General features: G+C 42.5%; 4 protein-coding genes and 1 pseudogene across 5 annotated transcripts; 2 read left to right on the forward strand and 3 right to left on the reverse strand.

The window, feature by feature from the left end:
- Positions 1-9,281: 9,281 nt before the first annotated feature.
- On the reverse strand, positions 9,282-11,115 carry LOC122010285 (patatin-like protein 2). The gene is made up of 6 exons (XM_042566764.1): positions 10,919-11,115; positions 10,673-10,854; positions 10,387-10,576; positions 10,145-10,306; positions 9,748-10,050; positions 9,282-9,644 (listed from the first exon to the last, which is right to left on the reverse strand). The coding sequence occupies exons 1-6, from the start codon at positions 11,066-11,068 to the stop codon at positions 9,393-9,395; spliced, it is 1,239 nt and encodes a 412-aa protein (XP_042422698.1). The 5' UTR covers positions 11,069-11,115; the 3' UTR covers positions 9,282-9,392.
- A 19,201-nt stretch (positions 11,116-30,316) lies between these two features.
- Positions 30,317-35,857, forward strand: LOC122010286. The gene is made up of 2 exons (XM_042566765.1): positions 30,317-30,473; positions 35,502-35,857. Exons 1-2 carry the CDS (start codon positions 30,406-30,408, stop codon positions 35,725-35,727), a joined length of 294 nt encoding a protein of 97 aa, XP_042422699.1. The 5' UTR covers positions 30,317-30,405; the 3' UTR covers positions 35,728-35,857.
- An 896-nt stretch (positions 35,858-36,753) lies between these two features.
- On the reverse strand, positions 36,754-47,332 carry LOC122010288. 2 transcript variants are annotated; one of them, XM_042566767.1, is made up of 8 exons: positions 47,197-47,332; positions 42,124-47,134; positions 41,788-42,035; positions 41,588-41,714; positions 39,110-39,272; positions 38,708-39,025; positions 37,930-38,615; positions 36,754-37,723 (listed from the first exon to the last, which is right to left on the reverse strand). In XM_042566767.1, exons 2-8 carry the CDS (start codon positions 47,056-47,058, stop codon positions 37,040-37,042), a joined length of 7,161 nt encoding a protein of 2,386 aa, XP_042422701.1. In that variant the 5' UTR covers positions 47,059-47,134; positions 47,197-47,332; the 3' UTR covers positions 36,754-37,039. The 2 variants fall into 2 exon arrangements, with proteins under 2 accessions (XP_042422701.1, XP_042422700.1); XM_042566766.1 differs by having other exon boundaries at positions 39,110-39,296.
- A 1,480-nt stretch (positions 47,333-48,812) lies between these two features.
- Positions 48,813-53,986, forward strand: LOC122010289 (polyadenylate-binding protein RBP47-like). Its single transcript, XM_042566768.1, has 6 exons — positions 48,813-49,222; positions 50,436-50,889; positions 52,671-52,738; positions 52,819-52,949; positions 53,088-53,184; positions 53,674-53,986. The coding sequence occupies exons 1-6, from the start codon at positions 48,902-48,904 to the stop codon at positions 53,818-53,820; spliced, it is 1,218 nt and encodes a 405-aa protein (XP_042422702.1). The 5' UTR covers positions 48,813-48,901; the 3' UTR covers positions 53,821-53,986.
- A 336-nt stretch (positions 53,987-54,322) lies between these two features.
- Positions 54,323-58,100, reverse strand: LOC122011271 (annotated as a pseudogene).
- Positions 58,101-71,690: the final 13,590 nt, after the last annotated feature.

Genomic DNA, 71,690 nt, shown 5'->3' on the forward strand with positions numbered 1-71,690 from the left:
CCCTAGCTGCTGGAAGAGGCGAACAGAATGGTTCCCTCCCTCATGTGTCGTGCGTGAGGAGAAGAAGAAGGGTAGGTTTCTTAATGGGTTTGGGTTTCGGGTTTGGAATCCGAATCCAATAACCAATAGGATTAAAAGTGGACTTTTGGATTTTGGATATTGGGTTGAGAAGTTGAGGTTTTGGGTTAATGGGATCCGGATCCATTAAGAGGATGAAATTGGGCTTTTGAAATTGGGCTTGAAGAGTGGATTTTTGGATTGGGTTTGAATTAGAGCTCCACTTCTTGGATGAACCCTTGGATGCCTTAAGCTTTAGATCAACGGTCCAGATCGCTTTAAATCATGATGAAGGGTTGGATCACTTAGATCTGAATGAAGGGGCAGGATTTCACTGGATCTTGATCAACGGTCCACATTAATTCAGCTTGATCTCCTCCGTTTGACCTCCAAATCAAGCCAAATTTGATTCGCCTCGACCCTCATCAGTGGCTCTTTATATTTCCTACAAAACCACATAAAAACATGAGATTAAATTCCATAATTATAGGAAATTTACATTTAAGTCCAAAATGAATTCCTACTCATAAAATATAATATAAACACCAAATTAAGCATGTGAGAAGGTAAAAAATGCTAAGTCTAAGAGCCAAAATAACCAATAAAAATGCACATTATCAGTATCTTTTGTATATTCACTTCTTGAAATCCAACCTTCAATTTATAAAATGCCTCTGCATATAGCTTGAGTCGATCATTGCTAATTTCAAAGCTGTCTGTTAACTGTTGTGCTGCCAACTGAGAATCAGAATAAATCCATACTTGAGCGGCCCCCACCTGCCGAGCAGCTTGCAAACCAGCTATCAGTGCTTCATATTCTCCTTCATTATTAGTAACCCTATAATTCAATCAGACTGAAAGCTGAACACAGTCCTCTCTTGGAGATATAAGGAGGATTCCAATTCTGTTGTCCTATCTAGTTGAAGACACATCTACATAGATTTTCCAAGTTTCTTCCTCTTCTGGACCTTTCACTTCTATTATAAAGTCTGTCAGAGCTTATGTTTTGATAGCCGAGCGGGATTAGTATTGTATATCATATTCATTGAGTTTGATTGTCCATTTGATTAATCATCCAGATGCTTCTGGATTGAGAAGTACTCGGCCGAGAGTGCTATTAGTTAGTACTATAATCACATGTGACAAAAAGTAAGGACGCAACCTTCTTGCTGTTAAAACTAATGTGTAAGCTAATTTTTCGAGTGTAGTATATCTACACTCAGCTCCCTTCAATAAATGGCTTAAGAAGTACACTGGCTATTGCTCTTTACCCTCTTGCCTTACCAACACCACATGTTCATTTGCTGAAAGGTAAATCCATAAAGTCTCTCCTACTACAGGTTTAGCTAAGACAGGAAGGGTTGACAAATAATCTTTTAACTCTTAAAATATCTTATCACATTCCTCATCCCATTGAAATTTAGCATCCTTCCGGAGTATCTTGAAAAAATGGAAACTTTGATTGGCTGATCGAGAAATGACGCGAGATAAAACAGTAATTCGGCCAATCAACCTTTGGGCTTCTTTCATGTTGCATGGGGGCTTCATATCTTGGATTGCTCAAACTTTACTGGGATTCACTTCTATTCCTCGTTATGTAACCATATAACCGAGAAACTTACCACTTTTAGCCCCAAATAAACACTTGCACAGACTAAGCTTGAGTCTATACTATCGCAAGGTATTGCATGTTTCTTCTACATCCTTGCATAAGTCTTCTGCCTGAAGGGATTTAATTAATATGTCATCTATATATACCTCCATGTTTCTTCCAATATGTTTTCAGAAGACTTTATTCATAAACCTCTAGTAGGTTGCCCTTACATTCTTTAATCCAAAATGCATGACATTATAACAATAAGTACCCTTAGCTGTTATAAAACTAACATTCTCTTGATCTTCCTTGGCTAAAGGAACCTGATGATATCCTTGATAGGCATCCAGCATGCAAATATATTCACAACCGACTGTAGAATTTACCACTTGATCAATGCGAGGTAGGGGATAGTAATCTTTCGAACAAGCTTTGTTGAGATCAATTACACCTCCCGAATATAACCTGCCTCTATTAATTTGTCCACCTCCTCCTTGATGATTTGGTTTTGTTCAACTCCAAAATCTCTCTTCTTTTGCTTGATAGGTCGAGCATCTGGGTATACGTATAATGAGTGATCCATCACCAAGGGAAACACATGTGACCTCCTTGGGTGTCCATGCAAATACATCATTATTTTGTATCAAGCATTGCATCAGCTCGGATTTGAGCGGGGGTCTAGATCAGAAGCTATATAAGTCACGACTTTTGGTCGCCCAGCCTGTATTTGTATTTCTTCTTTTTCTTCATATATTAAAACGGGCGGCTTCTCCTGAATAGCGTTGACCTCCATTCTTTGAGTTTTGCGAGTAGTGTTGGCTTCTGTCCTGATGATCTCCACGTAACATTTTCATGCAAATAACTTATCTCCGTGAACTTCTCCTACTTAGTCATCAACAGGAAATTTCACCTTCTGACAGAAAGTAGAAACAACCGCCCAAAATTCATTTAAGGTTGGTCGACCCAGTATGACATTATACTTAGAAGGTGCTTCTACCACCATAAAATAGGATCTCCTAGTTCTCATCAGGGGCTCCTTCCCTAAGGATATAGCCAGCTTTATTTGTCCGAGCGACTATACTTCATTACCCGTGAAACCATAGAGAGGAGTCACCATAGACTGAAGCTCACTTGGATCTATCTGTAATTGATCAAAGGCTTTTTTGAAGATAATATTAACAAAACTACCAGTATCGATGAAGGTACGAGAAATATTATAATTAGCTATAATAGCTTTGATCATTGGCACATCATCATGGGGTACTTCTATCCCCTCTAGATCTTTGGGCCCAAAACTAATCTCCGGTCCCGCTGCCCTTTCCTTGCTGCACCCCACTGCATGGATCTGTAATCGTCGAGCATGTGATTTCCTCGCCCAGTTTCAATCACCATCGGTAGGTCCACTCGTTATCATATTGATATTACCCCGGGCGGCATTGCTGCGATTCTCCTCCTGTCGGGCAGTTGTTAACTCAAGCGGTATTTGCTCGGGCGCTCGTGCAGGCCCGACCGGCGGCTGCGACGCTCCTTGTTGTGGTTCAGTCATCCAATACTCTAATTTAAGTGGACTATTTGGTCTCGAGTACAGTTGTCGATTGGGAGATCGTCGACGGTACTGAGTATTATTCGTCCGCTGGTTTTTCAGAGCGAAACAATCTTCCGTATAGTGGGTACCTGACATATGATAAGTACACCACCTTCTTGGGACTCCTTGTGGCATTTCCACGTGTTGGACTGCTTGGGGTCTAAATTCAGGTTGGCGATGTAGAGGGGGAGCAACACAAGGACCCCCGGGTGGATAAACAAGAGCTGTGGATCTGTCGTTAGTTGGAACTAGGACAGATACAACATTCTCCTTCTTACGAGCAGCTTGAGCCTCTTCAATATTAATAAATTCAGTAGCTCGCTTAATTAATAATTCAAAATTAGTTAGAGGATTTCGTACTAGGTCCTTGAAGAAATCATTATCATTGAGTCCTTAAGAGAAGACACTCACTAGAATTTCAGTAATAGCATTAGGAACATCAATAGCTACTTAATTAAACCTTTTAATATATGCCCTGATACTTTCCTTAGCCCCCTGTTTAATAGAGAAAAGACTCCAAGGAGTTTTATGATACCTTCTATTTTGGAAAAATGATGAAGTAATACTTTGCGAAAATCCTTGAAACGTCTAATAGAATTATCTGATAATCTCTTAAACCATCTTTGGGTCTTAAACCATCTTTGGGTCTTAAACCATCTTTGGGTCGCACCTCTAAACATAGTAAGGAACATCCTACATTTCACCCTGTCAGTAAATTGTTGATGCAGAGCAGTATTCTCAAACTTAAGAAGATGATCTTTTGGATCAGTAGTTCCATAATACTCCCCGATGTTTAAATTCTGAGAGTGCTTTGGTAATGGATTGTCAAGCACCCTTTGAGGGAAAGGGGTGATGATTCTCTCATTGGAGCTATCACTAGCATTCATCTTTCCCTTACATTTTTCTTTTACCGGCGCCTAGCCAGAAGACTCCTGGGGCATCGGTCTTCGTCCTCCTTGCTCCATAGGAGCACGAAAAAAGGCTCGTGGACGTCGAGTAGGGGAAATAGGAGCAGGAGTTATATAATCCTCTTCCATACCTTTATCTTTCCAGTGATCAGTGGTCGAGAGCGTTGGGTTTGCGGCTATTGGTAAGGTACCTCCAGTATTCGCTTGTTGTTGCTATTGTAATGCTCTCTGCACTCTCGCATTGATGAGCAGTTCCAGATCTTCTTGAGTTACGGTGATGGTGTTAAGTTTTCCAACGTCCTCTATCACGTAATCTCATATTCAGGTAAGATTTCCCATAGACTGCGCCAAATTTAATCCTGTCTGAAAGCGTAACGAGATGAAGAGCTGGAGATGGCAGGCGATGGCTCTAGAGGAAAGATAGGCGACGACTCCAGGGAAGGTGAATAACAATGGATATGAGAAAACCAAAGCAAATCCCGAAGAAATCCAGTCAAGAATACCTCCCCATGACGAGAATAGAGGTTGAAGCTAGATCTGAGAAGACCAAAGCAGATCTACGAGGACCTATATAGAAATGCCCCTGACGTCCTCACTCCTGCACACTAGGAAACCAGCCAACCAAGCATTAGTGACCTGAGACCGGAGTGGGAATCCCTGACCAGGCCCTCCGACGCTCAAGTTAGCCTCCTCTGTTCTAAGTGGGAAGAAGAAGAAGAAGTACAGTAAAACTGAAGTGGAACTAGGGTTTCAGTTATGGCGTTGCACGTACCTTACCAACGGAGAGGATTCTCCTTTTTATACCACCTCATATAACCTCCGTGATCATGAGGTGGACCCCGATTTGTTAGAGTTTGTTATGAGATGACGTAAGTACCTGCAATAATAGTTTAAGGAATCTTTTTTATACCCCAGATGTACCTTCTTTGTCGTCTATCATCCCTTCGGAAGCTTCTGAAAGCTGTTTCCCGCCAAATTAAGCAAATTGTCATATGGTCATATATTATTCTCATATTGTTCATATATCATGCATATTTAGTCATGCTAATCCTTACTGGCTATGTTTACAAGATTTAGTAAGTGCGAATGTCTTCGTGCCCGGTCAGACTTTAACAGGTCGACCTTATATTAATAGCCTTATAAAAGTGCAGATTTATGTGCCCGTCCGAGATTATATTACTGAGCGAGTTATGTTTATGCTCGACCGGATATTTCACAACCGAGTGTCTTCTGTCCACCTAAGTTTGTATATCTGCTCGCTCGTCCGAGATTATATTACCGGGCGAGTTATATTTATACTCGACCGGATATTTCCCAGCCGAGTACCTTCTATCCACCCAAGTTTGTACATCTGCTCGCTCGTCCGAGATTATATTACCGGGCGAGTTATGTTTACGCTCGACCGGACATTTCCCAGTCGAGTACCTTCTATCCCCCCAAGTCTGTGCATCTGCTCGCTCGCCCAAGATTTTATTACCAGGCGAGTTATGTTTATGCTCGATCGAATATTTCCCAACCTAGTACCTTCTATCCACCCAAGTTTGTGCATATGCTTGCTCACCCGAGATTATATTATCAGGTGAGTTATGTTTATGCTTAACCGGACATTTCCCAGTCAAGTACCTTTTATCCCCCCAAGTATGTACATATGCTCGCTCGCCCGAGATTATATTACCGGGTGAGTTATGTCTATGCTCGACCGAATATTTCCCAGCCGAGTACCTTCTATCTCCCAAGTCTGTATATCTGCTCGCTCGTCCGAGATTATATTATCGAGCGAGTTATGTGTATGCTCGATCGGACTACGACTGTCGAATGTGTTTGAATGTACTACCTCATCGTCCGTCTCTTAGTTCAGTCGAGCTTACGTTCTCGATCAACCTGGTGTTCTCGGTCGACAGTTCATGCTCGACCGAGATTTTCATACCGGGCATAGGTGTGTGTGTTAATATTTCATCCATTTTGGTTCATTCAGCATTCCATGCACGGACGAGATTTTCCTGCCAAGCATATCTAATACCTATGTCTCATCTTCAGTCAGTTCTAGATCGGCCAGTCTCCTATTCTAGCCCGGGATTTGCTTGCCGAGAACATTCACTTCACCCTGGCTTCTCTACTTCTACATATATCCCCTTTCACATCATTGTACGGGGTCTTCCCCTCCCCCTCTTATAACCCATATCAGTATGATAATATCATGCATATCCATGTGAACGCAATCATGAATAACAAACATAGCGGCATCAACATATAAGGACAAACAATAAAATGTCAGCTCAGGAGCAATATAGGACAGATTAAGATAATCGAGTAAATGTAACCTCATCAAACATGACAGTAAACAATCATGTACTATAATCAAAGCTATCAAGAAAACATTAGTAGAATTTCCTTGATTTACTTCACATATTCACTGAAGTAGTAGATAGATAATTACCGAAGTAGACGCATGTGAAGTAATAGCGTACTATATTACTTCAGATATTAATCGAAGTCGTAGATATCGTTTTTGACGAAGTCTTTGTTCGGTTCAAGGAGGTAAAACTGGTTTAGAATTAGACCGACGCCGAAGTAAAAAAATATATTTTACTTCATTGATTTTGTAATGTGCCAAAGTAATAGATATTTTATTACTTCACAATTTACATTGATTACCGAAGTAAATGCTTTATTTAACTTCGAAATTATGCTGGTTTTATTATTTCACCATATAATTTTAGTATTGAAGTACATAATCAAATTTTATTGCAACACAATTTTATTACAACATGATCCACAAGTATATATCCACAAATCCCTAAGTATATATAACCAAAAAGTGTATCCACAAGTACATCAAAAAAATCCACAATGATCCCAAATATTTATCCCAACATACATGATCTATACATACGAGTAGACAAATTTGCTCCATTTCTGACTTTATCATATTGAGATTACATTGAAGAATGTGTACTTCGACCAAGAAAAAAAGACTGTATGATAAAAATCACAAATCAAAATTAGCATATTGCAAAGAAAATTGGGCTTGTAGATTTAGCAAATCAACTAGAGTTAGCATTTATCAGTCATGTACTAGCAAAATTAATACTAGATCTGATAGGATAATGATAACTTGAATACAATTATAAAATCCTACATGCATGGCCAAAAGATATATGTTGAATATAAGAAAGAGAGCAGTATAGTGATAACACTTGCTTTTTCTCCTAAATCTTATACTTTTGAACTTATAGGAAACTGACAATGGGGGCTAACAAACTTGAAATTATTTGTGTACAAAATCTTAATTTGCCTACAGTTTACCAAAAAGTCACAATACAAATATGAATATCAAAAGCTCAAGATCTACTGCAAAAGAATCACATCGCACCTTGGAAGAGATGTTGCTTTAATTTATGTCAAAAGCAAACCAAAGTGAGCTGCAAGCATGAGTGGAAGCATTAAAAAGAACAAAATTAGTGTATAAAAGTAATGACACGAAAACTTTGAATACAAAAGCCGAAAAGGTAATTTCTATACATACATGTTGGTTTTAATCTCTTTTTTTTTTGTTTCAGGAGCAGCATTCATGTTCCTGATAAGACCAAAAATCTTTCTAGAATGCTCAACATCTATGAGGGAATCAAGTGCAGGTTCTTTCTATTCATATTGGAAGTTTTCTTATCAATAAATAATTTGCAGCATGCTAATAACAACTCCACTAGGAATTTTAAGAGCAAAATTAATGAAATAATAAAGTCAAGACATTCAATTATTCATTAATTGTCTTGCAGCATATGTGGGCAAGACATAAGTAGCTTGCTCAACTTTATTTCTGATAGTCCGGAACAGAAGCTTCATGTCATGTTTAGAAAACCCAGGTAATAAAACTCTCGCTACATATGTGCTATAAACAAGATAGCAAGCAATAAATATGATTTTTCCTAAAAAGAATAAGATTCTAGGATATGATTTTGATCTTACAAAGAATTAAAGTGTCATAAAAAAGGATAAAGCAAACATGGTTGACCAGTTGTGATGCTTCATCTAGCCCGCCATACCTATATTGGAGAATCAACTCTTTTAGACCAACACTCTGGCTCCAAGTTCATGTGTAGAAGCTTATGTAAAATAAGGTGTGGGCATACCCATGTAAAAATAAATAAATACTTGAACACTAAACATAAATATGGAAACAATGTTTAGAATTTTAAACAATTTTAGAAAATTTGTTTATTTCATGAGGATTTTGACAATTTTAGAACAAAGAACACAATATTGAGAGACGGGCATAAAGAAAATGAGAAAGAATGAACAAATTTCAAACCTTTGTGAACTAGAAACTCGAAGGTTAGCGGGTGATCGGAGTAGCAACGGATCGTGATCATGATCTTGTTTTTAGAATGAACAAATTGAAACTTGATCTTTAGTCAGAAATCTGGAAATTGGCTTATGAGATCCCAAAAGGCTCCGGGGGAAGGCACGGTAGGAGTAGAGAGCAAATTGGTAACAGGGCTATTGTTGATGAAGTTGTTGTTGGCAAAAATTAGGCTCAACTCGTGGAAGAAGCTAATCACTCCTGGATCAAACCCCGGAGGCGTGAAAAAAGTGGGGGAGATGGACAGGAGCGACGCCAGCACTGGCGACAAGATCCCGGGGAAGGAGGCGGTCCGGTCGAGGGTCGGCCCACCCTCGATATCCCTGACCTCCCTCATGCATGGTGACGATGCGGATGCCGATCTCTCAAAGGAGGTGATGCGGGCGGAGGGGAAGATCGCCCTGGTCTGGGGGCAGAGGAAGCGGCACAACCAGGAGGGGCGGATCGGCAAAGGAGGAGAGGGAGTTTAGGGTTTGCTGTAAAAAAATTTTGGAGGAGGGTTTCATGGAGTAGGGCGGAGGATGATAGATGAGGGTTCTCGCCACAGATGAAGAAGATACGGTCAACATCAATTCATCTTCTCAACTTCTTAACTGGAACAAAATCAAATCAGAAAAATCCAATAAGATACCTGTGGACAATAGGCAAACGACTTCGCTTCCTTGAAAAAATGAATTAATTAAGCTGCTAGTTTATTAAGCAGGCAACAGGCATTAAGCTTTGCAGCAACAGGCATTCTACTGCAGCGTTTTCCTACAGAACAATCACGCGCTTCCATTGAACAGCTTAAACAAATTAATAATGCTCACAAGTTTGATAAACTGGTACAATCCCAACAACATTAATTATTACTTGATGGTTCTCAGAGATCAACAGGATCCACAACTCTCACGCAACGGAAGCCAAATTCTCCTGCCGACGCTTCTTCTCATTTGACAACTTCTTGGCGAAGTAGACGAGTCGATCCCTGTTCGATGTGGTCTCTCCCTTCCCATCCACCACCGGCTCCGAATGTCCTGTCTCCAGGTTCACCCTCGACACCGGCTTCTCCAGCAGTTTCTTCCCGATCTCCACCAAATTCTGCAAGTTCTTCTCCGTCGACTTATCCACGGAAGTCGAATCGCCAGTCAAAGTATCGTCCTATATATCATTCAGTTTGTTTATGCTTGTTTCAATTAGAATCGATGAATTTGGTACGATTTTAATGATGATGATGATTAATTATAATTTGTTAAATGCCTACCTGTATGCGAAGGTAACGGTCTTCACTGTCATGTGCCTCAAAAACATGTGCTAGATGGATATCCACCATCTCTGAGCTCGCCTGGGAGAAAATGTCGATGATGGGAGTATTTCCTCCGTTGTACAACCACCCGAGCAAGCCCCATCGAGCGCTCATCTGTGCGCTATAATTTTCCGCCTTTTTAGGTGTTCCGGTCCCGATCGAGAGCACCAGAAACCGACTGTAGTCGACCGGTTCGTACGACTTGAAATCCGTGTTCGATTTCAGTATCTGCTTCGTCACTTGGCTCATGGCCGATAACGTCTGTTCATGATCAACGTCACATATAAGAACTAGCTAGCTCCTAGATTAATTACGAGCAGAATATCCATTTAGATGTGCGTGTGTGTGAATTTACTGGGTTATTTGCCGCCACGCCGCCGTCGATGAGGTTGAACCTCTTCGTCGTTCCTTGATCGTCTTGGGTTTCAAAGTAATGCCCCGGGAGGTATGTGGGGGCGGCGGAGGTGCTGATGCAGATGTCCGACAGAAGAGCGTTCTTCAACGGGTTCTTCTCCGTCTGCGAACAAAACATTGATCACCATCGATATGCCTATAAAATAATCTTCATTCCCAAGAAGTATTAATTAGTTTAATTACCTCATAAGTGGAGAAGATGATGGGTTGAGAAATTTTGATGTCAAAAGTAGGGATGACGATGTTGGTCAAAGTTTGACTTAATTTTGTGTTGCCTAAGAGTTCCTGAATCTTTGAGCGAAGATACTTGCCATTGTATTTTGGTCCAGCGAGAGCACCCACAAAGTTCAGTGCTGAACTCAGGAACGGAGACCTGAAATAAATAAATAAATAGTAAAATTCTTAAATTAATTTTGATCCTTCATCCTAATTATCCAAAAATTTGTCATGTATATATAATTCTTATAACCTTTGCTGTGGAAAAATCTTGGGACTGTGATCCAAATAGAACTGAACAACGTCCTTGGCGGCGAACAGTGGTTTGTTATTCTCTCCGGGAGCGGCGAGCATGGTGGCGACAAGGCCACCGGTGCTCGTGCCGGAGATCACGTCGAAGTAGTCCGCTATTCTCGCATCAGGCCCGTCGAGTTTCTGCAACACCAAGAATTAATATAATTAACTTGAATCTCTCGGTATATATATATATATATCGTACCTGCAGTTCTGATTCAAGGAAGTCGATGATCGTCGCGGGGATCAGCCCGCGAACACCGCCGCCGTCGATGGAAAGGACGGTGATCCTCTTCCCGAGGGATGGCGGAGGCTTTGAGTCGGAGATGGCCGGATCAGTTCCATCGCTCGCCATGGTGTATTTGCGGACCTAAATCAGCTGCTGTGGTAATTCACTGATTGATCGAGAGAAAGAGATCTAGTTAAATATATAGAACGAGGAGCAGCAAGAGCCCAATAATTTAAGTGGGGGCTTGACGTTTTAATCATGCAGCTATATGAAATCGAAGTACATTGAATGAGTTGAAAACCAAAGAAAACGTGCAAATAATCCGCCAATAATTTAATTGATGTACGCTTAGAACGTCATGATGTGATCTTCCTCAAGGACATGTAGATTTCAATTTTCTGACTCGAATATAGTTGATATTGAAATGCTCTCTTTAATAGACTAGAAATGGATTTTGATAAAGATAGAAATATATATGGATTATGGATAAGCCGAGCACTTTCCAAAGCTGGCCGGCCAGAGGTATTATTTATTATAGGTGGTTCGATGACAATTAACTATTTTAATTGAGTTGTAAGTAAAACGTGTTTCTATGGCAGTCAGTGCATTGACTGGATCGGAGCGTTCGTCGAGGTCAGATCTGATAAATAGATGAGATTCAATCCATCTAACTAATAAATGAACCAGGGATCTGATCCAAGGATCCGGGAACAAAAGATCCCTGCTCGTTCGTCAACGGATTATCAAAATTCGCAGCTTTAAACCGTGCAGATCTGGACGCATTGCTCGATTAAAATATATATATAAAGAAAATCGGACAATGCAACTAACTTAGGAGAAAATTATGGGTCAATTTCCCATATAAAAAACTCTTACAAAATAATTACTTATTTTCAAAATAATAAAGTAAAAGACTCATTGCTCTAATTGTTATTTATTTATATTTAAAATTTAATTAGGAAATGATGATATGGTAGTGTTGTTTAAAATTATTATATGATTATTTTTCAAACATTTATTACTGAATCCCAATAATATTCTCTGAAATTTAAAATTTGTGTAAAACTGATCATGAACCGATTTTGATCACTTTAATCAAAATAATGATATTTTTTATTTAAAATTTGTAAATTGTTTTTCCCACCCCCTCTAACAGCACACCCCCTCTCTCTCCCCTATTAAATGACCTTTCTACCCCTCTTCTTTAAAATAACAAGTTATTTTATTTTTTTCCAATTTTATTTACTTTCTTAATTATATTTTTTTCAATTTTATTTACTTCCTTAGTTTTATTTTTTAAAATAAATTTTGTTTATTTTTTTTTCATCAATTTTTTTTTATTTTTTATCCATATTTTACTTTTAATTTTTTTATAAATAATAACTTATAAAATCTACTATTAAAAAAAAACATAGATTATAAGATATTGAATCCACTATCCCAATATCACATATCCCCGTGTCCCATTTATTATCTTTGTCCATCGTCATCGGCACCGCCGCGCGGCCTCCGGCTGTCGCTTCGATCAAAACTATATCCTAGGAGGAAGGTGAATGCGGTCGCCATCGACGCGATCAACCCCGAAATTCGGTCGGGTTTAAGTAAACTTTCCTTCATCGACGATCTGAGTCCCTACTTAAATTCGGCTGAATTTCGACGTCGATCACCCTGATAGTGACCCCCCGGGTTCACCTTCCTTTATGGTATAGTTATGGTCGGGGTGACGACCAGAGGCCGCCGGTAGTGAGTCGAAGCGACGAGTGGGATAGGAGGACAGAGAAAATTGAGGATAAAAGATCCAATCTCATATTACAAATATAAAAAAAAACATGACTTTTTTGTCGAGAAAATACTTTTAAAAAATAAAAAACATGGTATAAAGGTAAATAATATAATGGGACTGGGAAGAGAGTGTGTGCGAAAATCTACGACTAAAAAATAAATAAAAGATTATAAATATATAATAAAAAAATTTAAAAAGAATTAAAATTATAAAAAAAATTAAAAAACAAAAATCAATAAAATAAAACAAAACAAAATAAAAGGTGGCACTGCCAACAAAACTTAAAAAAATTAAAACAAACAAAAAACGTGAATAAAAAAACGTGAATGAGGAATAAGGAAAATGGTAGAAGAATAAATATCATTATATTTTATGATGGGTCTAGAGAGGGGAGGGTGTCAAAGGGGTGGGAAAAATAGCTCTCTTAAAATTTATCTCTTTGAACATCTTGTGGTCGTACTGTCCAACTTACTAGGGTTTATTATATTTCTCTATTACTTCATAGCCAATTGTCAAGTAAGGTAATATTAAATCTGGAGTGATTGATTGAACCCAACGAAGGTTTTCAACCATTTACTAGGATAAATTGTTGAAGTACATATGGAGATTCATTTTGACAACCAATATTCTCAAATTCACTACTTATTGAAAATTTTTTTTAATAACATCGTGTAATTAAGTGTCGAACTTTATCCCTCTGAAAGATCTAATCATATCATACCCAAGAGAACTAATTGTAACTAGGACTGAGCATTCAGTTTGATTTGAATGATCGAACTTTATTATTAAAATTAAATAAATTGAATTGTTTAAAATTTTAAAAATATTAATTTTTTAATATAAACTCAATCCGTTTAATATTTTTTTAAATCATATTTTTTAAAAAAATATTTTATAAAAAATTATTTAAATGGAAATCAAAATTTTAAATAAAAAATGAATTTCGAAATAAATGGAATAAATTAATTTAATTCGATCTATTATTTAGATTTAATCGAAGTCAAACGAAAATTGAGAAAGAAGGTAGTAACTTCACCTGGCCATCGGAAGGGTAGGCGAGTAGGCGACCTGCGCAGGGCTTGCTCGACTTTTTTTTCAAATTAAAATCTTCCTCTTTCTCTTTCTCGCTCTTTTTGTCATCGTCTTCCATCGCAGCTCTGTCCTACCGACTATTCTCGAGCTTGCTAGAAGCTCCTCAAATTATCATCGAAAATATAACGACGGTGCTTTGTTTAGCATTTTTTTACTTATATATAATCTATATATAATCTGTAAGGAATTTTACCAAATATATATCATTTCCGACATTTCATAACCAATGATAAATTATTTCATTTTAAATTATAATTCCCTCTAATCGTAATATATATTAGAAGGATTTATACTACAACGTATAAGTTCGACGTCTGCTACAACGTGTATCAGCTATTTGGACATTTAGCTACTACAACGTGTTGTAGCCACTTGGACATTTAGCTCCTATAACGTGTAGCAAATACTTGGATATTTAGCTGTTACTGCTACACGATGTTAATTAGCTACTGATCCTGTCGGGAAGCTGAGAAGACGAACCTGCCGGAATGACGTGTCTGGAAGGTTGACCGCATCCCCATGACCCGGTTGATGATCTGTCCTCTACGTTGACCAGATCGTCAGAAGTCCTCCTCCGGTCAACTGTACCTGTATCCAGCAACCGGGTTCCCCCGGTCTCTGGTACCTCGGTGCTCGAGGCGAATCCCACAGACATATAAGTAACCGCATAATAGTATAGCAATAAAATGAACAGATACCGAGTACGAGAACTTACCCTGGCCCAGGGGGGCGCCCTCGGATGGATGGAGGAGCTGATCGAGTCGCGGTCACCTGGAATAGTGAAGGCATCTGCGGCGACTAAAGAGGAGGTCCGGAGGTAGTGACATGGAGCCTAACACTGCGTGGCTCCGAAAGGTGAGATACAACCGAAATACAACGGCGACACGGCCGACATATGACATCGGCTCGCAGGCTGGAATATAACATACAGTCACGACTCAGAGGCCAGTCAATAGCAACAGCTCACAACACCCATAGTGCTACGAAGAACCAAGCACCACGGCTCAATGACCGAATACACCACGGACGGTCGTCGGAGATGCCGCAGTGGATCCAATCTATGCCTCAAATGATGGACAAGACGACTATACGGCCGTCGGAGTCAGCTGTAAGGCGGCCAAGAGAGGTGGCAGCGGCTAGAGAAGCGGCAGTGGCCGCTGTACAGCGCCAGACGCGGGAAGAGGCGGCTGTTGGTGGCTGTGACGGCTTCTGGATGCGGCGACGATGGCCATGGGAGGCTGAGGTGGCTGCTGGCGGATGCTCCGGCCGCTGGAGATCGCCGAGCGCTGGAGGCGGCGTCGACCGCTGCTATAGGCAGCGGTGGTGGCTGCTAAACCCGGTGAGCCACAAGTCGCCCCATGTGGCTGCACGAGGAAGAGGAGAACTTCCCCCTCCCTACTAGCGGTGGCTATGGCGAGAGGAGGAGGAGAGGCGGAGGTCCGGTCTCTTGGCGGCGCCAGCCGACGAGGAGGCCGGAAGCAGTGCTGGCTGCGGGTGGCGGCGATAAAGGAACGCTCCTCCTTCCTGTTTTCTTCTCCTGGTGTCGGCGCTAGGATGCAGGCCGGAGGAAAGGGGGTAGAGGAGCGGCCAGCGTCCGGTGTCGGCGCTGGTGGTCAAGGAGGCAGGAGCTCCTCCTGGCGGCGGACCCCAAGCACGAGCAGAAAACCCCTTTTTTCTCCTCCCTTTTTCTCCGTGATCAGTCCTTATCATAAGCACTCAAGCCCTAAGTGCCTCCAATGACCCAATTGCCCTCCCACCTCTCCTTATTTCCCCTCATGTCCTCAATTACATCCGGATCAGCTACTATAATGTGTAACAACTACTTGATAAGTCGTTTCATTTTAATTTGGTACTGCGGGCGCGTCGGACTTTCAGACTCCGATGATTTCATAGGTACCTACAGCGATCGTACCCACTCCTACAGTATTCACAGTGCCACCAGCGGTGCCACCTGCGGCATATCCGGCACCTCCTCCAGCCATACCTACGGTGTATCCGGCACCTCCTCCAGTAGTACCTGCTGCTGCTTACCCGACACACGCAATAGCAGCACTAGTTACACCTATCGTACCTCCAGTAGCACCCACCTATATTGGCCCTGCAGTGCCACCAGCGCCACCTGCCCCAGCTTATGCAGTAGCACCGGGGATACCTCCCCTGGCCTATCTAGTGGTACCATCTGTAGTACCAGCTCCAGTGGTTCCGCCAGTTCTCGCAGCAGTCCCTACTCACCTTATTGATATAGTTGTGGCACGAGCTCGGATCCCAACTTTGGCAGAGTCGATGAAAAGTCGATTCACCCTATTCCGCGGAGAGACTGATCCGAGTGTGGCCCAGTCCTGGATAGAGACTATGGAGTGGACCTTCTTCTACATGGCTTGCTTCGACTGGGAGAAAGCAGAGTTGGCTGCTTTCCATTTACGGGACGAGGCTGATATTTGGTGGGATACACAGCGCTCCATCCTTGGCGAGCAGAACATTACCTGGGCGAGATTTAGAGAGGCTTTTGAGAGCCGGTACTTTCCACGGTCATATCAGATGATCTGCCGTCAGGATTTTTTAAGTCTTCGTCAGAACAATGCACAGTGACATATTATAATGCTGAATTCAATCGGTTGGCCAGATTTTGTCCAGAATTAGTTGCTGAGGACAGGTCTCATATGCTTCAGTTTGTCCAGAGACTGGATGGGCATATATAAGTAAAGATTGCCGATTTTTGGAATTCATCTTACATAGAGGTATTGGACAGAACCCTTATGATTGAGTCAGCTCACCAGAGAGCATATCCGGACAAGAAGCGGAAACAGACAGATCGGACATCAGGACAGATTCAGTCGTCACAAGCCATCAGACAGTAGCAGAGTGGTCGCAGTCGGCCAGGACAGGGAACTTCTGGGGCATCTAGTCGACCTCAGAAGTCAGAGCGATCTTCATCAGGATATTTTCGGTCTTCTCAACAAAACCGGAAACAACCCGCCAGCGACATTCACTGCACCAGATGTGGGTCCAGAGACCACATCACCTCAGCCTGCTCCCTGGGACAGTCAGTTTGCCATTATTGCAAATTGCCTCGGCACCTGAGCCGAGATTGTTTGTTGAAGGCTCAGCATATTACTTCCAGGGTTTCTGTTCATGGAGGACAACCCAGTTAGACAGGGACTCAACGAGAAGGCCGGAGAGCCCAATCCTCGAATAGCCAGTAGAAGACAACTCCCCCTACAGTAGCTGCATATGGCATGCACAGACAGGAGCACTCCAGCGCCGTTATAGTATCGCAGAGCTCTGTTCCGGGACCTCAGTATCAGACGGGGCAGTTGCAGCCTCAGCCACTAGTGCAGTATCAGCTGCAGCCCCAGCCACTGGTTCAGTACCAGTCACAGCCTCAGCCCCTAGTGCAGTATCAGCCGCAGCCTCAGCCACTGGTTCAGTACCAGTCGTGCCACCTGTCCAGTATCAATCGCAGCCCTCATATTCATCTCTGGCACAATATCCAGCACTGACTCAGTGGCAGGCTCAGACAGGCGCAGCAGCCTTTGGTAGCACTGCCACCTCCACCGCCGCCAGAGACAGGACGTATTCACGCGGTTACCAGAGAGGATGCGCAGTGGGCCGACGGATCCGTTTCCCACGGTATGGTCTCAGAAGATCGAGGTTATCACCAGCTGGGAGCAACCAAAATTAGTTCAAGAGATCCAGAGTTTCTTGGGATTGGCCGGATATTACAGACGTTTCATCGAGGGTTTCTCGCGTATCACTATGTCGCTGACATGCCTGACTAGCAAAGGTGTGAAGTTCATGTGGGTCTGAGGCTTGAGAGACTAGTTTCCAGGAACTGAAGCGGAGATTAGTGTCGGCACTAGTTTTGGTTTTACCTTCTAGAGAGGACGGATTCGTACTCTACACCAACATTTCTCTTTAGGGTTTGGGCACTGTCCTGATGCAACACGGCAAGGTAGCCTCTTATGTTTCTCGTCAGTTGAAGGAGCATGAGAAGAACTACTCAGTACATGATTTGGAGCTAACCGTCATTATATTTGCTTTGAAGATTTGGCAGCATCACCTTTATGATATTACATTTGAGATTCTCACTGATCATAAGAGTCTCAAATACCTTTTCAGTCAGAAGGAACTTAATTTTCGACAGAGGAGATGGATGGAGTTTTGAAGGATTATGACTGTACTATTAGCTACCATCCAGGAAAAGCTAATATGGTTGTCGATGCGCTTAGCCGAAAGTCCAGAGGGACTTTAGCTTGCCATCGAGTTGTGGTCACGGACTTGATTCAGGGTTTCTCCGAGTTGGGCCTTGAGAAGCAGGGACGGACAGAGCAGGGTATTTTGGTTACCATGGTTGCTCAGTTGTCGATCAGGATAAGGATCCGAGAGGCCCAGGCCGGTGATTAGTGTTAGGACCAAAAGTAGCTAGAGGGGGGGTGAATAGCTCGTCGCGTTCTCTCGGTGCTCGGCGTTGCTTGGCGTTGCTTGTTTCTTCAAGAATATGCAGCGGGAAATACAGAAACAAATGTAACAACGCTAACACGGTTGGTTTACTTGGTATCCACCTCATAAGAGGTGACTAGTCCAAGGATCCACACCACGCACGCACCCTCCACTATGAAAACACTCCTTTTCGGTAACTACCGAGGGCGGAGAAGCCCTACAAGACTCTTAGTACAAGAAGAAAGGAAAGGGAAACAAAATACAAGCGCAAAGCTTACAATGAGTACAGAAAACCCTAACCCTAGCTTCTCTTCTTGCCTTTGATCCGCCTCTTGACTTGGAAAGCTTCCAAGATCCTTCAAGAACTGGCGACCTGATCTTTGAGAGCGCTGTGGAGGAGTTGGCGAGAGCTCTGGAGTGAATCGGTGAAGTTCTTCTTGCAGCCATCGAACGCCTGCAGCTATAAACGACGCCAACGGTCGGATCCCGATCGATTCGAATGTTCCCAATCGATCGGGGAGGCTTTGGATCGATCCACGGACCGATCCGGCGCTTCGATAAGCGCTGGATCGATCCACGGATCGATCCGGCTATTCCACCAGGCCCCAATCGATCCACCGATCGATTGGGACATCTGATCGATCCACGGATCGATCCAAGCTCTTCCTATCGGATCGATCTCGCGATCGATCCGGATCTGAATCGATCCACGGATCGATCCAAGACTTGGTTTTTGTCCAAAACCAAGTCCCAAACATCCCTAACCAACATTCGGTCAACCTCGACTGTTGGTATGTCATGCCTAGCATCTAGTCACTCCTTGACCTGCTAGGACTCCCTTACAAGTGTCCGGTCAATCCCTTTGACCCACTTGGACTTTTCTCTGTGCCAAGTATCCGGTCAATCCCTTTGACCTACTTGGACTTTTCTTTCATGCCAAGTATCCAGTCAATCCTTTGACCTACTTGGACTTCCCAGCACCAGATGTCCGATCATCCTTGATCCATCTGGATTTTCCCTTGCCTGGCTTCACTCACCAGGGCTTTCACCTAGCTTCACTCACTAGGGTTTTCCATCTGCCTAGCTTCACTCACTAGGACTTTCACCTAGCTTCACTCACTAGGGTTTTCACTCTGCCTAGCTTCACTCACTAGGACTTTCACCTGGCTTCACTCACCAGGATTTCCATCTGCCTAGCTTCACTCACTAGGACTTTCACCTGGCTTCACTCACCAGGATTTCCATCTGCCTAGCTTCACTCACTAGGACTTCCTTCTGCCTGGCTTCACTCACCAGGACTTTTCTTCTGCCTGGCTTCACTCACCAGGACTTTCATTTTGCCTAACACCCCAGTTAGGACTTCCCAGTCAAGTATCCAGTCAACCTTGACCTACTTGACTCTTCTTCAATCAATATCTTATTGTCAAACATCTAAACCTAAACCAAGACTCAGCTTGGTTACCCAGGTCAACCTTGACCTGAGGGATATTGCACCAACAATCTCCCCCTTTTTGATGTTTGACAATACCACAATAACACTTACAATCTCATATGTAAGTTAGGCTAATCCCATAGCCTCCTTCTTCATGCCACTAGATAATGAAAGCATAAATTAAGCTCTTTATTCTCCCCCTAAGAGGGCAAACTCCCTCTAGGTAATGAAAGCCTAACTTACTCCCTTTCATGAGTCCTTTCATTCTCCCCCTATGAGCTTCCCATAGGTAATGAAGGACTAAGCTTAACCATACATTCTCCCCCTATTGGCACACATCAACCCATCGTTGGACACACATCAACCCATGCTCCAATTCTGGGCACACTTCAACAAATCCATTTGTTGAAGACTCTCCCCCTGAAGAGTTGCTCATCGTTGTTCACAACATCACTCGTTGTGATCAACACGATAATGAAGGTCTCATACCCTTCATTTATCCTTAACCTCTCCCTCAATGTTGACAAATACCCAACCTTGAGCATTTTCAACCACTTGAGTGTCCACTTGAAATAATGAGGATATCCACTCCCCATTTTTCCCATTTCAAGTTTAAATGCTCAACATTGAGCAAGTTCACAACAGAAGGTTAACCACCTTCCAAGGTTCATGAAAATAATTTTCATGTCTTTAAAGAGTCCCTCCCTAAAGACATGGTGGTAACTTCTGTCATTGCACCAACAATGACTTGGAATCCCTAAACCTTTAGGAAACCCAAATTTAGAAGTTTTGAGGTTCAAATATTCAAAATTTGAAACAACCTCAACCGAAACTTCTACTTAGTCTTCGTTAACCAATCCATCCTTGTTTTCAACATGAAAACACCCTTTGTATGTATACAAATGTATTTAAGGGTTTGGAATGGTTACCTAGACTCAAAGAGGTTCAAAGATGCTGAAATCAGCCTTCCCAGCCAAAAGCAACTTGGATCGATTGGAGTTGGGTTCCAATCGATTGAACCTTTACGAATCGATCCACGGATCGATTCAGACTCCTGATCGATCGGCTGATCGATCCAATGAGCTTCTGCGGGAATTGCCGTTTGAATCGATCCATGGATCGATTCATGGAACCCAATCGATACATGGATCGATCGGAGCTCGATAGTTGCTGAAATTCCATTTCAGTCAACTTGAAACCCTAGAAAATTCTACAAAATCCAAAAATTATGAAATTTCGTGTAGACATTATTTAGGCATACTTAATCATGGAAAAATAGCTTTCTATGAAAATACATCATATTTTCAAAGATTGACACAAACTTGAAAGCTTGCAAAACTTTAGTGTTTTTCTTCAAGTTTGTGTCTAACTATTCAATGGTGATTACTATCAAAAGATAGCCTTCACCAAGGTTTTCCAAAACATTTTAAAACATTTTCAAAACCAATATCCCATCATGTTCCTTGGGCATAATGCACATGACTTGTACATTAGCTTTCCCAATGATGGGAAAACACATAACTATGTGTTTTGATGAATTTAAAACTCAAAGGAATGCACTAAATCAACATCTTGAGCTTTGTTCATCATCCTAACATCTCACTTGTATATAATATGCACTAAAACACATACAAGTCACCTTAGAGGTCTTTGTGAGATGTAAAATTTGGTTTTGCCCTATTCTAGGGATCATGCATATCTATCTAGGCATTTTAGAGATATTAGACATCCACCCAGGATGTCACTTGTCAATAAGTGTCGTTAAATGTCATTCGTCCTTAATTACAAGGAATTAAACTTAATGCATGATTATGTTATGGCATACATCAAAATAAAATAGCTTTCAAAAGAAAGATTTCTATAACTACATGATGTATGTATGGCATGACATGGTATTTTTGTATTTTTCATGATAAGTCATGAATGCAAAATCCAAATAAGATAAAATATGATGTCATGGCATATTATGAGCAAACAATCATGGCATGGTTTAGCATAAATAAAATATACCTAGATTAACTATCTAAGTATCGTTAATCTTAGCTAATCCTAAAACTTAAACCCTAGATTGCCCAAAGTGCTTCAAGAGAGTGCCAAAACCTAAATGGGCATTTCTAATTCTCTTGATTAGTTTATGCCAATTGAAATTAAGCTTATCCTCAAATGTTGGCATATTCCATCCTCAAGAGTAATCACTTTTAAATTTAGGGCCCGGATTGCCTTAAATTGCCTAAGAACATACCAAAAACCCAACTTGATAGTTCTTATTAATTTTTCAATATGTGCCATTTAAAATTAAAAACAATTCTTCCACCATTAGGCACATTTTACTCTTTCAAGGAGTAATCAATAATTCCATTTCATTTTCAAAGGTTAACAAAAACCTTGAAAATGCTCCTTGAGTGTCAATTTCCTCAAAGTTGGGTTAACCACCCTTCTAATCGGAGTTGACACTCTAACCCATCTATGGGTAGAGAAGATGCTCCTAGGAACCCAACACCTATTGGTGCTCCTTGGATGCTCTAGGTACTCACTAGGATAACTTCCTAGATACCTTCCTAGTGACCTTGTTGGGCCTCTTAGAAGCCTTGGTCACATTTTCTAGGTCAACTCTAGGGATAACCTCCCTTGTGACCTTGTTTGTGACTTTCTTAGACTTCTTAGAAGTCTTAGTCACATTTATTGCAAAAATACTCTTAGGGATGACTTCCCTAGTATTCTTGGCTTGACCACTAGACCTAGGGTTTGTTCCATAACTATATGGAACTCTATGGTAAGAGGGCACATCCTTCTTAGCCTTTGGTTTGTATCCCAAACCTCTATGGCCATTGGATGACTTTTGTACCCTAAACCTAGGTTATGCTCATTTTGCCCTAATAGGATATTTTCCATCCTTTTTAGGGTCTTTTCCATTTTATCAAGTCTTGACCTCAAGACTTGATTTTCCATCACTAAGTCCTTAGTTTTTGGTTTTCCATTAAGTTCATGAGCATTTTTGTTTCTAGGCTTGTAGCTACAATCCTTAGAGTTCTTGCCTAGACTTTTACCTACATTCCTAGCCTTAGGTGTAGTAGTTTTGGCATGTAGGGCTACATGCTTTTCCTTAAAGCCCTCATGCTTCCTATTCTTATGGTAAATCGCATTAAAATGATAAAAATTAGAACTATCATGCTTTTTACCATAATGTAAAGGAGTAGGCTCAATGAATGTTACCTTCTTCTTTACCTTGGAGGCTCCCCCTTGACTAATGCCTCCTTGAGCCTTGACCATCTTCTTCCCCTTGAGGCATTGACTCCGGTAATGCCCCTTTTGATTGCAAGAGAAGCATATGATATGCTCCTTGCTCTTCTTTGTTCCGGGAATGGTCTCCTCGGGCTTCGCCTTGCCCTTTTGTGCCACTTGGCCCTTCTTCTTGGCCAATTTAGGGCACTTGCTCTTGTAGTGCCCATGTTCCCTACACTCAAAGCATATAATATGATTTTTATTATTAATTGAAATATTTATACCTTTGCTTGTAGGGGTGGCATCTTTTTCTTTGGATCCGGAGGTAGAAGCTTCCTCTTGATCGGACCTTGATTCTCCTCCATTTGATTTTTCTTGACTTGTGGAGGTAGAAGCTTCTTCCTCCTCTTCTTCTCTTGACCCGGATGTAGAAGCTTCTTCTTCTTCTTGCTCCGGTGTCACCAAGGATTGCCCCCCTCAATCCTAGAGGTGGAGGCTTCATCATCTTGAATGTGAAACAAGGAGTATGCTCCCTCCTTGTTCCCTTCGGTGCATTCCCTTGAGGATGAAGCTTCTTGGATTTCCTCTTCTTCGGAGGTTGAGTATCTCTCAACCTCGGAGTCCTCCTCTTGGTCTTGCTCCAAAGAGTCACCCTCTCTGGATTCTTCATTATCTTGTACAGTGGAGGGGATCTCTTCATGAAGCTTAGCCAATTTGCTCCAAAGTTCCTTTGCATCTTCAAATTCTCCAATTTTGCAAAGAATGGTGCTTGGCAATAAATTGACCAAAAGCTTGGTCACATTGTCATTTGCCTCGCACCTTTGGACTTGCTCCGGGCTCCATTTGCTTTTCTTTAGAACTTTGCCCTTTGAATTTCTTGGAGCCTTGAAACCTTCCATTAGAGCAAACCATTGCTCTATCTCCATCATCAAGAAATTTTCAATTCTTGATCTCCAAGAATCGAAGCTTGCCGATGTGTATGGTGGAGCCACCCTTGTGTCAAATCCAAGTCCATCTTGGAATTGCATCTTGAAGTTGAGCTTGATAAAATCTTGAACTTGAAGAATTTGCTCCAACTTCTTCACCCTCTAGCTTTTCTTGTTATGCTTGACCCTTCCGGCGATGATTCCGGTGAAGAGCGGCCTCGCTCTGATACCACTTGTTAGGACCAAAAGTAGCTAGGGGGGGTGAATAGCTCGTCGCGTTCTCTCGGTGCTCGGCGTTGCTTGGCGTTGCTTGTTTCTTCAAGAATATGCAGCGGAAAATACAGAAACAAATACAACAACGCTAACACGGTTGGTTTACTTGGTATCCACCTCACAAGAGGTGACTAGTCCAAGGATCCACACCACGCACGCACCCTCCACTATGAAAACACTCCTTTTCGGTAACTACCGAGGGCGGAGAAGCCCTACAAGACTCTTAGTACAAGAAGAAAGGAAAGGGAAACAAAATACAAGCGCAAAGCTTACAATGAGTACAGAAAACCCTAACCCTAGCTTCTCTTCTTGCCTTTGATCCGCCTCTTGACTTGGAAAGCTTCCAAGATCCTTCAAGAACTGGCGACCTGATCTTTGAGAGCGCTGTGGAGGAGTTGGCGAGAGCTCTGGAGTGAATCGGTGAAGTTCTTCTTGCAGCCATCGAACGCCTGCAGCTATAAACGACGCCAACGGTCGGATCCCGATCGATTCGAATGTTCCCAATCGATCGGGGAGGCTTTGGATCGATCCACGGATCGATCCAGAGCGCTTGTTATGGAAACGCGCTGGATCGATCCACGGATCGATCCGGCGCTTATCGCGCGAGCCGTCCCAATCGATCCGATCGATTGGGACCTGAATCGATCCACGGATCGATCCGGAAGCTCTCTCCTGGATCGATCCAGCGATCGATCCGGATCTGAATCGATCCACGGATCGATCCAAGAGTTGGTTTTGTCCAAAACCAAGTCCCAAACATCCCTAACCAACATTCGGTCAACCTTGACTGTTGGTATGTCATGCCTAGCATCTAGTCACTCCTTGACTGCTAGGACTCCCTTACCAAGTGTCCGGTCAATCCTTTGACCCACTTGGACTTTTCTCTGTGCCAAGTATCCGGTCAATCCCTTTGACCTACTTGGACTTTTCTTTCATGCAAGTATCCATCAATCCTTTGACCTACTTGGACCAGATGTCCGATCATCCTTGATCCATCTGGATTTTCCCTTGCCTGGCTTCACTCACCAGGGCTTTCACCTAGCTTCACTCACTAGGGTTTTCCATCTGCCTAGCTTCACTCACTAGGACTTTCACCTAGCTTCACTCACTAGGGTTTTCACTCTGCCTAGCTTCACTCACTAGGACTTTCACCTGGCTTCACTCATCAGGATTTTCATCTGCCTAGCTTCACTCACTAGGACTTTCACCTGGCTTCACTCACCAGGATTTCCATCTGCCTAGCTTCACTCACTAGGACTTCCTTCTGCCTGGCTTCACTCACCAGGACTTTTCTTCTGCCTGGCTTCACTCACCAGGACTTTCATTTTGCCTAACATCCCAGTTAGGACTTCCCAGTCAAGTATCCAGTCAACCTTGACCTACTTGACTCTTCTTCAATCAATATCTTATTGTCAAACATCTAAACCTAAACCAAGACTCAGCTTGGTTACCCAGGTCAACCTTGACCTGAGGGATATTGCACCAACAATTAGCACTTACAGTCCATTGGCAGTCAGGTAGCTTCCGGGCAGCCGACAGAGTTCATATGAGATGATGCGAGTATTATATATTTCTGAGACCGATTATGCGTACCTCCATCTCACCCGGTCAGGGAGGAGTTACTTTACGAGGCTCATCACTCTCGATTTGCTATCCACCCAGGCGAGACCCACATGTATCGAGACTTGAGGCGTTCCTATTGGTGAAACGACATGAAGAAAGACATCACAGAATTTGTAGCTAGATGTCTTGTCTATCAGCAGGTGAAGGCTGAGCACCAAAGACCTGCTGGATTACTTCTGAGGATTCTGATTTCAGAGTGGAAATAAGAGCACATCACTATAAATTTTGTGGTGGGATTGCCTAGGGCACGACGAGGCCATGACATGATTTGAGTAGTCGTTGACCGATTAACCAAATCCGCACACTTCTTAGCAATCCAGAAGATCGATTCTCTGGATCGATTGGCAGAGCTGTATTGTCGAGAGATCATCAGATTGCATGGTGTTCCATTGAGTATTATATCGGATAGAGACCCATAGTTCACGTCTTGGTTCTGGCAGAGTCTGCAGCAGGCCTTGGGTACACAGCTTCGATTCAGTATAGCTTTCCATCCGCAGACAGATGGGCAGTCAGAGCGGACCATTCAGACTCTAGAGGACTTGCTGAGGTCTTGTGTTATAGATTTTGAAGGCAACAGGGAGGACCACTTGCCATTGGTAGAGTTCGCCTACAACAACAGCCATCATTCGGCTATTTAGATGGCACCGTTTGAAGCATTGTATGGTAGGCCTTGTCGGACACCCACCCTCTGGGAGGAGGTTGGGGAGGCCCAGCTGTTAGGACCTCATAGAGCTCGGCAGGAGGCAAAGTTGGTCCGTACTATCAGACGGAGGATGTCCAAGGCGCAGGACCATCAGAAGAGTTATGCTGATTGGAGACGTAGACCCCTGGAGTTCTCTACTGGCGACCATGTATTCCTGAGAGTCTCACCCACAAAAGGGGTGAAGAGATTTGACCTCTGAGGTAAGCTAGCTCCATGATACATTGGGCCTTTCCAGATTTTGGAGAGGATTGGAGCAGTAGCTTATCGTTGGGCGCTACCATAGGCTCTGGCAGGCGTTTACAATGTGTTACATGTGTTTATGCTGAGGAGATACGTAGTCAACTCAGCACATGTTTTGTCAGATATACCAGTTCTCATTCAGCCTGACGTTACCTACAAAGAGGTCCCGGTACATATTCTGGACCAGAAAGAGTGTCAGCTGCGAAACAAGATTATCCAACTAATTAAAGTCGGATGACAGCATCATTCTGACGAGAAGGCTACCTGGGAGCTTGAGGATGCGATCCGAGCTTGATACCCCCATCTTTTCACTTGAGGTATGTGGGTTAATTTTTCGTTCAGCATTTATACTATCTATCTATTGCTAGTACTTGCTGATGGTAAATAACAAAATTTGGGAACCAAATTTTTATTAGTGGAGGAGAATGTAAAATATCGAAGAATGGCGAATAATCATAAGGGAATTTTTAGAATTTTTTTTAGAATTTTTCGGAGCTCGTATGACGAGTTTAAGAGAATAAATTAAGGACCTAGCGGAAAGCCTGTTTAAGCTACCCCATTTAAGCGAGGAAAAGTTTGATTTTTCTTTTGTTTTCTTTTCTTTCCTCCGCGTGCCCTAGCCATCTTCTCGTTGTTTCTTCCTCTTCTTCCCTTCTCTCGCGTTGTCTTCTTCTCCTCTTCATCTTCCCCAACCGGCGCCGCTTCGTGCTTCCTCTCCCATGCGAACAAAGCCTCGACAAAGGAGGAAACAGGGCAGATCTTCTCCCCCTTCCTCTTCCTCTCGCCGAACCCTTCTCCCCTTCACGCGATCGCCGACCACTACAAGCCGAAGCTAGGTTGCGACACCACCGATCTCCACGGCCACCAACATCAGGTGTGGTCGCGACGGAGGACGAAACTAGCCCCTCAGTTAATCTTCTTTCCTCTGTTCTCTATGTCTCCACCGCGAACAGCCACATCACACCGACGTTGTGCAATCCACCGTTGGCAGAGTTCTTGTCTTCCCTTCTCTGAGTCGCCCCTCTGCACGGGGGAGTCGAGCCCTAGATCCGATTTCATGCATCTTGCCGCATCGCCCAGTTTCCTCTTCGCTGTGTCGATTCTTTCCTTCCTCTCTGGTTATCGACGATCTTGAAGGTAGGTGTTCTGCCCTAGTTGTGATTTGGTTCCTGATCTTCTATATAGTGTTGATCTGGGTGTTTGATTGGGAAACAGTGGATGTTGTTAGTTCCAGTCACCACTATCGTCGATAGGGGATAGCTCCTTCGTTGGATCCTTGGTTATCACAGACAATTGGAGAGGGAGAAGGTATTGTGCACAGATTATTTCTGGAATTAGGTTGTTGATAGATTGTTTTGTTGAATTCTTGATTCCTCTTCTTAATCCGATCAGTGAAGTAGTCTAGCAAATGTAGGGTTATGTGGATATGGGAATTTGTGGGGTATTTGTGTGCTAAATCTCTAATTGTGGTGTTTTCTAGTATTCCCAGCGGCTGCGACTTTCGACTGTGAGTCATCAGTGGTGGTTTAAGTTGAGGTAAGGTGTAGGAAATTTATCCTTACTGTAGTTTACACCTAGAATTAAAATTAGGAAAGATTTGGAATTTGTTTTAGAATATCTTATTATGTGGTAGTTTGTTCATTTAAATAAGTGATTGGAGGAACAGATAATTAGGGTTAAATGATGAATCTAATCTAAGTTCCGATTAGACTCACTTTAGGTAGCTAACCGAGGTTAATGAATGAATTAGGGTTCCTGGTAAATAAGAATTTTGTTTAACTATTTGATATTTATGGTAGTAGCTAAATTAAAGGTGTTGTTACAGGACTCTGATTTGCGATGAGCTGCCTTACGTGGGATTACCTTTAGCACACATTATATTGGAGGCGGGTACCTTGACTTATCTTTAGATATTGTCATTTGATATGCATAGTAAGTTTTAACGAATAGTAATAATTATGTTATATCTGCATCGGTATGTCACTACTTGTTACCTGTTGCATGCTTGATTTTGTTTACCTATCTTGCATTCATTACTCTCTTGATTATTCATGCTCATAGTGGTAGTGACATACCATGCCTTATGATACACCAGACTAGACATTTACCATATTTGACCCGTATACCTAGATCTGTTTATTTGATCCATTTATTTTTGGTACATGTTTTATAGAGGTAGATATGGTCAGGATTTTCATGTTTAGTGTCATGCACGATCTTGCATGATTGCATGCTGAGCGATTATCGGTTCCATTATTGTTGAGTATATCGTCAGTTACATGGATCTGCACATACAACTACTCATAGGTTAGTGGTTTTTATTCAGGCAGGGTGTGTTGTAGCAGGTTGCTCTGTTAGGCTCCGCTGATCCGCTAATGGGTAGTGGTGATGCAGCGTGGTAGCCGACAGGGATCCCTCCTCTGGATTGTCTCAGGGAGATGAGAGCATTGAGCTCCCCCACTTATGATTTAAGATAGGAGGATAGGTGTACTCCGACAACATCTTGTTCACTTGGTCACTCATCAGGAGCAGTTGTCATAGCCCTATCCACTCGGTCTCACCATCGTGTGTGAGATGACTGACTGACGTCAGGGGTGACCAGGACATGTCATTGACATCATATACATGATTGCATTTATTGTTTGTGTTTGCTGCACTTTATTTACTGCATATTTAGTGGATGCATATGTTTGACATGTATACAGAGACATGTTATTTTTGGTCTGACGACCTTATTATTCTGATAGGAGGTCCTGATGAGTATAACTTTTCCTTTTCTTATAGTTTTGTATTTTCCATTATTCCAGGAAACTACACACATATTTATTAATATTAGTTATTTTTTATTATGCATGTCAGCCCAATACCCATTGAGTTGTTGAACTCACGCCATTGAATTTACTCTATTTTAGGTTGAGGTCATCAGGAGATTCGAGTTGCTAGTCCCCATCACTTGTTGCAACGGATTCATATATTTTGGGTTTTTGGTTTCTTGTTATGTATTATATATATATATGTGATGTATGACTTGTAATCGAGGATTTTTAGTGAGTTTTGGTCTACTACTTATTTTTCCGCTGCGATGGTTTCTCGGTTGTGTTATGCGTTTTTCGTCGTAGTAGTGGAGTAGGTTGTTTTCAAATAAACTGCGTGGTTGTATCAGCCAGAGGCTGAGATGATATAAATTGCGTGAATTGTTGTTGTATTTTATATTTATTGTTCTAGCCGTGTTGGTCGAGGTTTATGTGGCCCTGAGGGCTTATAATAAAGTTTCATATTGTCACTCGTGTAGAGGAGATGTTGTCAAAATTTTTTTTAATAAAGACTACTTAGGATGTGACACCAGGAACAAAGTTCATAAGGATCTCTTGAACCTATTCCTAGAAACGAAGATGAGATATTAGGCTTACATATCTGCAAACTCCTTCGGATGGCCATTTCTTGCGACCACGATCACTGCGACGGCTCTGTTTTCCGTCCGCTACGTTTCACATGAGAGTGCGAGAGGAACGAAAGAAGGGCGTCAGAATGCGGAAAGAAGCGCATGACTGTAACCTGATTTGCTAGCCTTACGATTTATCGTGGGATCCACTTTCCGACCAATCGGATGTTACTGTACTCTGTTTCCTGGTTGGTGAAGTATACGTGAACCTCCAGTTAACCTAATTGAGGGATCCCTTTATTAAACCGCTTGGGAGGTCGAGGCGCGCGGCGGTGATCGAGCGGAAGATGGAAAAGGGTATACCAGGCGGCGGTCAGGGCGACGTCAAGCAGCTCGCGGATTGCACTGTTGCCAAGTAAGTCATTCCGCTCGTCGATCGAATTCTCCTTCTACGACCGATAATGCTTGATATATCCTCTGAAAATCGTTGCGTTTTGTTTGCCATGCCGTCGAAGATTAAAATTTCACCTTTTGATTTGTTTATTTATCTCGTCCTTCTTCCTATCCAGATCTTTTGTTTGTCCTTATAAGAACTCTAGCTCGATTGTACATCCTTTTTCATTTGAGTTATGTGATCAATGATATCAGGGCGAGTAAATGCATGAAAGAGTTCGTGTTCTGTCCTGTGTTTTTGTTTTTTTTTTTTACCGAATCGCCATTTGTAACATCTGACCATGTTTGATCTTACTAGTGAAATAAAATTTTTGTTATCATCCACCGAGCAGAACTCAGTTGTTCTAAATAGCCACATTTAGCAAAGAGGAAATGATCCAATTAATCCCATTGTGGAAGTTCCAGTGTTTTCTGGACAAAGTTGCCTACACTTTCAATTATATCTGTGAATTTTATAGGAGTCGACTATTGCTTGTAAATTTGAAATAAAATATCACATTTTGTTGTTGGTTTAGGAGAAATACCTCCTTCAAAGTACAATGAATTATCAGAGTTGAGTTCCTTCAAGCAGTGGCTTTCCATTTATTCTTTGCGTACATCATATTGAGAAGCTATTGGATTGGTACATTTATAATGATAAAGTAAGAAAACTTATTTTCTTGGCATGCTTAGTTACCTACCTTGCTCAGTTCTTTCTCTTTATAAAGCATGCAATTGCAACCTACTAGAGTGATGTTTGTGTGTGCTATACAAACAACAAATGTATTATATTTTTCTGAGTAGAAGTCAAAACACTTTTGGTTTTAAGTTTGTCATTTTTGCTTGTTATTCTTTTTTCTATGAATACACTGTCATAGGGGCTTTGGTGTCTTTAGAGGAAACAAATTTGTACAAACTATGTGCATATCTTATTGTTGTAGAATAGTATAATAAACATTTACATAAGATCATGTGACCATTATTATGTGCCTATTTTTATAGGGAAAAGTTCTGATTGATGTGCAGCTTATGCCTATTAATCACCTATTTTGGTCCATATCCATACTATTTGAATGGCCACTTGAGTGTTTTCGGAGAACTGTTACTTTTGTGATACCATGTTAGATTTTTGGGTGTACGTGTGCGCTTTATTCATGAATATCGTTCTACTCTTGGCAAGAATATGGCAACTTTGGGCAGCAATGACTTCAGAACAACATGGCATATGGGTTGCTCCTGTAAGCACCAGCGCCAATACAAGTAGCATAGAACATGTAACACTGGTTTAGATTGTAGGTGGACAAGAGTAATTTATCTGGTGACAATGACCAGAGTTTTGACACCAATCAGGAATTTTTTCTCAAAGAGATAAAGGAAAGGGAAAGGATTTCTCAAGTTATTTTAATTTCATAAAATTATCTTTTGATAAAGGATAACTCTGCAACGAAGTACCCCGTCATGGCCAATCTCAAGCCCAGATAAGACAAATATTTAATGAATTGATCAATTAAACTATTGTGTTAATGCTAGGTTGTTCCTCGGAAGAAATGCATTGCAGGATCTGATTATAATGTCTTGGCAAGGACTTAGAACATGGAACATAGGACCCTTCATTGTCAAAACAATTGAGGCAGTAGATACGATGATTAGGAGAAAAATTAATATTGTGTACAAAAGACAAAATAGGTAGTGAGAAGACAAAGATGGTAAATAATTTAGATTTTAAGTTATGGTACACAAGAAAGAGTAAAACAAGAAATGGAGTGAGTATTGTTGTAGATAGTTTGTTAAAGAATGAAGTTGTGGGAGTAGTTAGAAAGGGAGATAGAATTATAGCTGGCGAAAGAAACTATGAACATAATTAGCATATATGTACCTCAAGTAGGATTAGATTAAGATACTAAATCAAGGTTTTGGGACGATCTAGATGAAGTATTACAAAACATGCTGTCAATTGAAATAATTTTAATAGAAGACGATCTAAATGGGCATGTCGGAGTGTAAAATGAGGAATATGAGAGGGTGCATAAGGGTTATAGGTTTGGAACAAGAAATGAAGAAGAGAAAACTATATTGAATTTTGTGATAGCATATAACCTTATAATAATTAATATGTTTTTAAGAAAAAATAAGAACACTTGGTCACGTTCAAAAGTGGAAATAATAAATCGCAAACTGATTTTCTTATGATTAGGAAGAGGGATATAAAGATTTGTAAAGATTGCAAGGTCACCCAATGGAGAAAATTTAATTATCCAACATAGGTTAGTAGCGTTGGATATACGCCTCAATCATAGTTACCAAAAAAGAAAGATAACACGACTGCTAAATTTAAGTAGTGGAAGTTAAAGGATAGAAAACAAAATATATTTAAGGAAAAAGTAGAGTACAAACATTAGGTAAATATATGGTAATTCTAATACAGTATGGGATAAGATAATATCAAAATTGAAAATAATAGTTAAGAGCGTACTTGATGAGTCAAATGGGCATGCACTATCAAGTAAGTGCAAGGATTTTATCACCAAATGGGACTTGCAACTAAGGGATGTTGGTCGTCTGCTGCAAGTGCTTCGCGATTTACCTTGTGGCCGGTGGAAAACTTCCGTGGAGCTGGGTCAGTCACTCCAGACTCGACGTTACTCAGCCTGGTTAATTATTTTTTTTTATGGTGGAATGAGAAAGGAAAAGAAAAACGAACAGCCTATTAGGAATTATATATTTGTAAGAACAAGGAAAACTTAAATAAATATACAATAGTCAAAAAAGAGACTAAGAAAGAAGTGAATAAAATAAAGACATTGATAGAATAGCTAAAGTGATAGAGAGGAAGACAAGAAATTTTATCCAAATAAGATGTATTCACGATAAATGCAATAGGGTACTAGTAAATGATGAAAAAAATAAAAGAGCGGTGGAAGAGGTATTTTTATCAATTTTTTAATAAAGTTTTAGGTGACCAACTGAATTTAGTTAATTTAAGTAGGTCAAATGAATATATAAATTTAAATTTTTATCGTAGAATTCAAATTTTTAAAGTAGAACAAGCTTTAAATATGATGTAAAATGGAAAAGTTGTTGAACCAAATGATATTCCGATAGAGATATGGAAGTACCGAGAGAAACAAAGTATTGAATGACTTACAAAATTATTTAACATGAAATTGAAAATGAAAAAAATGCTAAGTCAGGATAAGTACTCTAGTTCCTTTATATATGAATAAGGGAGACATATAAAATTTGCAAAGTATAAAGGTGTTAAACTAATGAGTCATACCATGAAATTTTTGGAAAGAATAATAGAAAAAAAATTATGGAAGTGATCAAAAATCAATTTAGGTTAATGCCTAGAAAGTCGACAATAGAAATTATACATCTTCTTAGGCAACTATTTGAAAAGTATCGTGAGCAAAAGCAAGATCATAATATTTTAAGAGAAATTATATGGAGAATTTTAGAAAAGAGATGTATTACTGTAGCATAGATTGAACTAATTAAGAATATGTATAAGATTGTGAAGTCTTCAAACGGATTAATTGAACCATTTTCAATAAAAATAAGGTTACATCAAAGAACAATTCTAAGTCCTTGTCTTTTTACACTAATCATAGACAAACTCACTAGACATATTCAAAACATAGTATTGTGCATGTTATTTGCAGATGATATTATTTTAGCAGATGAAATAGTAAATGTTAAACTAAAATTTTAGTGGTATATCCTAGAAGTAAAAAGTTTTAGGCTTACTAGAGTAAAGACATAATATATAAAATTTAAGTTTAACAATATTAGACATAATGAGGGAATTGTTAAGATAGGAGATGATGAGTTGTCTGAAACTAAGAGTTTTAAGTATTTAGTATCATTTTTGCAAAAGGATAGAAGAATTAAGAGAGATGTCTTACATAAAATACAAGCAGGATAGTTAAAATGGAGAAAAGCATCGAGGGTTTTATATGATCGTAAAGTACCTCTAAAACTTAAAAGGGAAACGACGGTTCGACCTGCCATGTTATATGATGTTGAATGTTGAGCTATGATTTGAGTACATGAGCAAAAGATAGAGTTGCAGAGATGAGGATGTTAAGATCGATTTGTAGACATATGAGGATGAACAAAATAAGAAATGAGAGCATTAGAGAGAGTCAGAGTTGCATCTATTTATGGAAAACTCCGATAGACACATTTAAGATGGTACGAACATATATTTAAATGTTCCAATTAGACGATGTGAAACTATGACAAATACGCATATCAAACGAGGAAGACCAAAAAAATACTTGATTAGCAACAATAAAATAAAATAAAATTTATTTAAATATAAATGATGATATAGCAGGGGAGAGTCCAATGACATAAAAAAATTCATATAGCCGACCACACTTAGTGGGATAAGGTTAGTTGTTGTATCTTTTCATAATAACTTATTTTACTTCAACTATTGCATACTTCTCTTTACACAAAGTGAGTATACATATATATATCAGTAGCAAAAAAGGCATACGTTATTTTTCCTAGAAACAGTCTCGTAAAAATTAAGGTAAGACTGCGTACAATAGATCTTTCTCCGGACCCCGTATAGCGGGAGCTTCGTGCACTGGGCTGTCCTTTTTTTTTCACTATATGGATGCTTTTTTTTGGTTTGGTATCTTTCGTTCGTTGATTAGTCTTATTGAAATAATGCTCCAGATACTTCAAGGTAGTAAACCTACCACATGCCATATGCAATAGTTGTTTTTGCAGTTTCTCATAGTGCAGGAACTTTATTTTACAGGCAGATGCATCACCAGTTTATTTATTTCACTGGCGGCTTCAATTTCATCATCTTCCTTGCCTTTTTGTTCATATCAATACGTTTTGTAATTGCGACTAGTTTGATCAACAGAGTATCTTTGATATGATATTACTGACTTGCCTAGCATGTTCTGTTGAATTGACTTGAAGAAAATGTTTGTGATTTGTATATATGTCTGAGATGACAATATCTAACCATGCGTGTTGGTACTTGTAGTGCACTCGGAACATGGTTTTTCTCCGTAGCTGGTGCTTTAATTGCAATTCCCGTCGGAATACGCAGGAAATCACTGGGGCCATTGGTATTCTTTGGTACCACTGGCACCATGCTCGATATCATAATAGGAATCAGCCAGTGCGAAAGAGAACATGCAGAGCACCAGATGAGACTCTTAGAAGCCCAAAACCATGAAAACACTGTGCCAGTGGATGCAGAAAGTTAACTTTGGCTGTCTCAATTTAACTCATCTGTTTTCTTCTTTTACGTATCCATCTTGTATCGATCATGAAACTAAATCTCAACTTTTCATTTGAAATGAATGTCGTTTCAATAAGATCTATTTCCTTGTTTCATCATGAGTCACCTGATGATGCAATTCTATGTCCAAAGAACTCTTGTTACATTGAAATTGTTCATAAGCAAACCTTGTGAAACGAACTCTTTGAAGTTATGAAAAGTAAACATCAGTTGCTCAGGTCATGTCATCAAATCTGGTAATCTGGCTGGCTTTTATATGTTGTTTTCCTTTGTTGAATTTGATATAAGATTATATCACTAGTTCTGTCAAATTGTTTGGTGTGTGCATCTGCAAACCAAAATCACTAATTAATTAACTAAAATAAAAAAAGTTGATTTACTATATTGATTTGGTTTCGGATTGTCAAATACATGAATTTGTCATTTTTGGCTCAATTTTGGTTCGAAACATATACTCTTGCAATTTATATTTCAATTTTTTTTATAGGTCCATAAGAATTGATAAATATTTGTGATTTTATGAAGATTCTCAAGCAATATGTGTAACAAAAAAAAATGATAAAACACAAACAATGTATGCAAAAAGAAAAGAATAAAGAGATTCACAATTTTGTGTCCTCACTGGATTAAATTTTACTTTGCCAAGGATTTAATGGAGGCCTTTGCTTAGTTATTTACTTGTAATACTTTTTTATTTGTGTAGGTTGTGCAGTGAAGGGAAGCATAGTACCAGTAAAGTTATTGTCATTTAATTAGAAGGTCACGAATTTAAATCACAAAAATAATCTCTTATTTATTGATGGGATCAATGCCTTTAAAACAAAACTTCAATATGGAAGATACAAAAACTGAGAATGAAACAAGATAGCCTACTGCATCAAGCAGGAACCCAGCAACGTATCCTCATAACCCAAAACTCATTACACAAATTAGCAAGCATGCACACGGAATATGGTAAATCAGTGACAGGTGATTCTGGTACATGGAAAGATTCAACGGCAAAAATGATCAATGAAACTATAACAAGATCGACCTTGTTCAAATGAAACAAAAACAAGCATATTGTATATAATAGACCATACAAATAAAAGCATCATCAAAACCATAATATAAATCACGGTCCATCAAGAATAGATTACTAAACATGGGAACAGAGAGTTGAAGGGTGCAGTCTTTAGCTTCTCATGGTTGATGGGAAAGCTAACTAAAGCAGAGACATGGCAACTTCTGTTATTGCGGAGATAGAAACACCGAAGGATTATACCAATATGACGCAATCAAATTTTCATCTGGCCTTGGTTTGAGGTTCCACCGGAAGATGGCTTAGCTACATATATTTGCTTCATTTTAGGGGCAGCATTTTTGTCTGCACTTGAACCTTGTTTCTTGACCTGGAATCTACGATGATGCCATTCGCATCCAGAGCCTGCACGGTTCACAATTCCACGATGCTGATCACCATATCCAGCTGCATGAAGATGATTGCCTCCAGGCACTGTTGGTGGTTGAGTCTTTGAGGGAACATCTGTCATCTGGCCACTAGGTCTGCTGCTACTTGCACTGATGCGCCCGACATCATTAACAATGGTCCCTAAAGCTCGTGCTGCTGTGCTGGTAACTTGCTTCTCATTCACATTTATAGGAATTTCTGAAGGTCCGACTGACTCATTATTGGCAGTGAAAGAAGTTGGATGCTTAGTCGAAACAAACTCTCCTGACATGTTGGGGGCAGCAGAATTGGGCATGGAAATAGTTCCAATAACTTCTACAGATGGAGATGTATGAGAAACATCAGACTTGTTATTTCCCATGGATGTATCACCAGTCCGACCAAATTGTAAAGGGATCCGACTGTCCAGCAGAGGCGGCTGCTTCTGCTGCTGTAGTGGCATGGATAAAGGAACGGAATGGAGTGGTGGAGGTACATGAGACCAAGCTCGCAGAGGAATATTAGCAGTTGGCTGAACAGAAAGTAGATACTCAAGTTACACAGGTAAATTAAGGGTAGTTGGTCAAATTTCAAACATAATAAAAAAAATCCATCATATACTCAAAGAAACATAAAATAGGACTCTGCCATCTTGGAACAACAATGCAGTAGGAATTATTGCATTTCAGATATAACTTAAAAGTTTCTAGTTTCAGCTATAGCTCAATTCATATTTACCTGGAAAGGATTCATGTCAAACATAGTCAGAGGAGAAGCAACCATCAGAGATGACCCTGGAGCTAAATTATGGACAGTACTTGGTGCAGTGGTTGGGGTTCCCTGACCAGATATAGTGTTATGATTTCTTGGATCACCCTCATTGTCACTAGCATTAGAAGAAGCTTGGTTTTGGGTCCACTCAGGTTGCTTCCCAGCAGGGATGTATGCAGTTCCCATATAACCTAATCCTATTTGCCCAAATTGTCCAACTGGAGGAAAATGATTGTAGACGACCATGTGAGGGGGGCATTGAACGCCAGATATTCCACCAGGGCTGATGAATGTACCATTATAGCCTGCCGGTGGCCGATAAAAAGGGTCAAAACTAGAGTGGTACTGTGGCCATGCCCCCAGTGTACTTGAACCTAAAGTAGCATTTTGAGAATGTCCCTGTGAGCCTGCAGACTCATCATTTGACCCACATGAAAAAAGACACCCATCTACTATCCGATTCATCTCAAAGCTGGGGAAATGTGAAGGAGGTGCTCCAGAAAATTGTGAAAGCATTGACATGGAAGCTTGTGGACTTTGTAAAGCAGACCATACTGAGAGTGGAGTATCTACAGAAAGATCTGCTGGAAGAGCAACAGTTAAAGACTCTTCACTGGAAGACTGGACAGTTATATCTTGGTTTGTTGTGACACCTGTTGAAATTTTCATTAGCTTGTTAGAGCATTGACTTTATAATGATGAGATATTAAATGTACAAGTAAGATAACAGGATTTATTTTATCACCTCGAGAAGTCAATGCAGTGCCATCAGCAGAAGAGTAAGTTTTGGTGTCTGAGGGACCAATAGCAGGTCCAATAATTTCATCACTGGTAATGGCAGCTACTGCAATAGCTGAAGCGGCTGCTTCAGCTTCTGCCTCTGCATCTTTGAGATTTGCAGATGGTTGACTAGAACACTTTTCTTGGACCAGAAACATAGCATGATTGTTGTTCATCAAATTTTGATCTTTGCTCACGTCTGATATGCTTGAATCTGGAGGCCCAAGTCCCTTGGAAATGACTCGGCTAACAGGAGGCAAAATATTTGGTAGAATCACTGCTCCTGAACCAAAAGAATTATACAAACTCAACATTTTGTCCATAAACACTAAGAACAGGTTGAATATTGAAGAAGAAAATCACTTACCAAATTGGATTTTTTCACCAGCAATCAGCGAACTTATCGGTGTTGCACATGAAGGATAAGTGCTCTCTGGAGTCACAGCCGATGCTACAGATTTTGGGGGTTCAAGAACAATGCTAGATGCTAATTGTGACCCGAAATGTGCCGACTTCATTGCTTCATCAAGCTGAGTTTGCGTTAAATCAATCACCTGAAAAATGATAACATCATTGTTCAAACACCACAAACAAAACATAATGCACATAAAATTCAACATGGAGATGATGGGAAAATAAGTTCCATCAATGAGTAAAAAGATAATGCACCACATTCCAGAAAAAAACAAATATAAAAAAGACAAAATATTCTGCTTCCTACAGCTATGGAAAAAAAAATCTTCCAGCAATATAATCATTATTCAAAAATTTTCAGAACATATAAATAAATCCAATCTGGTAATGAATAAAATGCAAATCACCTTGATTATGCAAAGACCATTATAACACCAAGAATAACAAATCCTAGAAATATCTAAGTGCCATGTGAATGCCAAGAAAACAAAATTTGACTAAAAAAAGCATCTAAGCTCAAATTTATTGTGAAACAAATTATGCAACAAGACATGGTAAAACCTATTCTTTGATCATTTTACAGCTTAGAACCAATTTAAATTTGGCTTGCAGGGAAAGTATGTAGAAATGACAAGCGTTTAAGTCAAACACAAGCACAAAACAGATTAAATAGAATGTATTCTTTACAACCTTTTAAATTAACATGTGCAGCTTAGACATATTGAGGGGAAGATGGCAGTGATCTGAAAGATTCACCAAGACCTTGACAATTCATGTTGTTCTCTCTGGATAATATGAGATCTAGGTAAAAACAAGAACAAAAAATAGAGAATATGGCATAAAAAAATTTGAGTCCTGAACAAGAAGAAACTAGTGAGAGATAAAAGGAGACATTTGTGGGATGATTTTCAAATTAATCTGCAGTAAAAAAAAGGACTTGGTAGCTGATTAAGGAACCTTGGAATGAAAGTGCCCATAATTGCTTGTTCAAGTTATACTTTATTGGATCACTGTCAAGTTGGCATGTGCATAATCACACTAAATTACATAGTTACCGGCAACAATTAAATAATATTCAGGATAATTAGCAAAGTGCTGATATTCAAAAGCCTCATAGAGAAGGAAATTAATCAAATCTCTTTTGATCAGTTATGGATAAGAATCATCGGATTGTGTATACTTTGAGGAGTATATTATTAGATTAAACAGTTCGCAAAAATGACCAAATAAGTTGTTGCTTGCAAGAACCTCAAATCATTTTATCAATTGTGAATATTGTCTAACATGAAGAACAATGAAGCTCACCAAAATAGGAACGAGTCAAAGTTAGATTGCTTTAAGATTTTAAGGCTTGACTTGACCAGAAACAAAATTGAAGGCACAGATCCAAGTTTTCAGGTTCAATGATTCTTTTTTTTTTAATGCAAATGAGAGTTTAAAATTAAATTTTTTAACTAGATGAAAGCTAAATTCAAGAATTTGCTCTATTGCGATAATTAAGTTTCTCCTATCACAAAGAACTAAAGATAGGCTAAGTGATAGTACATGGAATTTAATATTGAATGAAAAATCTTTCTCCACGTAACAAATGATTGTAAGGCCACATATTTGACCCAGCTAAATTTGGTGAACTTGGAATTAGGGAGATGCACGTTCCATATACTTCTCCTCCTGATTCCTACAACCCCAACCTTTTACGTTCACAAAACTTAAAAAGACTACAAGCTTAACCCACTGCATCATCAAAACTTCAGCCAGTGCTAAAACAGATGTGCAGGATTACAAGGTAAATTAAAGAAATGCAACCTGGGAGCAATTAGGTTTATCTCTAATGTATTATAAAACTAAAAACAAAACAGATTAAGGTGATTTGGAATGTTTAAAATCAACCATTTAAACCAGTTAGAACTGAAGGGATGACAATGATGATGATGAATAAAGAATAAATCTGGCATGTAACATGCTAGTTGATTTTTGGCATAGAAATCAGTGCAGCTAGACAACATGAAAGCTAGAGCGAGCAAATAAAACTTGATATGGAAATAGGGGAAATCATACGAATGCTAAGTTTTGGGAAGTGTGTAAAACTACAAATCTGAATCAAGATTTGGGAAGCATGTAAAACTACAAATCTGACTTCATTAAATAAAGAACCTAGATCATGTAGAACAGATGTCTTCTTATAAACTAGTAAGATAGTACACGCCTTCCAAACTGCAGAATGGGGTTTTACCAAAGATTCTACCAAGAACTGCGACAGCTTCAAACAAACAAGGGTGGTTTATATCCGCATGAGGAGACTAGTTGAATGAGCAAATGTTGGTGAGGTAGCGTATTTGCTTTTATTGGACACAGCAGGCAATAAAAATAGTTGTCAAAGACAACTACACAATGCAAGATAAGAACTATATGATAAATTGCAAGACATTACCTGATTTTCACTGTCCCACGAATTCAAAAGCATTGGAGAATAATCATCATTTTTGTTTTCTAATGGCCCCAGAACAGGAATTGACTCACTATCAGATACAGCAGGTGCAGATATCACCTGGCTTGGTCTGTAAAAAAATGCATTGTGATTAAGACACCAATTATAGAAACAAAGGAAACTGCCCAAAAGATAGTCCATACTTTAATTTGTTCAATCTTTTTTCAGAAATGATATTTACTGAAGGAGTGCCAATTGGAGGCAGAGTTTGAGATGACATGCTGGCAGTAAATGCAAATGGTGCCTCAAGTTTGGTAGATCCCTTTCCCCCAGCAGCAAGTGGATTAGAGCAAGCAATATTAGTTGTGTCTCCAAGAGAAGATTCAACTGTTTTATTAGAGTTGGCTTTGGATGCATTACTTTGTAAAGTGGAAGAATGTTTGGCAGGAGCCTGTTGATCACAAAAAGAACAAAAAGAAAAAAAAAATGTCTTTTGAAATTCTTCTAGACAACCACAGGAATTAAGCTAAATAAATTACCTTTTGCACCCTAGCCTTGGACTTGTTTTCTTTAGCCTTTTGTTCTCGTCGATCATTCAACATTTGCCTTTTCGACCTTACCTCAATAAAATCATCCTCATTACTAGGAATTTCAATTCCTGTTTGCTTAAAAATGCGAACAACTCCGCTCAATAAAGGAGCATCACCGTCATCCTCAATAGTTTCGTTTGCATATGCATTGCCTTTACCGGCATGAGATTTGCCAATGTTGGTGTTCTTTGAAAGAAATTCATTGCTTGAAACTTTGTCAGCCTTCCTATCAGAACTCACAGCTTGAGAACTAGAAGCACTTGAATTGAAGCCATTTGGTTGATTGGTAATCTTGGTTGACTTATTCAAAGCTTCATCTTTCTTACTGAAGTTCCTTATAGTAATTCCAGTAGCATCTGAATTCACATCTAACCCCACATTATTTAATGATTCTATGCTTTGTACTTTCTTTCTCTGAATATTATCTCTGACTCTGAATTCAGTTCTTCGGGTATTTCTCTTTGATCTACGAAGAAAGCTGCTTAAATCTCCCTGCAGTTCATCCATATCAGGAAATAATGCTGGCGCAGGAGTTCTAACACTGTGAGCATATCTCTTCCTTCGACCCTCAGCTAAAGTACCTAGAGGAGCTTTTCGTCCAGAAATGTACCTTGAAGAATGAAATTCACCATGCTGTTGAGGTTGAGGCTCTTTTCGCCTACCATATCCTTGATAATGTCTCTTCTCAGTGGTATCATCATAAACATGACTGTCAGCATGAGAAGCTGAATCATTTGTACCTTTCTTGTCACCCATAAAACATGCATTTGTCCCATTCTGAGAAGCTATAGAAGCATGCTTTCCTGCCTCTAACAATGGATTAAGCTGCCCAGCTGCAAAAATTCCTGGAGAAGGTTCAGCTATGTTTTGCACATGATAAATTTGCTTATCAGAAGAACTAGAAAATTTTCCATCTCGTTTTGTCATCTGAGAAATGTTTTGAGTTGCTTGGTTAGACAAACCACCAGCAGGATTTTGATTAAATGAATAAGGAGATGGAACGGGAGGCTGAATGATAGATGTGCCATGAGGGGCTGGTGGCAATGTACTTGGAGAGAGAGTCGGGGCATACCTAAGCTGGCCAAACTGGAACAAAGGAGAATGGAAAGAATTAACCTGTGGTACAGATGGACTTGTATGCGTATAACCATGAATTGGCATTTGAATTGAACCAATCTGAATGGCTTGTATAGGAGAAGGAATCAAAGGAGGACCAGAAAACAGACCAAACTGAAGACTGACAGGAGCTTCAACCTGACTAACAATAGAGGGAAAGGATAAACTGGGTGCATCAGTGGTTGAAGGTGGCATTGACAAGCTTGTGGCAAGAATCATAGGCTGATCTGGCAATCTTGAGCTTTGAGATGCCCCAACACTGTTTGCAGAATAGTCAGATTCTCCTGCTGGATCAAGGGATAAACTGTGTAGAGCCTGTTCCATTTCACTTATATTGGTCAGAGAACTATCGGCAGTACCTTTTCTTGCAGTCATTTCACCATTAGTAATCAATTCTTCCAAGCAACCTACAGGAACTCCATGTATTTTAAATTCCTTTTCACTGTTGCTAGAGGATATCTCAAAGGTATCGATATTTGGAAGTTTAATTTCAACACCTTCATTAAATCCAAGAATTACTTGTTCCATATTGCCAGTTGTCTGCACATCGGATTGTAAATCTTCCATATCATGGACTTGATGATGATTACTGTTGTCAGCTTCATGTGCTTCAGCTATGTCCCGGAATTCATCGCACTCATTTTCCAGTATCTCTTCATTGGTCTCAATAGGCCATTCATCATCAACTTCAGGAGAAATTGAACTTGAAGTCATCATTCTATCCGTACTACCACCTTCCAATGGGAATACAATATGCTCACTGTCAGATATAATTGTATGGTCGCCATCAGCAGAAGCTGGCAGTGGGGGAGAATCCCTAGAAACATCCATCTCATGGTGCAAAAGAAGTGCAGGTGAAGTAGGTGGGCTTGAAACAGAGAGGGAGAGCTGTGAACCACATCTTGGGCTCAATTTCTCTGACTCTTGCTCTAAATTGATAGCATTTCCCTCAAAAGAAGCAGTTTTTTGTGTTTGTTGACGGCTTTCCTGAAGCAGACTGTCATTACCTGTTGGCATGATCCGATGGTCATATATACTTGCATGGCTATAATGACTATCGTTATCTATGAAACCTGATGAACTAGCTCTTTCTGTAGTGCCTCTAAAGGAATTTCTGTGCAAAGGAGCTACATAAGGGGGTGGCGGCACATGAGGTTGCCTTGGTAATTGGCTGGACCTTGTGAAGGAGGAAAAGTCATCAACTGAATAATCAGATGATAATCCACAATACTGGGCATGGGAACTTCCATGTGAATTTCCTTGCATCATTCTAACATCTCCAAAGTTAACACCATCGTTACTCTCATCAACATCATTATTCCTCTTGAGATAATCATGCCCTTTGTTAGGATTCCATCTCTGTTTCCTATGTTCACGGAATTCTTCTGGCATTTGAGAAGGTTCCATCATCGCTTCTTTAGAGGATAGTCTACTAGGCATTTTTTCAGTACCACCATGGAACTCTTTTTTAGGGAAGGCTCTCTTGTAACCAAAAACATCCTGCCTTGAGTTATGGTAAGTATTATCTTCATTTAGGGAAGGAATAATTGCATCACCGTAGGAATACTTTCCTCTATCAACAAATGAAGGAAAACTATCCCTGGGAAATTGAGACCTAGAACCCAGTTCCAGAAATCTATCCACAGATGAAGAATCAGATATTCCAGACCCAGTGATTCGTTCTACCATCCTCTCACCATCCTCCCAACCTCCATCTTCAGTGACTAAAGGAATGTCTTTTTCCTTACAAAATTCAGGTATTTGTTCATTAGAAAATGAAGGAACTCTATTATCTTTCCCTTCAGCCTGTCGTCTTGCAATTCTGGCTTCCAACTCCAAAAGTTTCTTTCGTGCAGACTCTTTCCTTCTTTCTTCCTCCATTTGATATCTCCTCTTTTCCTCTTCTCTTGCTATCCTTTGCTCTTCGGCTCGCCTAGCAGCCTCCAATTTTTCCTGCTCTTCCCGTAAAGCAAGCTCTCTTGCCTCTTCTTCAAGCAACCTTCTTCTTTCCTCGTTTTCTCTGGCCAACCTCTCCTTCTCTTCCTCTTCCTTCTGTGCCAGCTCCAAAACTCTAGATTGCTCTTCCAAAATGCGTTGACGTTCCTGCTCTTGCAACATAAGTGTTCTCTCGAGTTCTGCTTCATATGACGCTCTAACTGGATCATGCAAATCAACTTGTTTCTCTGGAACCTTCTTGAACACTTTAGCATTCATGGCTTTCATACTCCCTGAAAAAGGATCCTTGCTGTCAAATTCAGAATCTTCAAGGAATTGTTTTCCACCACTTGATGAAGACCACTTTTCTCTACCAAAGTACGGTATTGGATCACTCAAGGAAGTGGTCTTATTATTGGTAAGAACTTGGCCCTTCAACAGTGTGTTATTCTGAAAAGAACTTCCTTTTGACCAACTACTGGGATAACCATTCTGGTGGTTATGGACATTCTTTTCAGCACTCTTTCCGCTGAAGGATTCTGCTGCGGCTTTATTATCAATTCTTGAGCTCTCAAGGGAACCCAATTCTGTTCTTCCATGCCTATAATCCTGGCTCCTCTTACTAAAACGATCACCAAAATTTTCTCCGTAAAATGAATGAGCATTGATGCCATCTGCATTCATTTCCCTGTTTCCACTTGAGGGTCTAACATTATGTCTATCTCTGTTTACTCCTGATGCATTGGCATTTGGTCTATCCCTTGGATTCATTGAAAACCTTGAAGAGCCAAATTCATGCTTTTCATTAGTTGCATCATGTAAATCCCTCCCCAAAGAACCACCTTTAAAGAAATCTCTGGACCAAGGACTGCCAGCTCCAGTATCCTGCAGTATTCGATCATCGTACACATCATGAATCTGAACAGATTGAGATCTTGAAAACCCATAATCCCTCTCCCTTTCAGGAATGCAGAGGCCCGTATCACGCTCATCATCTGTCCAATCTGATGTGTGATGGAGTCGAACTTGTGGCAATAGAGCAGGCAAGTGCTTGCCCTGTTTTTGCAAGTTGTCTGGAGAACCAACTAGCTGGATTGACACCCCATCGCCATCTGCCACGTTGTCTGTAATAAGGCGAGATGATCTGATCTGAGGCCTCATCTGAAGAGGTGCACGTAGATCAGATACCTCTCGCTGGTTGGACTGCTCCTCCATTCCCTGCCTTTGCTTTTGCTTCTGCTTCAATGCCTCTCTCTGCTTTGGAACTGAGCTGAACGTGGCTCTTAGAGAAGGGAAGTCTTCACCCTTCAAGATCACAGCTTTCTCCAAAAACCCTTTTGCAGATGCAACATTATGCGGCTGGCCACCTGGACGAGCACCAGGTGGCATGTAAGGGTTGCCTGCATGCCCATCGCTTGTGATGGCTGATCTCCCCAACTGAGCCTGGCCTCTGATGCTGCCGTCCTTCTCTGGCACAGAAGGCGATGTTGGTGGAATCGATGGCTTGCTCCAGCCTAAAACCGAAGAGCCAGTGCGTGATCCGAGCCTTGGGCTTCCATGGCTAGCAGCGGAACCCGAAGAAGCAGGATCGAGGCGCTCATGTTCCCTTCTTAAAGATGGGAGATTCAAGGGGGGTGGAACGGCAAGCTTCTGGGCGGCCTTCGCGGAGGATGAGACCGAGCTCCGAACTCTGGAGAGGACGACCATACCTCCACTCCCACCACCTCCGGCTGAGCCAGGGCGAGGGCGGCCATGAACAGATGTAGAAGAAGAGGTGGCTTGGCCGTATGATTTATTCAGATTAACAGAAACGAATTTGCTCTGATGGGCCATGCCAAAGGGAGACCCTGTCTCCCGTTGCCGCCACCGCGATCAACCAAACCCTAACTCTCGGTCCCCTCACAACGTCCTATAGAGACAAGAATTAGGGTTTCCCCCGCAAGGTGATAATAAGAGAGAGGGGTAACTTACCTCTCTTGGAGCAGCTATGGCCTGCCGGTGGAACGGTGGAAGAGCGGTGGCGCGACCGCGGCGAAGCGGAGATCAATTCAGACCGCGATCGAGAGAGACAGCGGCGGCGGCTTCGTTTAAAGGGATGGTTTTGGAAGAACGCATTGAAAAAAAAAATGCAGCGTTTAATTTTATTACTTAATTATTATTATTATTATTATTATTACAAAATAATTTAAATTAACAATATGGTTTTTTATTTAATTTTTTAACGACCGTAAAGCAGACATCACGCAAGGTAAATAACCAACTAAGGCGCCCTGCTTCCCGCTACGACTTTGGAAAGTGTGCGCGCACCCGGCGGGCGGCGGCTGCCGATTCATGAAGACGTCGGAGGAGGAAGCAGAGCAGTCGGGAATCCACGGCGGCGCCGCCGTGGAGGTGGAGTTCGAGCCCGTGTCGCAACACTTGGAGTGGAAGCACCCGTTCCCGGAGTGGATATCAACGAGGAGGAGGAGTACTGGAGAATGAGGGGCCGTCGCGCCAGGAGGTCCCGACGCCAGCGCTGCCGCTGGGGTGAGGTGGAGGCGCTGGTGGCCAGATACACCTGGCGGCCGCAAGAGTGGTGGTGGCGCGGCGGGGGCGGATCGGGACAGCAGGGGACGAGTGAGGGTGGCACTGAACGCGTGCAAGGCGGCGCCACCGCCGATGATGGAGGTGTTCCGGTGCGACGAGGTGGCTGGAAGCTGAAAAGTCTCCCCCTGTCTTCTCCACAATCAAGTAACAGCAAACAGCGTAGTTTGTCAAATATCCTAAAAAGAAAGGGCTTTGTTCTTGATTTCTGACTTCTCTACCAAAACAGAAGTTAAAGGGATTATGATCTACTATTAGATTAATATTTTAATAAATTATAAGAACAACAATATCTACTAAATGTGAAAATAGTTTTGATTGAGATTGAAGCACTGAAATTAATTATTTGCACCCATTAGAACTCTTTAAGATTGTCAATAATTTTTTATAATAATCTTTGTTAGAAAGTGATCAATACCAAAAGAGTCTTTCCAAACTTTAGAACTTTCTAATATCATTAATATTTTTTTAAAATACATAATGGCCCTTAACGTGTGGATGATTTTAAAAATATTATATAGTTGTCATTGGAAATGTTAATTATTTAATGTTTTAATCTGCTTTCATTATATTCCTTATATGTCTTATCTTTTATTAGGGTAGTGTATTCGATGGTTAGAAAATGATAAATTTACTTAGAAGTAGGAATTAATCCCCAATGAATATATAATCTTAGAAAAAAAACTACTATAAGTTGATCCTATAACTTATATCTTTTATTATTGAAATATTGAAAATATTACTTTTTAATTTAATTTTATGGTCGGTGCATCACTCCTAGATTATTTCATGGATCATACCGGCACGAATGTCGTTAGGCAATAAATCGGGGCCGATTTTGTAGCAGTCCAGCGAGAAACACGGATCTGGTCAAAACCGCGGCATAGGAACTTTGGGAAACAGATCATCGGTGATCGCTTCTCTTCCTTTCAATCTGACGGTCTATATCAAACGTCTCTCCGAAGCCGCTTCATATTTAAACCCTTCTCCTCCGCCCCCACCTCCAGATCTCTCTCTGTCCTCGGCCTCTCCCTCGCCTCTTGTGGCTTAGCTCGTCTCGCTCGCCATCTTCATCTGACCACCTTCCGCAGAGATGCAACTGGCCGCCGGAGTAGATCCGCGGCGTACTCCGTCTCTGACTCCCCATCCCTGGTCGGCGGTCAGGTACCCGGCGCCGGCCGTGGTGATGCAACACCCGATGATGCCGTCGATACAGCCGTCCTACGGGCACCCGTTCGTGCCCTACCGCCAACCCCCCACGCCTCCTCCTCCTCCGCCCACGTCGAAATCGATCCGCCAGCAGCAGGGCGGGGAGCAAGCGGCAGAGGATGAGAAGAGGACCATCTGGGTGGGGGACCTCCAGTTTTGGATGGATGAAAATTACCTCCATAGCTGTTTCGTGCATACCGGCGAGGTCTGGGTTTTCTTTTTTTTTTTTTACCTCCATAAGATGCTATTCTTTATTCTTTGATGAAATCTCTCTCCTCTTTGATTGCAGCGTGAAATTAGATCTGGCTGAATCCTTTTATTTGTTTCATAGGATCTATTTCAGAGAGTAGTCATTTCGATCCGATTAGTAACTTGGATTCAGCTATTTAATTGTCTAGTGAGTGATATTGTGATATTGATAGGAAGTGTGAAATCTTGGCTTGAATTTGGTAAAATCTTTCGAGTGAATTTTAATTTGTTTTGTGTCTATTTAACATGATGATTTGTCTTGATTGTTCTTATCGTTTAAGAGAAAATTTAATTGGGAAGAAGGTAGCAGTCCGTTCTTCTAATTAAATATAACTTATTCTTTCCCTACATTAAGGCTATGATTGTGAAAAAAAAGTGACTTTTTTGGTCCAGCTAGCATTGCATACACTAACATGGTATGTTACCCGACCAGCATTTAGAGTTGGATATTAATAGTGTTTTCTCCAAATACGTTCTCATCAAAATAGAAAATAGTTGTCCCATCAAAAAGATTTCCTCTCACCAAAATTATGTACATGGATATCAAACTAGGACTTTTGATTTAATCTTATTTTTTCTCAGTAATTATTTTTGAATGTCAGGAACATACTATTGGTATTTAGATTTCTTTTTGAGACAAAATGAGCTAAAACTGGGGGCATCCACCACCTTTTTTGCTCAGCGAAATAGCTGATCCTGTGGATCAAAATTTAATTTAGATAATCAATTGCATAGAACTAGTGGCTTCTGACTTCTCTAAAAGAAGCCAATTCACGGATGCCAATAGGATGTAGATCGAGCATATAGTTGAGTGTTCCCATTTTTAGTGCTTCTTTTGTCGAAACTCAAAATGTCCACACTTTCGTTTTAGTTGGGACATGCACCGCTTGTTAACTTTCACTTGAATGAATGGAGCGAACTAAGAAAGGAACTGAAGGATATTTATTAATAGTGACATTTGACGGTTTCCTGCCATGCCACTGTTTTTATGAGATAACTAAGACCATGTTAAATAATTAGTTTTTCTTATCATGGATTATTGCATCAGATGAAAAGGTCGACATGTGCTGACACTTGTTTTTTCTGGTCTCCAGTTGTTAGACATATATGAGACTCAATTATGATCATGTAACCTTATGCTTATGTACTGATAGGACACTTATGTACAGGTTGTTTCAATAAAAGTTATTCGTAATAAACAGACAGGACAATCAGAAGGTTATGGTTTTGTTGAGTTTCATTCACGTGTGACAGCTGAAAAATTACTTCAGGGAAGCAGTAGTCGTCTAATGCCAAATACAGATCAGCCTTTTAGGTTAAATTGGGCGTCATTTAGTACGGGTGACAAACATTCAGATCTGGCTTCTGGTCATTCAATTTTTGTAGGCGATTTAGCTTGTGACGTCACTGATGCATTTTTGCAAGAAATATTTGCTAATAAATATTCCTCCGTAAAGGGTGCAAAAGTAGTTGTGGATGCAAACACTGGCCGTTCAAAAGGTTATGGTTTTGTAAGGTTTGGAGATGAGAATGACAGAAAACTTGCCATCGCAGAGATGAATGGTGTTTACTGTTCTACCAGGCCTATGCGCATTGGTGTTGCTACACCTAGAAAGTTCTCTGGTATGTATTCATCTTTTTCCTCAACATTAGCAAATTCAACAGATATTGTTCAATTTCTACAATCGTTTCACATATTTAGCCACCCTTAACTGGTGCTATATAATGATATCCATTTAAATTCAACTGTCATTCGATATTGATTTCAAGTCATCAAACAAATTAGTTAAATAACACCCTAATTCCTTGAGGCTTGAGATGTTTGAGTTATTGTGTTTCTTTTATGAATTGTTTGGATGACAAGTTCTACAAATTAATTCTGAAAATTATAACCGTAGTATTATATAGTCTTCTTGAATTTTCTGTCTAATACATGGATAGTGGGTAGTCTCTCTTTGCTACACTTTCTGGAACAGCATTTCAAGTTTAGAAGTTGTAGATTGCAAAAGCTTAGTTACAACCTCGTTGTTATTATTATTTTTTCATTTTCTTTACTTGTGTCTTTTAAAAATCTGGGTGTGTATATACACATTATAGGATTGCAATGAAAACATTATAAGATATCAAGTGAAAAAAAACAAAAGCAAAATAAGATAATTAAGCATTCATGCATTTTAAGTAATAGATAATTGATCAAGCAGTAGAAGATTGCATAACTGGCTCATAGTATTTTGTATAAAATCTTATATTCATTGCCTTCTAGATGGCATTGGTCCAGCTAATAATTACTCCAAAGATTAGGCACTTTTAGTCAATCCGTGAGGTATGCACCTGCCATATAGCAGTGACGAGGTTGTTGATAGTGCAATGCAGGGATAATTAGCAGTCAATCCTATTTAGCCAAATCACATTGCAAGAGGAAGTGCTTTGTGGACTCTGAGCCAATTTCACATAAGCTAAATAAATCTTAAGGAACAATATGCATAGAAATAGAATTAAGGAAGACCTTGTAGTGCAGTCTGTTTCAAGGACCCTTGCTGAGTTCAAATGTGTTTGGTTCCGCAAGGACAGATACAAGATTGAGTACTTGATAGTATTTGGTTTTGTTACGGACAGATACCCCATGAGGACAGATATGAGTCTTTGTGTCCATGAGAACTATAACAAACTATTCTTGCAGTTCAAAGCACAGGATCAAAAACTCTAACCAGCAGACTTTTGTTTGCTAACTTGAACTTGAATTGCTTACATCAATGCAGATTAAGAACTCAGTTCCTAGTTTAGAGTAGGTTTATGCCATATGGCTAATGCACCACATTTTATGACCATACAGACTCAACTTGTTGAAATTTCAAGTGATAAAAAACTGCTTGGATTCATTCTAATACAGACTCAACTAAATTCAAAAGCTACTCATTATTTAGTTTTATTATTCCTTAATGACCATACATTTAGTCTGATACTATATACCAGATCAAAATTTTAAAAATAACCAGTGATATTTTCTTTTTTTTTAACTAATATTTTTGGCATTTTTCTATTAGACGTGCCAGCATATGGCTTGCAATCTCAGACATACCTTGATTCAAATGCCTCACCTTACCATTGTTTTGTATTTAGCACATTTGATTGATGCTATGTGAAGGATTTGAATTATAAAAGGGCAGCCCGGTGCATGAAGTTCCCGCTATGCGGAATCTCGGGGAATGATCCATTATATGCAGCCTTATCTTGCTTTTTGCAAGAGGCGGTTTCCAAAGCAACAACTTTACCGTTGCACCAGGACTCCCCTTTAAGGATTTGAATTATAAACATCCAAGAAATCATTCTTCTATTTCTCCTTTCATTAAACTGTGCATCCTTCTTTTTCTTTACATGTTTAATTTTTCTAAATAATGATGTAGGTGGTTTTGGAACAAGTGGTGCATCTGTAGCTCTCGCCCAATCAGATGTAGATTCAACTAATACAACAGTAATATGTCCATATTTGCCACAGAAGTATCACATTAGTGGTGCTTTTGTTGTCTTTTAACAACAAAATTGCTGCTGTAGGTATTTGTTGGTGGACTTGATCCTGATGTCAGTGAAGATGATCTGAAGGAAGCCTTTTCCCAGTACGGTGAAATCACCTCAGTCAAAATTCCCGTTGGAAAGCAATGTGGTTTCGTCCTGTTTGTTCATAGGTACTACTTAGTTTTGTTTCTAGACCATATAAATGTGGCGACACAATAACTTTCATCTCCTGCATTCTACTAATACTTTTTTATTCATAATGTATTTATATATAGATTAATGTTCTATAAGTATTTAATGCATTGCAGAAGTAATGCTGAAGAAGCTCTGCAACACTTGAATGGCACTGTCATTGGCAAGCAGAAGGTTCGGCTTTCCTGGGGTCGTCATCCTGCCAAAAAACAGGTATAAGTCATGACTTCTAGTCCTTGTTTTACTAAACATAATCATTACATATTTTTTTCTCCTGTAAAGGAGTTCATTTTCTGAAGTCGTGTATCAGGGATGTAGAATAGAACAGCAACAGAGGAGTGGGAAAGAGTAAATAGGAGAGATAGGAGTTGATTGAATTTTTAAATAATAGTTCCTCTTGTCGAACTAAGGAACCCATGCATCTGAGGAGATGCAGGTTGATAGATTCATTCTGTTGTATTCTGTCATCTGATATCCTCTACATTTGTTAGATTCTTTACTACCTGCGCTAGATTTCGATGCATACAGAATCCACCAGAGTCCATTCACTCCGCCCTCTAAGGTCCAATACTTATGAAGCTTCTATAAACTCATGGTGCTTAGCACCGATAATACATCTAGATTGAGGATTAATAGCCGCCTATGTATATGGTGCTTATTGTTAATTACCCTCTTTTATTTTTTATTTTTTTGTTCTTGCAGTCGAGAGCTGAACGTGGCAGACAATGGAATGGTGTTTACTATGTCGGGCAGGTATATGATGGGTATAGTTTACCTCACTATCCTGGCATGTATGCATTTGCCTATGGGGCTTATCCTTTTTACGGCAACCAACAACAAGTGAATTAGAGAATTTATTGCCGACACGCGGATTGGAGACCGCTGACATCTCTAATTAGAGGTTAATGGTAGTTCGATAGTGAACTAGAGAAAAAAAAAAATCAAAAATATGTTTCTGTTGTGTCTGTAAACTTATGAACTTAAGGTTCTTACTAAAGTTTTTGCCCAAATTCAATTGGTATGGAACTAGCTGTCGTCCGTGTTTAGCGTGTGATGTGTAATAATCATTGTTTCAAATCAAGGAATGTGGGTTAGCAAATTACAAGTCCACATGCTACTCAAGTTATTAGTCAGAGTCAGTGAACTCGGTAGGGTATTGTATTTGGATCATGATTCTTTATATTAGATAGACAGATAATAAAAAAAATATTATACTACAGAGTTTCCATTGTATGGCTTAAAAAAATTGATCACGCTTACAAGTTGACAAATTGGTGGAATAATCCCAACAGCAGTAGTTATCGATGACTAGTTTAGATGAACAACATTAATTATTGAAGGTGCTCAGAGATCAATAGGATCCACAACTGTCATGCAATGGAAGCCAAACTCTCGTGCGGCCCTGCCGATGCTTCCTTTCATCCGACAACTTCTTGGCGAAGTTGCCGAGTTGATCTCCGTTCGATGTGGTTCCTCCCTTCTCGTCCACCACCGGCTCCGAATGCCCTGTCTCCAGGTTCACCCTCGACACCGGTTTCTGCAGCAGTTTCTTCCCGATCTCCACCAAATTCTTCAAGTTCTTCTCCGTCGACTTATCCACCGATCGAAGCCGCATCGCCAGTCAATGTATTGTCCTATGATTCAGTTTGTTTCTTTGTTTGTTTTAATTAGAATCGATGAATTTGGTACGATTTTACGATGATTAATTAATTGGTTAATTACCTGTATGCGAAGGTAGCCTTCACTGCCCACTGCCTGAAACACAACTGCTGCATAGATATCCACCATGCCTGAGCTCGCCTGGGAGAAAATGTCAATGAGGGGAGTTTTTCCTCGGTTGTACAACCACCCGAGTAAACCCATCGCGAGCTCATCTGTTCCGGTCCCGATCGAGATCACCAGAAACCGACTGTAGTCGACCGGTTCATACGATTTGAAATCCGTGTTCGATTTCAGAATCTGCTTCGTCACTCGGCTTATGGCGGATAACGTCTGTTCATGATCAATAGTACATATAACAACTAGTTCCTAGATTACGAGCAGAATGTGCATGTGTGAATTTACAGGGTTATTTGCCGCCACGCCGCCGTCGATGAGGTTGAAGCTCTTCGTCGTTCCTTGATCGTCATGGGTTTCAAAGTAATGCCCCGGGAGGTATGTGGGGGCGGCGGAGGTGCTGATGCAGATGTCCGACAGAAGAGCGTTCTTCAACGGATTCTCCTCCGTCTGCCAAAAAAACACTAATTAATATGGATCACCATATCTACCTACAAAATCTTCGCAAGATTAAGTAATTAATTAAGACGAAGAGTGGGATTAGTTTAATTATACGTCATAACTCGAGAAGATGATGGGTTGAGAAAGTTTGATGTCAACAGTGGGATGACGATGTTGGTCAAAGTTTGACTTAGTTTTCTGTTGCCTAAAAGTTCTTGAATCTTGGAGTGAAGGTACTTCCCATCGTATCTTGGTCCAGTGAAAGCACCCGGCAAGTTCAGTGCTGAACTCAGGAACCCAGACCTGAAATAAATATTAAAATTCATAGATTACAAAAATCTGTCCTATACTAGATACAGGCTCCTTGCGCCTCCCGTCTGCCTGCGCGCCTAAAGCAGACCTAAACAGGGAAAATATTTTATTAGCTTAAATTTATTATAATCTCATCCTTAAATTTTAAAATTTTAAAGCCTAAATATATATAATATACTTCATGACTATCTAAAAATTTTAATTTTAAACACTATTGATCCTGTCCGAAAGTCGAGAAGGCAGATGCTGGGGACGTGACGCTCCTGCTGACCTCCGATTGACTTCACTTCCGCCTACAACACAAATAGCGTCAGTGCCGAGTTAGGGAAGGGATCCCCGACGATGACCCTCCGACGCTCAAGTTAGTCTCCAGTGAAGCAAGAAGCAAAGGGAACTGTAGCGCAACTGTAGAGATCGCGAGAAAAGAATACCTCCGCCGATACTTGGACCCCCTTTATATAAGGCTCCTGTAGCGTGTATGAACTCTTCTTAAAGCGGGCACACAATCCCAAGCTTTCCTTGAAGAGACATGTCAGTAAAGTGTCTTTGACACAGTACCTTAACAGGCCGAGCATATCTATGAAGTAACAATGGAAGCTTCCACCGTACGATCTTCTGTCTGACCTTGCCGTCTGTCAACAACACTAGCTCCCAAAAGGTTGTCGAAGGACATCCTGCTATATATGTTGTTTGGCCGAGCAGAATAGCTGCTCGACCAAGACTCTAATATCCCTACGTCTGCTGTCGCACCGGGCGGCATAGTCGCACGGCTGAAAGTCCCATGTCCGAGTGGCGTTTATTGCTGGGCTAAGTGAGATGGCCGCTCGACCAGAAGCCCACTGTCCACCTGCTCTTTTGCTTGGCCGAGCGGGATAGCCGCTCGACAAGCAGTTCACTGTCCGCGTGCTCAGCTAGTCTCGAGTCTCTTGCTAGGCCGAGTGGGGGAGCCGCTCGGCTCAACTTCTGCCCTCGCTCGGCTCAACTTCTGCGTGTCCATTGAGCGTCAATTTTACTACTCCGTGCTAGGGATGGCGGGTCGGTGTTTGACCCCCCCCAGTCGAGCTATGTCCCACCCGACCAGCCAAGACCCTCCATCCGTCGATCGTCTTGACTCTGACCTTCGTTGACCTCCACTGTGGCAGCGAGGCAGGGCCCCTCCTTATATCACCGCATCACAAGCCTCCCTTTCAAGTCTAGTCGAAGGAGGATGTAGTCCAACTGACTGGACCATCACGTGTGTTGATTCCCTCCCGATCAACCTTCATCACTGTATGAACTTCAATCAGGATGGACCCGATCCTCGCCGATCCGCCTTCTGAAGCTTGTCACTCGGTCATAAGCACACTCTCTCGATCTAATTGGGTGGACAAAGGCTTGCACTTGTAGAACTTTTCCTTTGGGTTGTTTCAGGGCGAGCGCGAGCTAGGCTGAAATCACCGTGATTTCTTGGGAAGCGTGCAAATCTCCTCTCATTAAGGCAGAATAGGTTCTCATGCCTGCCTTAATTGCTGACCCATGATAGCACGCCACGTGTCATGCCCGCAACCGCCGCACGCCTGACGTGACAAATATTAATTACGACGTTTGACGATTTGAATTTAACGGTGAGATCTTGATCTAGGTTTCTGTGACCTAGATCGGACGGCTCTGGTCGGCCGAGCCCGGGGTATATGAGCCCGCTGTGTCGCCGCCTTCTTTACGCTTTCGTTGATGTGTTTCCGACGATCCGTGTTCCTGTGCGCTGTGCTTTCCGGCAACTCCTTGCGTTTTGTCCTCCGGCGGTCCTCCGTCTCCCTTTTTCCCAGTAAGCTCTCCTCCCTTCACCTCTTCTTTCGATCATTCTGTTGTCCGCTGGTCTGGTGATCTTCCGGTGACTCTTTTGTATCTTTTTTCCCTCACCTTTCTTCCATTTTGCGTCTGTCTTAGCGATGGCCAGCTCCTCGCAGTCGTCAGCCCCGTCCCCGGACCCTGGTATACCACCATGGAGTCTAGGTTTGATGAGGGCGATGCGGAGGGCCTTAGGAATGCCTTCTAAATTTCATTTGACCACGAGATTTTTTGCCTTCCTTGTCCAATCGACCAAATATCCCACCGACCGGATGCATCTATCTATTCAGGGACCATTTCTCTGTCGGTCTGCGGTTCCCTATCTATCATTTCATTATCCCAGTCTGTAAATATCTCCGCATCTCCCTCCCTCAACTCGTGTCGAACTCCTTCCATTTTCTATGCTGTATCGTCGTCTTGTTTCGGCTGCATGACATCCCTCTCACGCCTCGGGTCTTCCACTATTTTTACTACCTGAAGTTGTCCAAGTCAGGGGGGCCTTCCTCTTCCAGTCTAGGGTTGGTATAGTGTTTTTTTGATAAAATATCCTCCTCCAATAAACATATTGGAGAGAGTACTTCTTTTTCCTGCATCTTCCCGAGTGACTGGAATTCTTGACCCACTGGCAGCTCGAAGTGGCACCCCCGCTGAAGAGTTACAAGAGTCGATCGGACTACTTGGATGCCGCGACGATGTTGGCTGATCAGAAGTACGACATCCACAAATTGCTGCTTGAGGGTATCCTCTACATCTTTGGCCTGAGTCCGATCCATACCCTGCTGCCGACCAGCCTAGGTAAGGCACTGCTTTACCTATTCCTTTGATGCTAACTGATTTTTTTCCTTTCATCCTGCATATGAAATCATGATACGCGCATGGATGGCCGGCAAGGTGAAGCTTTTGGACAGCGCGATCGAGGCGACTGCTACCGAGGAATTGGTGAGCCAAGGTTTGCAGCAGGTCGACTCTCACGAAGATTCACTTAGGCTGAGCGAGGAGACGCCTGTGGAAGTAGGCAGAGGCGCGGCCAGCCATGCGCCAAGCGGAGGGGCCACCCCGAGCTCACAGCCTCAAACGGAGCGGCGCCCCATCATTCCCGTCGAGGAACCCTCAGGCTCGGTTTCCTCCGACGTGCCACTGACCAGGCGTAAGAGGCGCTGAGCGGAGCCATCTTCGCATTCTGCTACCTCGGGCGCGCAATCGGTCGAGAGAGTCGAAACTTCGACTTGGACTCCGCTCCCTGAAACTGTGGAGGCTTCATTATCCAATCGGACGCCCTCCCTGGCCGAGCTACCAGAAGGGATTGTCGTCACATCACCCATGGCCTTCATGCCATCACCACCGAAACCTCTGGCGGTTAAACGGTCCGACATCTTACCGGCTTCCGGTCAAACGACCTCATCCCACTCGGCCCCGAGCGACCGACAATCTATTACGGCGATCCTCCATCTGCCAACGGAGGACTACAGCGAGCCAAGCGCCCAGTCCCGAACCCCCGAGCACCAGATCCTCTTCCAGGGGTCGCTCACCGAAGTCTGGGAGGATGCCCGGGCCCATGCGACGATGCTTCCTCCAGGGGCCCTAGCCAAAAGTCATACCCAAATGGCCACCGGGGGTAAGTTCTTTATTGTAAACTCATGGCTTACCTCCCTTCGGCCATCACCTTTTCTTGTTTACCGGTAGTACTGGGTGGAGAGCTTGGCCATGTGCCACAGGCTGGCCTATTTGAAGGATGAGTTCAAGAAACTCAAGGTCTTGAGCGGCGCCTCTTCCTCCCAGGGGCCATCGATCTCTGAGGTTGAGAAGCTGAAGGCCGACCTGAAGAAGAGTAATATGCTTCTGGAGGCCGAGCGAAAAAAGTTTGCCGATTAGGAAGTGATGTTGGCTCGACTCAATAAACAGGTCACCACCTTCGATAAGAAGATAAAGTCGGCCACCGCCAGGAAGAACGGACCATCGACGACCTTGAATTGAAGAACAATGAGGCTCGGAGCCTGACCCAAAAGCTTAAGGAGGTCAAGGATTTTTTGGTGGTCGAGCGGAACAGCCGCTCGGCCGAGGAAAAGTCCCTCCGTGATCAGGTGGCCTCCAGGGATGCCGCGCTAGCTGCCGCCAAAGGTAAATTGGAGGGATCCCGGGCAGCGCTAGAGGGATCCCGTGCGGTGCTGCGGATTTACGAGGATGCCGAAGGGAGTAGGTTTGAGATCATGAAGCAAACATACCTCCGTTCGGACACATTCTACGATAGATTCATCGATCGAACCCTTAGATTGTTCGACTTAGCGATCGAAGGGACTATCGGTCAGCTTCACGAGGGGGGCCATCTGCCGGCCACTGTGACTAGCAAGGTCATAAGCCGGGATAAGTTGACAGCTGCTCTACCCTGATGATGTATTAGATTACTTAGAGTGAGGCTGAGGGCTCTATCTTTGTAATTTCCCCTTTATAAACTTTAAGTATATGTATGCCTAGCCATTCGGGCGGGCTTTTTCTTATTGTGTTAGCTTTCTGATCTTCTTTTGGTTGTATTATAGTCCCATAATTCCTCCACTCGACCTTTGTTTATATGCACTTCCACTCGCTTCGCCTTTCCTTTTAAGTCGCGAAGCTTGAAGTATTTCGGTACATCCTCCTGAACGGGACATTCATTTGCAACTTTGGAGGTTCTTGGGCAACTCTTATTCATAGTCAGCCGTTCGACAGCCAGCGTAGATTCAGGTCTCATCGCTGCTGCTTGGCTATTTCATGAAGCCCATGGTTTAACATCGCCGCTCAATGATTCAAAGTAGGCCCATGTTTAATGTCACCGCTCGATGATTTGGTGAAGACTCGGGTTTAAGGTCGCCGCTCAGCCATCAATGGAGACGAGGGTTTAAGGTCGCCGCTCGACCGTTGATGGAGACGAGGATTTATGGTCGCCGCTCGACCGTCGATGGAGATGAGGGTTTATGATTGCCGCTCGACCGTCGATGGAGGCGCACTTAAAAAGGCCTCTGCTCTTTTATTCAAACTTTGCCCTGCATTCGACAAACATACAATAGCTACGAAAATATAGGATTCACTTGTGCACCTCTCATCCATCCCTGTTGGGTTGAAGATGGTTTGCACTCCAGGGCCTCTCGAGTTGCCTCCCTTCTTCGTCCTCCAAATAGTAGGCGCCCGACCAGAGCTTCCGCACGACCTTAAACGGTCTCGGCCAGGGTGCCTTGAGCTTGGCGACGTCACTGAATGGCTTCACTTTCTTCCAGACGAGGTCACCGACCTAGAAGGACCTCTGGATCAACCATCGATTGTAATTCTGCCTCATGCGTTGTTGGTAGGTTGTCAGCCAAACAGCAGCTTTTGCCCTTGCTTCATCCACCAAGTCGAGCTCCATCAACCTCCGTTCGGCGTTTCCCTCGTCATAGTGATGTACCCGATCGGATTCTACCCCGACCTCCACTGGGACGACTGCTTCACTACCGTATACCAACTGAAATAGGGTTATGCCGGTTGCCTCTTTTAGAGTCGTGCGGAGAGCCCATAGCACACTAAGGAGCTCGTCCACACAGCTGCCTCTCATGTGGTCGAGCCATGGATACAAAACTCTGAGGATCTCCCGATTGGTGACTTCTGCTTGCCCGTTTCCTTGGGGGTAGGCCACCGAGGTGAAGGACTGTCGGATGCCATAGCCCTCACGCCATCCTTTGAGCTCTCGACCGATGAACTGCCTCCCATTGTCAGACATGAGTCGGCGCGGGACTCTAAACCAGCAAATAATGTTCTGCCAAATAAACTTGGTGACCATCTGCTCGGTGATTTTGGCAAGCGGCTCGGCCTTGACCCACTTTAAGAAGTAGTCCACCGCCATTAGCAGGAACTTGCGTTGATTGGTTGCCATAGGAAAAGATCCCACGATGTCCATGCTCCATTAGTCGAACGAGCACGATATTGTGAACGATCTCCTCGGTCGGTCGGTGCGGCATGTTGTGGTACTTCTGATAGGATAGGCAAGTGACTACTGTCCGAGTAGCATCCTCCTTATGGGTCAGCCAGAAGTATCCAGTCAGGAGTATTTTTTGGGCTAATGCGCAACTGCCCGGATGACCTCCGCAAGAGCTTTGGTGTACCTCATTCAGGATGTAATCGATGTCTTTTGATCTGACACACTTGAGTAGGGGTCGGGAGAAGGCTTTCTTATAAAGCTGGTCACCGATCAACGTGAACCGATCGACCCTCTTCTTTATCAGGTGAGCATCCTCCGGATTGGTAGGTACAATCCCCGAATGCAGGAACTCTGTGAGGGTCGTCCTCCAGTCGTTCCGGAAGGTGATTCCCTCCATGCGGTCGATATAGGCCACTAGTGAGACCTGCTCGATTGCTTGACTTATGACGATCGACGTTAACGAGCTGACCATCTTTGCTAGCTCATCCGCCGCTTGGTTTTCTGATCGGGGGATCTTCTGTGTAACTACTTGTTGGAAGTTGGCCTTCAGCTTTTCAAAAGCCTTTGCATAGAGCATTAGCCGTGCGCTGCTTATTTCAAAGGCCCTAGATAATTGCTGGGCGACAAGCTGGGAATCCGAGTGGATGAGGGCTTTATCCGCTCCCACGTGTCGAGCTACTTGCAGGTCAGCTATTAGTGCCTCATACGCTGCTTCGTTGTTAGTAGCTCGGTAGTCCATCAGGACGGACAACTGCATCCGGTCTTCCCGAGGCGAGATGAGGATTAAGACGATCCCACTGCCTTGTCGAGTGGATGAGCCGTGCATGCATATCTTCCATGTTGACGCCGGCTCATCACTTTGGACTTCTACCACAAAGTCTGCTAGGGCTTGAGCCTTGATCGTCGCACGGGGTTGATATTCGATGTCAAACTCGCTAAGTTTGGTCGTCCACTTGATTAGCCGTCCGGACACCTCTGGATTGAGGAGGACTCTTCCTAGAGCACTGTTAGTCATCACTATTATTGAGTGCGCTAGGAAGTATGAGCAAAACCTCCGCGTGATGAGTACTAGTGTATAGGCTAATTTTTCGAGATTGGTGTAGCGAGATTCAACATCCTTTAATATATGACTCAGAAAATATATAAGTTACTGATCTTGGCTGTTTTGTCTGACTAAAGCCGATCCAACGACATATTCATTGGATGACAAATATATCCAGAGCGACTCCCCCGCTCCTGGCTTGGCTAACACGGGAAGTGAGCTCAGATACTCCTTCAGCTCCTCTAGTGCCCGATCATACTCAGCGTTCCATTGGAATTTGATGGCTTGGCGCAGTATCTTGAAAAATGTCAGGCTCCGATCAGATGACTTAGATATAAATCCGGACAATGCCATGATCCAACTAGTCAGCCTCTGAGCTTCCTTTAAATTCCGAGGTGGAGGCATGTTCTGCAAAACTTGGACTTTGTTCGGATTGGCTTCGATGCCCCACTCGGTGACGATGTAGCCCAGGAAGCTGTCACTTTTTGCACCGAACAGATACTTGCTCGGGTTCAGCTTTATTCCATATGCCCTTAGCATTTGGCAGGTTTCATTGATGTCTGTGCATAGGTCAGCAGCTCGGAGGGAATTGATGAGTATGTCGTCGATGTATACCTCCATATTATGGCCTATCTACCGTCAGAACACTTTATTCATTAGCCTCTGGTAGGTGGCTCTGGCATTCTTCAGTCCAAACGACATGACGTTGTAGTAGTATATTCCGTCGGCCGTGATGAAGCTAACCTTTTCTTGATCCTTGTGGGCGAGCGGCACTTGATGGTATCCTTGATACGCATCGAGCATACAGATCAACTCGCAACCCGCCGTCGAGTCCACCAGTTGATCTATCCGGGGTAGCGGATAGATGTCCTTTGGGCATGCATTGTTTAAGTCGCGGAAGTCGATGCAGACCCGCCATTTGTTGCCCGGCTTGAAGACTAGCACCACGTTAGCTAGCCATCTTGGGAATTGAACCTCCCTGATGTGGTCGGCCTCCAATAGCTTTTCTATCTCCGCTCGGATGATTACGTTCTACTCGGCGCTGAAGTCCCATTTTCTTTGTTTGACCAGTAGAGCGTCCGATCGGACGTGAAGCTCGTGCTGGCCCACACTTGGGGATATGCCAGATAACTCATGTGTCGACCAGGCGAACACATCATGGTTCTCCCTGAGACAGGCGATCAACTCTGCCTTCTTCTTCTCTGCTAGGTCGGCAGCCATGAAGGTCGTGGCTTCCGACCGGCTGGGATGGATTTGCACCTCCTTCTTTTCTTCATATACAAAGATGGGAGGTTTCTCAGTAATAGCATTTACCTCTAGCCGTGGAGTTTTCCGAGCTGCTTTGGCCTCGGCTTTGACCATCTCCATGTAGCAGCGTCGAGCGGCCAGTTGGTCGCCCTTGACCTCACCCACATGGTCGTCCACTGGGAACTTTATCTTCTGACAATAAGTGGATACTGCTGCTTGGAATTCGTTGAGGGTTGGTCGGCCCAAGATAACGTTGTAGGCCGATGGTGCGCCCACAACTATGAAGTTGGTGGTCCGAGTCCTCCTCAACGGCTTCTCCCACAGTGAGATAGCTAATCATGCCTGGCCGATCGGCAAGACTTCATTGCCCGTGAACCCATAAAGTGGGGTTGCCATGGGCAACAGTTCGCTGTGATCGATTTAGAGTTGATCGAACGTCTTCTTAAAAATGATATTCACCGAACTCCCCATATCAACGAAGGTTCGGTGAATGATGTAGTTGGCGATCACCATCGGATGATCAAAGAATCATCATGAGGGATTTCGACCCCTTCCAGATCGTCGGGGTCGAAGCTGATCTGAGGCCCTTCGGCCTTCTCCTTACTGCATCCTACGACATGGATCTCTAACTACCGAGCATACGACTTTTGGGCCCGGTTGGAGTCTCCGTTGGTCGTCCCTTTGGCGATCATGCCTATCTCTCCCCGGGAAACGTTGTTCCTTTTCTCCTCTTCCTGGGTAGGCGGCCTATTTTGCTCGGCCGGGATCTTGGAGGGATCGGTTTCCTCCCTTCGCTGATGGTGATGGCACTCGAGCTCCCTTCTTTCGTCTCGTCGCTCGATTGAGCTACGATGATCCAGTCCATCAGGAGATGGGGAGCGACGGCGGTATCCCCTGGGGGCCGGTCGGCTGACGATTGGCATCAATCCCCGGTAATCCCACGTGTTGTGCATTGTCGACTGGTTAAATGAACAAAACATGGGCGTCCATACCTTGCCCTTGGGTGCCTTGGGTTGACCAGACGCCATATACTGTATAGCGTGCGTCCAGGTCTCTTGGTGCATCCGTTGTCCTTCAGCCCTTGGCCCTTTGGGTGGCAGATGGCTGCTAGCCAGTCGATGCTCGATCGACGTTGAGTGCTTAATCGACGCCTCCTTTCTTCTGGCTTCTTGGGCTTCCTCTACATTGATGTATTCATTGACTTTCTTTAGCATGTGGTCGAAGTCCCGGGGCGGCTTGCTGATGAGCTACCGAAAGAAATCCCCTTCGGTGAGCCCCTGGGTGAAAGCGTTCATCATGGTCTCGGACGAGACTAAGGGGATATTCATGGCCACTTGGTTGAAGCGCTGGATGTACGCTGGGAGCGCTTTCTTGGGCCCTTGTTTCAGGGTGAAGAGGCTGACGCTTGTCTTCTGGTAGCGTCGGCTGCTAGCAAAGTGGTGATGGAAGGTAGCTCGGAAGTGTCTGAAACTTCGTATTGAGCAATCCGGCAATCTTCTGAACCAGCGCTGCGCCGATCCAGAGAGAGTCATGAGAAAGACTTTGCACTTCACTCCGTCTGTGTACTGGTGTAGCATTGCCTCATTGTCGAACCGATCTAGATGATCATCTAGGTCGGTCGTCCCATTGTATATCCCGATCGCCAACGGGATGTAATATTGAGGCAGAGGGTCTTGTAAGATCTCCTCTAAGAATTGCTTGTTGATCTGTTTGGGGGACGCAACGCCTTGGGGAGCTTTTCCTTTTCACGTGTCTTGAACGGGTGCTTCATCGGAAGAATATCCCCGCTCCTGATGCGCTTGGGCTATCTCCGAGGGGGTTTGGAACAAAGCCCGATGGAAGGGGATCGGCATGGGTGGCACTTCCTCTTGGGTGTCGGTCGGCCTTTGGTTCTGCCCCCATAAGGAGAGTTGTTCTGCTCGGTCTTCTTGCCCCGCTCGCCTATCGACCGTCGAGGTTGCAGGTTGTGGTGTTGGTCGATCGACCAACGCTTGTTGTTGTTGCTGCTCCATCATCTTTGCTGCCCGTGCTTGCACGAGCATCTCCAGCTCTTCTTGAGTGAGCGTCATGATGGTTAGTCGTCCAACTTCTTCCATTTCCTCAGCTCGGATTCAAGTAATGTTCCCACTATAATCCTGTCTGAAAGTCGAGGAGGCGGATGCTGGGGGCGTGACGCTTATGTTGACCTCCAATGGACTTCTCTCTCTCCTGTAATACAAGCAGCGTTAGTGCCGAGCTAGGGAAGGGGTCCCCGGCGATGACCCTCCGACGCTCAAGTTAGTCTTCGGCAAAACAAGAAATAAAGGGAACTGTAGCGCAATTGTAGAAATCACGAGAAAAGCATACCTCCGCCGATGTCTGGACCCCTTTATATAGGGCTCCTGTAGCGTATGTGCACACTTCTTAAAGTGGGTACGCAATCCCAAACTTTTCTTGAAGAGACATGTCACTAAACTGTCCTTGACACAGTACCTTAACGGGTCGAGCATATCTTTGAAGTGACAGTGGAAGCTTCCGTCATATGATTTTCTGTCTGACCATGCCGCCTGTCAATAGCACTAGCTCCCAAAAGGATGTCGAAGGACATCCTGCTGTATTTGTTGTTTGGTAGAGCAGGATGGCGGCTCGGCCAGGACTCTAATATCCCTACGTTTGCTGCTGCACCAGTGTTGGCTTAGAATTAATGAATAGCATACCCAAAACACATAACACACAAGAATACACAAGAAGAATAGGACAAAATAGAAACTAAACTTATGAAAGGAAACCTTACACCGAGAGATACCTTCTATATGCCTCTACGACCCTTTATATAGCATCACAAATGATAAGAGCACGAACCACGAGATCCATAAAAATAGGATCTAGATGAGATCCATAAAAATAGGTAGATCGAGTAATAACCAATTATCAAGATAATAAAAAATAAAAAAAAACTAATGACGTGGAGGGATTATTTTCTCACATTACTCCCACTAATCTTGACATGGTTCTAAGTCACAGAGCCGAGTAGTTGTCGCATGGTACCATGGGCAGTCCATCTTTGTTCTCCGGTATTAATGAAATCAACCACAATTTGTCCACCTTTGACACCACGGACAGTCCATCTGTTTGCACCATGAACAAGTCCATCTGTCCGCGTTATCCATGACTTCGCTTCTTTGGCCCCGCGCCAAGGACTATTTGCACACCAAGTGCTTGGCCCACAACTCGATCTCTTCGGCACCATGAACAAGTCTCGTCTATTAGTTCTCTTGGCACCACGGGCAAGTCCGTCTGCTCGCACATTCGTTGCCACAAACAAGTCCCATCTGTCTGCTCCTTCGGCAACTCGAGCAAGTCCATCTGCTCGCACAACGGACAAATCCATCTGTCCGCCTTTGCTTCTTGGCATATGTTGCATACCTGCTACGTCCGCTTCGCTGCCAAGTTCGCCTCCTGCAAACTTGGGCTTGGAATGTGCCCAGCGCACTGCCAATCCTCTACTTGGTATGGCTTGCGCCTATGCCACACTTGCTGGTTTACCAAGTCTTCCTCCTGTAAGACTTGGGCTTGGGCAGCCCTGCACTGTCGCTCTGCTTGGCATGCCTTGCGTGCATGCCCGACTCGGATGCATGCCAAGTCTGCCTCCTGCAGACTTGCACATGGACAGTGCCCCGCGCACTGCTGGTTCGCTACTTTGCATGTGCCCTAGCCAGGTTGGGTCTTCTAGTCTTGCTAGGAGACAGACTTGCTTGAATATCTTCAAGGTTATCTTGTACAAGCGATTTTGTGTTCGCTTTATCAGCATCAAGAGCTTCCCGCTCCTATCAATCACCTTCATGGTATCTCCTTTCATATGCACTTCATTCCCAGCTTCTGTCAATTGACCAAGACTTATGATATTACTACAAAGTTTTGGAATGTAGTATACCTCGTGGAGAGCCTTATGGTCGCCGTTCTTGTATTCGAACACAACCGTCCCCTTGCCCATGATCTCAATGGTTGATCCATCGCCAAACCTCACCCTCCCGGTGATGGTTTCATCTAGTTCTTGAAACTTCTCACGATGGCCAGTCATGTGGTTGCTGGCACCGTTGTCAAGGTACCAGACGTCTTTATCTTCTCCTTTCTCAACGCTGCGATACATCTCCGGTAGGAACCTATCTTCACTGAGTAGAATGATATCCTGCCGCTCATGCCTAGTGTGAGACTCCTCGTGGGACACGGTCATCATCAGTGCTGGCTCTTCATCGGTGGCGTAAGTGAGGTGAGCCTCATCATCACGACGCTTGTTGTAACACTCGGACGCATAATGCCCCATTTTTTCGCAATTGAAACACTTTATATGACTCTTGTCTCGAGTGCCACTGTTGTTGCTGCTAGTGCCTCCTGCACTGTCTTGGCTCGGCGTACCACAACCACGACCGCGCCCTCGCCCACGTCCACGCCATTTGCCACGACTAGGGCTGCTGGACCCACGCCCCTTTTCTCCTGACGAAGTGTCCACGTTGCTCCCCTTCTGTCGCATTTGCCATTCGGCATGAGTAAGTAGGAGCTCTTCTTCAGTGCCATTGGTGTTGCCGCGTAATCGTAATGTTCGTTCCTCGTACGCCTTCAGTCGCCCAATAGTCTCCTCAAATGGTATCGTCTCAAGGTCGTGAAACTGCTCAATACCGGCAACAATAGGGAAGAACTAATCAGGGACAGAATCGAGTAACTTCTTTACCAAAGATGAATCTTCAAGCGTGGCACCAAGGGCGGAGAACTTGCTGCTCATAGCATTGAGTTTGCCAACAAACTCATCAATCGTGTCGGTCTCCTTCATCCGGAGGGCGTCAAACTTGCTTTTCAACGTTTGTACGCGTGCCTTCTTCACTCGATCACTACCAAGGTACCTCGTCTTGAGGCTGTCCCAGACTTCCTTCGTCGTCTTCTTTTTTGCGATATGGAGAAGTATGTCTTCGGGGACACACTGCAAGATGTATGCACGTGCCTTTTTATCCTTCTTTGCATCCACTTAGGCTCCTTCCACTGGCTTCACCGCCTCCCAGACTCCCTGGGCATCAAGAATCGCCTCTGTCTTTATTGCCCACACAGTATGATTGTGAGGGCTTAGCATTGGATAGGGAAATGACACTCCGCCGTTCTCCTTCGCAGCAACTTGTGGGATGCCAGACATTTTTGTAGAATCGTGGATTTTTGGGTATTCTATACTGCCAAGGCTCTGATACCAAATGTTGGCTTAAAATTAATGAATATCACACCCAAAACACACAACACACAGGAATACACAAGAAGAATAGGACAAAATAGAAATTAAACTTATGAAAGGAAACCTTACACCGAGAGATACCTTCTACATGTCTTTACGACCCTTTATATAGCATCACAAATGATAAGAGCACGAACTACGAGATCTATAAAAATAGGATCTAGATGAGATCCATAAAAATAGGTAGACCGAGTAATAACCAATTATCAAGATAATAAAAAAATTAAAAAAAAAACTAATGACGTGGAGGGATTATTTTCTCACAACCGGGCGGCATAGCCGCACGGCTGAAAATCCCCTGTTCGAGTGTCGTCTATTGCTGGGCCGAGCGAGATAACTGCTCGGCCAGAAGCCCACTGTCTACCTGCTCTTGTGCTTGGCTAAGCAGGATAACCGCTCGACAGGCAGTTCACTGTCCGCGTGTTCGGTTGGTCTCGAGTCGCTTGCTAGGCCAAGCGGGGGAGCCGCTCGGCTCGGCTTTTGCGTGTCAATTAAGCATGGGTTTTACTACTCCGTGTCAGGGACGACGGGTCGGTGTTTGACCCCCGGTCGGGCTATGTCCCACCCGACCGTCCAAGACCCTCCGTCTGTCGATCGTCTTAATTCTGACCTTCATTGACCTCTACCGTGACAGCGGGGAGGGGCCTTTCCTTATCACCGCATCAATGACCATCCCAAAGAAGACAAGCAAAAGTCTATTAGGTATATATATGGTTGATTGCACATTTTAACTTATTCTTGTTGCCTTTAATGTCTCATATTGTATATATATATCAGGGAGGAAGAAGAAGAAGACTATCCGGAACAGATCAAATCTTCTGTCCCCAAATTTCTCTGTCCCCGTGTCCCCTGCCGATCGGACGGACCAGATTACATCTTAAGACATCATGACATCTTTAAGATGTGTGCAGTATACTCGTGATGTGCAAGGCATTCTTGAGATGTAATATGATCCGTCCAATCGGTAAAGGGACACGGGGACAGAGAAATTTGGGGACAGAGGATTTGATCTCCTATCAGGAAAGGATTACACAGCAACTTGCCAAGCAGGATGAAAAATATGCTGACGAGATTAAAGAAGAAAGCAGAAAGAGAAGGCAAGCTATATTGGAAAAATGCAGGCAACGTCAGCTACAATAGATTGAATCTTCATCTGATGGCAATGTGAATGGTAATACTCTTTGCTCATCAACTACCATATTGCTTGATAATCCGAATAAAACTAGCTAATTTATGTGTATACTTTCATGTGTCGATTTCTCCTCACTGTAACTTTACTTTGGATGGTAAGTCCTCATCTTTTTAACTTGAAGCAAATGATAAAGCTACTTTGGATAAGGAGAAGCAACAAGGTCGACAAGCTACAGTTCTTGTGAAAGTGCAATTGATTTTGGAGATGCATCTGATGTTGAAACATCATTTACTGTGAAAAAGTCACCCATGCAAACTGTAAATTTGGTTGATAAAGCATCAAACACTGCTGGAGAACTTGGGGAGGGTACACCAAAGGTTGGTTTCAGCATAGTTATTTTCTGAATAAATTCATTATTAAAGTTGGTTTCTTATCTGTTTCTTCTATTTAGAGTGAGAGATTTACAGGCATATTTAGTGATGACATATTTGGAGAATCACCTGCTGGGGTTAGCAAAATGGTAAACTCTTTGACATTGCATTAAGTCTTTTCTATATGCCGTGTAGTTTTTCAACTTTGGATTTTGATGTGATAGTAATTTGTATAGGGTCACCATTTTTGGATTGTTGGTTCGGCTGCATTAGTGTTTTTTTTCTCCTAGCTAATCATTATATAGATAGCGAATTGCATGCTGCAGATTTTCTCTTTTATCTTCTTAATGTGTTATGGTCCGATGGTTAAAACAGGGGACCCTCATTCTGAGGGGTCAATACCACGCGGGAGTCAAAAGGCCAGGTGGCCGACCGGAGAAGGATGGGCCGACCTCCCGGCCGGCCGACCGGTGAATAGCCGATAGCAAAAGTCGCCCCGACAGAAGTCGGGATTCCGACGCTCAATTGAACAGTAGCAAAGAGCCGAGCGGAAGGCCTAAGAGAAGGTGACACACTGCTAAATAGTCCCTACATAGTACCCTACCGAAAATATCCCCAGCATATCGATGCCAACGGCAGCCTGGACGTGATGTGAGTGCCGTCCGACCGGCGCATAAGATGAGGGCTGGCCGGACGGACTCCCCGTCCAGCCGGCTTGTCGGACGCCCCGGCCGGTGGTCGGTAGAGAAGGACAAGAACATCTTATGACAGCTGTCAAGTCCTATGGCTAGGCCATACTCCAAGTCTGACAACGAGGTGTTCTGTTGTCCCATCGAAGACGTGCTTGGACTGTAGCAGTATGACGTCAGGTAAGCTTTCTGACAGACACATACCGAGGTATGGGCTACGGACACGTATGCGCCTCGGTAGACGTGCAGGAGCCCTTTCACCGCTCTATATAAAGAGCCTCATACTTCGCCCGAGGTACGCGTTGGACACCTTTGGAGCCACTTTTTTCACTACTTGCTTGCTTGACTTGAGCGTCGGAGGGTCGCCGTCGGGAACCCCTTCCCGGCCCGATTTCTGTGCAGGTTCGCTGGAGGTTCGTGCAACCAGTCGAAGATCCACGTCAGCAGCAAGGGAGCGCCACGTGCCCAGCGTTCGTTGATTCAGCATTCAGACAGGATCATGTTATATAATCTGTAAATGCTACCCATGTTAAAATGCACCTGACTTTCATTGATACACTCTTTTTTATTAGATGAAGATTTCAGTTTATTAGATGAAGATTTCATTGATGACTTTCATTTCTTTCTTTTTTTTTTTTATCTTAATTACTATTGTTTCTTTTCATTCCATTATCTAAGTAATTATTATTTGTTGATCAAATA

The sequence above is a fragment of the Zingiber officinale genome, chromosome 8A (assembly GCF_018446385.1).
Source record: "Zingiber officinale cultivar Zhangliang chromosome 8A, Zo_v1.1, whole genome shotgun sequence".
Lineage (NCBI taxonomy): Eukaryota > Viridiplantae > Streptophyta > Magnoliopsida > Zingiberales > Zingiberaceae > Zingiber > Zingiber officinale.

Bases quoted from the DNA above. Each gene is read 5' to 3' on its own strand.
- LOC122010285 (XM_042566764.1), bottom strand. From the start codon at position 11,068: ATGGCGAGCGATGGAACTGATCCGGCCATCTCCGACTCAAAGCCTCCG. The intron at 10,855-10,918 runs GTACGATATATA...TTGGTGTTGCAG, and splicing joins TCCTTGAATCAGAACTGCAG to AAACTCGACGGGCCTGATGC. The intron at 10,577-10,672 runs GTTATAAGAATT...TATTTATTTCAG, and splicing joins AAGATTTTTCCACAGCAAAG to GTCTCCGTTCCTGAGTTCAG.
- LOC122010286 (XM_042566765.1), top strand. From the start codon at position 30,406: ATGGAAAAGGGTATACCAGGCGGCGGTCAGGGCGACGTCAAGCAGCTC. The intron at 30,474-35,501 runs GTAAGTCATTCC...TGGTACTTGTAG, and splicing joins GCGGATTGCACTGTTGCCAA to TGCACTCGGAACATGGTTTT.
- LOC122010288 (XM_042566766.1), bottom strand. From the start codon at position 47,058: ATGGCCCATCAGAGCAAATTCGTTTCTGTTAATCTGAATAAATCATAC. The intron at 42,036-42,123 runs GTAATTTATTTA...TGTGATCAACAG, and splicing joins CCAAGGCTAGGGTGCAAAAG to GCTCCTGCCAAACATTCTTC. The intron at 38,616-38,707 runs GTGATAAAATAA...AAATTTCAACAG, and splicing joins CACTGCATTGACTTCTCGAG to GTGTCACAACAAACCAAGAT.
- LOC122010289 (XM_042566768.1), top strand. From the start codon at position 48,902: ATGCAACTGGCCGCCGGAGTAGATCCGCGGCGTACTCCGTCTCTGACT. The intron at 52,739-52,818 runs GTAATATGTCCA...TTGCTGCTGTAG, and splicing joins TAGATTCAACTAATACAACA to GTATTTGTTGGTGGACTTGA. The intron at 53,185-53,673 runs GTATAAGTCATG...TTGTTCTTGCAG, and splicing joins GTCATCCTGCCAAAAAACAG to TCGAGAGCTGAACGTGGCAG.